A 72,089-nucleotide genomic window follows, 5' to 3' on the forward strand; every position below is an offset into this window, starting at 1 on the left:
AAAGCAAGCAAATTCTCCACCTCCGTCACAAGTCGCCGCACCTCACGAGATGATACAAATTAATTCCATTCGAGCTTTACCAATCTTACTAAGTATACAGAAGATGCCTTTCTTCGAAATAACGAAATCTCGTTTATTGCAGGCTTCTTTTATTTGCACTTAACTGTACTTGGCATTGGAAAGGATTGTTATGTACCCCTTCCAAAAAGGCTCGATTTTCTTGGGAATTTCTGCTGTGAGTCGCCGTGCACTCTGACTATGAGGTCACTCACTATTGGTCTGTCACCACGCGCCATAGTTCAGCTGTCGTGTGACTCCTGATGCACATGATGTCATTCAAATTCGTTATCAGAGATCGGAAACAACCCTGTAGTACCAAATATTATCTAGACTCCTTCTGACTGAAATCATAACAATTAATCAAAATAATAATAGTAACTATTGTTCGAAGGTCATTCGAATACTATTCCTTTGACAAAGCTTGTTTTTGGTGTTAGAATTGTTTAAACACAATTTTAGTCTATGAACGCAATTCAAGACAATGTTCACATAATTATGTACTGTACACAGTAATGAAGATAGCATTGACTGAAGTTGGTTGGCTCGAAAGATACCACGTGACCAGATAAGCATAAATTTGCTAAAACGAGCAGCATTCCAATATGACGCACACAGCAGGACATCAGGAAATAGTGATATACCTACTTACATTTATCACAGCACGCATTTAAATTGTATTTTTTCCCAGGGTCTGGATTGTACCAGAGTATCTTCTTCCCCCCCCCCCCCCAACTTCATTTTGGTTTATGCTCATTTAAATTTTCGAGACGTTTCGGTCAATTTCGCCTGTATTTTATTGCAACGCGAGCACTTCCTTGACTCGGGCTCATGGCTGCAACGCAACCTGTCCTCGCCACAGGATGTGCGACACGGTCCAGCGAGTTTCGTTCCAGTTTACATACATGGTTGGCGATCTCGAGAAAGCTCTCGCGGAGCCACGCGTTTGCATTAGCAAGCTTTGTCATTTTATGGGGAAATATTCCAGTAGAATCCCACTCAGGTGATCCAAGTTTTTCATAACATCAGAATGCAAACAATCATCATCATCATCCTCATCATCATCATCATTATCACATCATCATAATCATATCCAGGGCCAGGTATTTATGGAGATTAATTTTATCATTTGTGTGTTTTTTTTTTTTAATATTGGTGTCGGCGAAGATTGTTGGAGACTGATTTGTAGCCTACTCTTGGTGGAGATTAATGGAAATTTTTGAAAATAAATTATTTTGGAATTGGAGTATTAACTCAGTATGAACATTACTTTCCAAATAATTAGCGTTAAATGTTCGTTGAATTCTTGTCAATACACAATATCACAATACTTGTTGGATTGAGACTGTGTTTAAAACACTTTCATTAAAAAAAAAAACCCTGGAGCCCTCAAATTAACACTTTCAAATTATTAGTGAAATGTTGAATTCTCCGTCTTTTGAGTTCACTAATGTACTCGGAACACTGGAATACCATGTAATGTAGCCTACTTGGATATATAACAATTCAAGTGAAAAAAATCTGAAAAAAAAAAAACTCAGAATATGAAATTCACCATAAAACGACGCAATGTGTTCATATTTCGCTATTAGAACTCTATTATAGGGTGATTGACTGTTATTAATAGCTTATTTCATTCCTGTAATTAGAAATACCTATTTAAATGTTACAATTGTACTATTTCTTTATCCTAATTTTATTATCCTAATTCCTGTATAGACATAATAGCGATTTCCTCACATTCCTGTCACTTGTTTTATTTTATTTCTTGTTTTTTTATTTAGTCTTTCAAAAAAAATATATTTAGTAAGCCTAAATACTCATAATGCAACTTTGTAAATACAGGAATTATAGAACAAAACTCCAAAATCCCAGATAAATAAGTCAAAATATGCGTAAAATAGACTCTGGAGGTTTTGATTGTCACTGACACCACCTCCACTCGATTTTTAAGGGTCTGCGTAGTTCAGTGCATAAAAATCAGAGTCCACACCTGTGGAGTAATGGTCAGCGCGTCTGGCCGCGAAACCAGGTGGCCCGGGTTCGAATCCCGATCGGGACAAGTTACCTGGTTGAGGTTTTTTTCGGGGTTTTCCCTCAACCCAATACGAGCAAATGTTGGACAACTTTCGGTGCTGGACCCTGGACTCATTTCACCGGCATTATCACCTTCATATCATTCAGACTCTAAATAACCTAGATGTTGATACAGCGTCGAAAAATAACCCAATAAAATAAAAAAATAAATAGAAATCAGATGTTGTTGTTGTAGTTGTTGTTGTTGTTGTAACTGCTGCTGTTGCTGAAGTGCTTCTCTATTTCTTTGTAGTGTTGCCAACTTTAGCGACAAGTCGCTAGATCTAGTGGTTTTGAGGAGGTGTCTAACAACAAAAATTACAAAATAGCGATCATCGGTTTTTCTGATGTTCTTAATAATCATTTGGCGACAAATTTAACGATTTTTACATTATCACTTTAACTGTTTTAGTAAGATATATTTGGAAACATTAATGTAGTATTTTGACATTTTTAGTATTATTACAGAGAAAATATTTTCCTTCGTACAATTTCAAAATTTTATAAGAACAACCCTGCACAACATATCTTGACATCTTTGGTAATCCCATGCGTTATCTTTCCTTTGGCGAATTGTTTGCGTTGTTAAATGGAGCAGTATTTCATCCACAATAAATTTTTGGTGTGATGTGTACCAGTACAAATATTCTACTGGGAGTAACTAATAGTTTTCTATGTTTGCTATGGCCGTACTTCCTCTTTTCTATTCGAATGCTGAGGTAGAACGCCTGTTCAGCCAATCTGACTTAGTGAAACAACGCAACAGAATTCATATCAAATCAACTAGTCGTCGTCGTTCCTGCAATAACTCCTATGTGACATATTTATCGATTTTCGGATTTTTGCTATATTAAATAGCTTAAATAGTGATACAGCAAATAATAAAATCTCCTATATGTAATTATATTTCTTTCTTTCGAAAATGTAAGAATTCACAGTCTCCTATGTACGGCTGCCATACTTACTTACTTACTTACTGGCTTTTAAGGAACCCGGAGGTTTATTGCCGCCCTCACATAAGCCCGCCATTGGTCCCTATCCTGAGCAAGATTAATCCATTCTCTATCATCATATCCCACCTCCCTCAAATCCATTTTAATATTATCTTCCCATCTACGTCTCGGCCTCCCAACTAACACTCTATATGCATTTCTGGATTAGCTCATACGTGCTACATGCCCTGCCCATCTCAAACTTCTGGATTTAATGTTCCTAATTATGTCAGGTGAAGAATACAATGCGTGCAGTTCTGTGTCGTGTAACTGTCTCCATTCTCCTGTAACTTCATTTTTCTTAGCCCCAGATTTTTCCTAAGCACCTTATTCTCAAACACCCTTAACCTATGTTCCTCTCTCAAAGTGAGAGTCCAAGTTTCACAACCATAAAGGACAACCGGTAATATAACTGTTTTATAAATTCTAACTTTCAGATTTTTCGACAGCAGACTGGATGATAAAAGCTTCTCAACCGAATAATAAGAGGCATTTCCCATGTTTATTCTGTGTTTAATTTCCTCCCGAGTATCATTTATATCTGTTACTGTTGCTCCAAGATATTTGAACTTCTCCACCTCTTCAAAAGATAAATTTCCAATTTTTATATTTCCATTTCGTACAATATTCCCGTCACGTGACATAATTATATACTTTGTCTTTTCGGGATTTACTTCCAAACCTATCTCTTTACTTGCTTCCAGTAAAATTCCCGTGTTTTCCCTAATCGTTTGTGGATTTTTACGTCATCCGCATAGACAAGCAGCTGATGTAACCCGTTCAATTCCAAGCCCTCTCTGTTATCCTGGACTTTCCTAATGGCATACTCTAGAGAAAAATTAAAAAGTAAAGGTGATAGTGCATCTCCTTGCTTTAGCCCACAGTGAACTGGAAACGCATCTGACAGAAACTGACCTATAATGTACGGCTGCCATAGGATGAATAAATGTGTTTTTCCTCCTACTGAAAACTTTTACACTTTGCACATAGGAGTTATTGCAGGAACAACGGCGTAGTGATACAGTATACCGCACGCAAGGAACGCTTTGAGGATTTCGGGAAAAACGAGTTACAAATATCAAATTTCCTGAAAGTTCTGCGAAAGACTGGAAATACTGATGCGTGTATACTACCACTTCTGCCCCATATAAAACCTTGTCTTCCACGTCAGCAGCTACAGTAGAAGAAGAGGATATGGATGATTTATATCTCTAAAAGTTACGATACATTTTTGCTTTGTTAAACTTAACCGTTTCTTTAGATACGCTTTTTTTTTTTTTTTTTGCTTATAAATTGAATTTAGCGACTTTTTAGCGACAATTGACATCATATTTGGCGATTGTGAGGTTACAATTGTTGGCAACACTGTCTGTTCGTGTTTCATTCGGTCTCTATTGCTTCTCTGTTGCAATACAAACGTATCGTATAGGGACTTAACACCTTGATGCTCAATTTTTTTGTTGGCTGTTCCCATCTACACTGACCTTGCGTGATTCCCGAGCAGCCGAGATCCGAGTCGAGTGGTTGGAAAGTTCGCACGCCACGCGCATGCGCTCTGTACGGGGTCAGCGTTGATAGTCCATTTTCATATCGCAGCGGTGAAATTTGTTCCGGCTGGCTGTACGTTTTCTGAAATACCTGCAAAGCGTTGCCTGAGACACGTGCCACAACTAGTGACGCCTGTGGACGACTCTGGACATTACAGTAAGCGACGAGGATGGGCAAATTGATTATCATACTCTCTGCTAATGTATTTAGTGTTTAGCATCGAACAAACGTCAATTCATTAAACCATATATGCCGTACAATGACGAACAAATTAGAAGTGGTGTTAGTAGTAGTAACATGATAATAAAAATATGGATGTGCATTCAGTGACAATTCTGAGGCAACACATAAATTATTTACAAGTAGTGAGACTCTTTCTTGTGGTCATTTTGACGCAAGGTCACCACTAGACCGCGGAACTTCATACAATTACATGTTTCTATTGATTTGGCACATTGAAAAAGTAAAAGTGGATCTTTGCCGGTAATGGTTTTTTACACCTGACTCGTTCAAGTTACAACTTTTAGTTCAGTTTATTTTTTTTACTATAGAGCAGTGTTCCGCAACCTTTTTCTACTCACGGCACACCCTAGACAGGCCTAGACTCAACACTGCACACCAAAATGTTAATCCCCTCAAAAATATATGATGTTACTCTCCTAATATAATTACGTAATGTAATCAAATTTACTATTATTATTATTATTATTATTATTATTATTATTATTATTATTATTATTATTATTATTATTATTATTAAACGAAAATAGACTCTTGCATTTATTAACAATTTATGAACTTTAATTCACTGTATAAAATACACGTTTCTTCTTCTTTTTCTTCTTCGTCTTCTTCTTCTTCTTCGTCTTATTCTTCTTCTTCTTCTTCACTTCATGGTATGGACAATTGCCCGTTCCGGCTTCAAAGGTCGCTCCATCTTTTCATCGGTCGTCCCTGATCTCTTCGTTCTTTTGATTTATAATTTATTGCTTTCTTGGGAAGTCTGTAGTCGTCCATTCTCTCTACATGTAATTTCCAGTCTTGTCTGTAATTGTCTATTTTATCAATAAGTGGGTATACTCCTAGTTCCTGCCTAATATCTTCATTTCTAATTCTATCCAATCTCGTGCATCCTTTTACTTTCCGCAAGAATCTCATCTCTGCCGCTTGTATTTTACTAACTTCAGATTTTGTTGTAACCCAACTTTCACTTCCATATAAAAGAGTAGGGACGGCCATTACATTGTAGAATTTCATTTTTGTTTCCTTTCTGCTTTTATTCTTCAAAGTTATATTAATTGTGTCACATACTCCCTGGAATGATTGTAATTTTATTTTTATATCATTATCCTTTTTGTAACTTACATCACATCCCAGGTACTTAAAATTTGTTACTTGTTCTACTCCTTTATTATCTATTTCAATCTTAGATCTTACAGTATTTTTGCCTTGAAATGCCATTACTTTTGTTTTTATATTTGATATGTTAAAGTTATGCTTCTGGCATATTTTATTTAGTTCATATACTGCTTTTTGTAGTTTTGTTTCAGTATCTTGTATTACAATCATATCATGGGCAAATACCAGAATATTAATTTTTATTCCTCTATCAATTAAAATTCCACGTTTCTATTACTAATATTAATGTAAATAACTCTACTCATACTTTCAATGTTATATGGGCCTGCTTAGCTGCACACAGGTGGCTGATCCGTGGCGGAATCGTTGACAGTGCAAGCCTAATTTCTTCATCGATGGATTTGAGTCTCTCTCTCTTTGATGTTTTAATTTCAGTTAACGTCGAGAAGCCCAGTTCACACATACATTATGCAGTTGAAAATGACAATAACATATTAACTGTCATGTCAGAGATAGCCGGGTATTCAGTCCTTATGGACAACCAAAATTTTTTCAAAGACACTTCGAGAAGTTCTAATTTCAATGTTATTATGTAGAGGGAGTGTAGTGTGCTCTGATCCCATTTCCTGACACAAAACAGAAAAGAAACAGCATATTTAGGGGGCCGCGATTTGATGAAGTTCACGACTTTTACTACTTTGTCCATCACAATGTTCAGAGGAGATGGCGAAACAATGGCTTCGCGGTGGATGAGACTATGGTTACGATATAGGCCCACTTCCCGTACTTTAGCCATGTATTCTTTCACTCGGCCTGCCATAGAAGCGGCTCCATCTCTAAAACACTAATGCAATCCTCCCATGTTAATTCATTACGGACCACATAGGCCTATTGATTAGTTGTACGAAACATTTCTTCACCGGTTGCTAGCTCGGGAAGTTTGCAAAAAAAATTGCAATTACTGTGCTCCAACCACGAGAAAGTCTCTGCGGGATGAAAGGCAGTGGGGTAATGCTGTGAATGAATGTTGTCATAAGATGTCATAAGGTCACACATGTGGGTACTCGTATAGCTATTGGCTAGCTCTCACAGCACAAACAATAACATTGATACACACATGTTTAAACAGGGACATCATTTTATTTTTACTAATATTTTTAATATTAACCTGGCTATACCTTTAGAGAACCGGAAACACAGTTTGCTACCCCCTTCCACGACTGTAGTTCGATGATACTGGCGTAAAACACAAACAAATTACTTTACTAGATATAGGAAGGAAGAAAAGTAGTTCATCCATTTACGTAAACTAGGAAATTTCGCGATTTTGAGTTTGATAATTTTCATTAGGTTTTTGTTTAATCAATATACAGTACTGTGTTAAGAATAAGTGTTTTTACTCACGAACTGAGTTATCCATGCGAACGTATTCATTATGCAGTGTATATTATACTGTCTACAGCGCATTAGCGTACAATATAGAGAAAGAAGTTAAATTGAAAAGTAATCATAATATGAATATTTAAACACATTTTTGAAAATGGTGGCCGTTCATTTCGATACAGGCTTCAGTTCTTTTGTCCATATTATCGCACTATAGACTATTGCATCTAATTCCAATTGCCAGTTTCGTCCTTCGTACTAGTAACTCATGTTGAAATAATTCTGTACCCTACTCCATAAAAGAGCACCTTACGTACTGTAAATTCAGTCTTCACTTCTGCCCGATCCGCACAGATAAAATTACTCAGACATGCTATCTACTGTCCGTCGAAGTGGTCATGCCGCAGGATCGTAGAAAGGGGGGAAATCATGTGACAGTTAATTACTTAAGGGGGCCCTTTTATTTAAGTTATTTTAAACAGTTGTATAATATTATGTAAACGTCCAATTCCTAACAGAAATTAGTGTTTTCAGAAAAGAGCTAAGGCAGCCCAGCTTTTACAGAGAGGCGCAGCAGAAGCAGGTGGAAATCGGGATGCGACGTAGGCAAATGAACAGTACCTGTGCAAAAATATGATTCAATATTGAAAGCTCTTTCGTCACTGGAAAACGCGAACATATTTCTGGAACGTACTATACTCACTAACTCAGTGCTGTTTACTATATGCGGCCTTGATTCTGTGTGGAGGACAATTGGAACTTCATTAGTAGAAGGGGTGGGAGAGTGAAGTACATTCAAAAACTCAGGTACAATAAAAATTGAAGTAAAAATAAAATGATGTCCCTGTACTACCCTAGTTACAAAATTAGATCACTGTTAATCTCCTGGTCTTTTAATCTCTCCATACAGGAAATAACAAATGCAGGAGAGCGCTTGGTTTTTAAACTGACGTTATAACGATAATATTATCTATCTACTTCGCTCCAATAGATGACGCAATAGTAAGCACATTCCTTTCACGGTTGATCTCCTGGTTGGAGAATAGTACATTCCCATCAACGTACCGAAAGTGGGAAAGAAGTTGACCGCTAATATCGGTGGACTCGTCGATGTGAAGTGAGAACTTCTGACTGCACTTTATTTTATCCTTCATAATGTCCTGGATGTCATTGGCCATGTCACTAACTGGGCTGTTAATCGTGTCAGCAGAGAGAGGAATTTAATTTTAATTAATTTCATTAATTTCTTACAATAATAGGTAAAAGTTCGCGTCACACCTTTCACCTTGTGGAGGCACACCGGTTGCGGAATACTGCGTATAGAATACCACAGTTACACACGCCGTCAAGAGTTTTATAGTTCTCTCTCTTCTTGTAAAGCCAATCTGTTAAAGCAGCCGAGATGCTAATCTCAAAATGTTCCTGGATACTGAAATGTATTTGTAAAGATATCTTACCTTACATTGCACATAAACATAAAGGAAAACAATATTGGGATATCTGTTCTGGTTAACATCCACGAAACAAAATAAGTTGAAAATATTCTTCAACTTTAAGCAATTAAAAAGGAAATACAATTTTGATAATACCAGTGTAGCTATTTTTTGTTTAAATTTTTTATATTCTGACTTCAAAAGGGACAAGTCCTCTCAAAGAAATTTTAAAACATTTCGTAAAAAAAATTAGGTACAAACAAATTCATTGCAGTACGCTAATGTAATGAAATGTAGAACCTGAAATTGTACTGAAATTGGATTACTGCCAGCACCACGATCACGGCTATTATCAGTAGACTTAGGATTTTAGGTAAAAACCTATTTTAATCCTTAAAAGATAAAGTTAAAGTTATGTTTTATTTAACGACGCTCGCAACTGCAGAGGTTATATCAGCGTCGCCGGATGTGCCGGAATTTTGTCCCGCAGGAGTTCTTTTACATGCCAGTAAATCTACTGACATGAGCCTGTCGCATTTAAGCACACTTAAATGCCATCGACCTGGCCCGGGATCGAACCCGCAACCTTGGGCATAGAAGGCCAGCGCTATACCAACTTGCCAACCAGGTCGACCTTAAAAGATAAGTTCATAAAAATTTGCAAGTACACTTTTCATACAAAACTATGCCTAAAATTGGTATTTTAATAGCACCTAAAATGCCTATTTTGACGACAAAGCCTATTTCGACCTATTAAGTATGTTTTATCTCTAACAGGTCAAAACACCCATTCTTATTTCGAAAATTTATATTTTAAATTCCAAATGTGTTCCTGGTTCTGTTGGAAATAAAGTACTGGATAAACTGGAGCAAGTTCTGCAGAGAAATGTAGGACTGAAGGACCTGCGTACTGCTTCAGATATCCTAGCAGGGAAGAACACGGATTTACAATGTAACATTCCTGTCCAACTAGTGCCAAAATTGAAATACGCTCCTGTTACTTCAGTGGATGTGGAGCGCTCATTTTCAGCATAAAAATTTGTGTTGAGTAACAGACGGCATTGCTTTTAGTTGAAAATTTAGAAAAAGTATTAATAATTTATTGTGAAGCTAATTATGGACATTAACGGACAAGGCTTGGTAAAAATTGATTATATTTAACTTGTTTGTGTACTGAATTTATGTCTAAAACTTATTTTTCACATTTAATTGTTTAGTTTATGTATAACTAGTTAGATATTTGTTGTTTTTGTACTTTTAGTAGTAGCGATGGTAACTGTTTATAAGCATTTAAAATTATTAAATTCTAGAAGTGAATTCCTGATGATTTGGAACATGTTTTTAAAGAAAACATTATTTTTGTTAGGACCTATTTTCAATTCTTTTAAGCCTATTTTAGGCACCTAAAATTACATTTTAACGACCTAAAAATCCGTACCCTAATTATCAGTATCACAACATAAAAGTTGTCCTGGAGATTTATTTTTAAAATATTTGGAGTTAGAAAACCGTGTAATATTTTACATTTTTAGTATTTTCCTTGTTAAATGTTATGAAAAATATCAGTATTTCAGTTACAAATGGGAATTACATTCACCGTAACAGAAAACATCCATACGTATGTATTTGTGCCTTTGTATCGCGATTTCAAATAATAACAACGATGTTTACGTTAATAAGAAATGAAAACCGCGGTTACGTGTTAAGTTATGTACTGTATTTGTGGGTGTTTTCCTTCAACGCCATAGTATTACAGCTTACAAGGAAAACAGTTCAGATATACTCATACAGATATAAGTGTTGTGTGAAGAAGTAATATTTTCTCCTCTTACCCGGTAACCCATGTAAGTCATTTTTGGAGTACGAAGACAGTAGAAATCCAATTCCGTTATAATTTCTTCATTCCCGTGTTACCATCTGATCGTCTTTTAAAAAGTCTGGTGCTGCCTGTAATAAAGTTATAGTAGTGTACTGTCATTTCAGATAATCCGTCTTTTGTTCTTCAAGAATTATCTGTACCGGAATTTTTATGTGCAAGTTATTTTTTAATTAACTTAAAATTTTAGTGGGTTTAGCAGTGATAATTCCACACAAAATCCACATAGCCAATCATTCCACACAGCAGTAAAAATTCCCCACATTTTGTGTAATTCCATACAGTTAGGCAACACTGCTCACAATAATATTCACGAGCAGGATAAACGTTTCACACAATTATATGGATTTGATGAATATCCTGTCACTTTTTTCAGAGGTTTTTCCGAAGTAAGGTGATTTCCAGCTAATTTAATGATGAATCCTCGGATTATTACACCATATACAGAGTGTTAAAAAGTATCCAATATTTTAGGAGGTAATAGTATGCTCAAAACAAGAAAAAAAAAGTCTAATAAACATGGGTCCTACAACACTTACTTTCTGAGATCTGAACACTTGTTCATAGGAGGTGCTCAATGTGACGTCCATTCATGGCAATGCATTCCTCTGCCCTACAATACAGCAGGCTACCAGATAATCATACCGTAATTGACACCCCTGACATGGAATACTGATACACTGCAAGGAATACTGAAAACAAAAATTTGGTTGCGGATATGAGCGGGGTTCAGCAGAGATGGTGTTGTGAATTTTCGTAATCAGCATGTGTAGGCTGATGAAAATTCGCATGCAGTTTAAGAAACAAGGCATCAGCACCGATTCTCAATCAGCATATGGGCAGGCGTTCTTGATAATAGATAGGGCCATAGTGCTACCATAGAGATTAACTGGGACTCTTTATCAGGACTTTCTTATTAACGTACTGCCTACCTTGCTGGAGTATGTGCCATGTCAGCAAAGACTGCAGATGTGGTTCATGCATGATGGCACACCAGCACATTTTCTCCGCAATGAGCGTGAACACCTGACGTTGACATTTCAGGATCGCTGGATTGATTGGGGAGGCCCCACACTTTGGCCTGCTCGTTCCTCAAATCTAAATCCCCTAGACTTTTGGTTATCAAGAACAACTAGGTCAAGTTCAAAGAGTGCGTGATTCCTTACGCCGAAAAGGAGAGGAATGCATTGCTGTGAATGGACGTCACATTGAGCACCTCCTATGAACAAGTGTTCACATCTCAGAAAGTATGTGTTGTAATTGTATGTATTTATTCACACTGCAATGGGTATATACCCGGTGGCAGTGGTAACTAATTGCACTCAATAATGACAATAATAATAATAATAATAATAATAATAATAATAATAATAATAATAATAATAATAATAATGATAATAATAATAGTAATAATAATAATAATAATAATAATAATAATAATAATAATAATAATAATAATAATAATAATAGGGAATATCCTAAATTAAATGAAGCACAATCACTTAAAATAACATTTAAAATAAATCTAATTTGTATCTTAAATCTAAGTTCGAACTAAAACCCACGAGTATGATATGTTCATATCTGCATAAGTACCTTTCCACATTACACTCATTTCGCTGTCAATTCACTCACTGCACTGGAACTACGACACATTTCACTGACACTTCAAAAACATTTCACTGTTAAAATAATTTGCATTGCCACTATAAACTAAAAAGCTTCCCTGACAGGAACATGTTTCACTGACAACACACTTCACTGACACAACATAATTCTTCACTGATTCAACACTTCAATAACAGAATATCATTTACATCCTTTACATACTGTGTATAATTATCGTCTATTAGTAAAGTTCTTAAGCCTATTTTTGAATACGTTTTTGGTTGTTGGTAACGCCTTTAGTAAGTCTTCAGGTAAAGCATTCCAGTCCCTGATAGTACGATTGAGAAAAGAAAACTTTCCAGTGTCCGTCCTCTGCCTTCTTTCCCTCAATTTATATGAGTGGTCGTTCCTTGAAGAGTAATTTGGCGGTTGCAACCTATTTTTTATTTTTCTCCAGGCAGGCTCACCTCTGTATGTTTTGAACAGTGCGCATAGTCGAATTCGGGTGTTGTAGGACCCATGTTTATTAGACATTATTTTCTTGCTTTTATTCATGCTAGCACCTCCTAAAATATTGGATACTTTTTTTTAACACACTGTATATCTCGCGGTAACTTTCTCCACTGAGTCTAAATAACTTCCAATTGATATAGCGTCATTAAAGAAGAGGATATGAGTTGGGGCCAGACACAGCTCGAAATCTCAGAGTCACTTGTACTTTCTGCAATATTAGGGCTAAAGATGTCTCGTGTGAGGGGAGATGGGGGGCTGCTTCGTGTGGGAGAGCGAACAGCATCTCCTTAAAAGGTTCCGCTCCCAGCTGCTTGAGTCCGAACTTTGTCTTGAAAGGAAAGTCCAACCGTCGGGGTCGAACTGTGGGCTGTCCTTCGGTGAGTTTTCTTCTTTTGGTTGTATAACAGCTGATATCTTATCTGCACCGCTTCCTTATGTTCACTGTGTTGGATTTGCGTCATGGGCAGAACCAGGAAAGCAAGGCCGGATCTCCTTTCGCACTCGGTTTGTTCATGCGGACCTATCTTTGTTTTGCTTCATTTTACAGCTGAACAGCCGGTGCATTGACTTTGACATTCTACTCGAGCATAAATTGTAATTTGTAATAGGCTCTACAACCCAGATATAAATGCAAAATTCATAGGTTATGTTTTATTCTGTAATACAATTGCAACCCCCTTAGGATTATAAATATTCATGACAATTTTACATACATTTAATTGTGCATTCATTTTCATTCATAGTTTTCTGTCCAAGGGCAAGTCTTTCACTACAAACCCAATATTCTCCAATATTTCCTATTTTCTATCTTCCCCCTAGTCTCCGCAGATGATCCATAGAGTCAGTGGCGTACGCAGAATTTTGTCATTATTAAAATTGTTTATAATTCATATTATCGGTATTTTAAATTTTGTGGATTATTATTATTATTATTATTATGTTACGGTATATTTATTATTATTGTATTATGGTTTAGCAGAACATATCGTCGTTGTTCCTGCAATAACTCCTCTGTGCAAAATATACAATTTTTCAGTAGGAGGAAAAAACACAATTATTATCCTATGGCAGCCGTACATAGGGGACTGTGAATTCTTACATTTTCGAAAGAAAGAAATATAATTACATATAGGAGATTTTATTATTTGCTGTATCACGGCGCAGAGACTACAACGTGTTCATAATATGTGCGTCCGTTTCGTCTGCAATATTCGCCGGGCTGATCACTTAACACCATCCCTCGAAATGTTGTCCTGGCTCCGTCTAGAAGATCGTAGGAAAATCCACTGTCTTTCCCTCCTCTTTCACATATTGCATTTCTCCTCTCCTGTTTATCTTGCGTGTCGGTTTCAAAATCTATCCACCCATCATAACCTAGACACACGATCACAACACTCCTCAATATTACCCATTCCCTCCCACCAAACATCCTCATATTCATCTTCTTTCACTGTGGCTGTTCCTCGGCTTTGGAATTCCCTACCGAGTAATGTCAGGGACTGTCAGACATCAAACCAATTTAAGAATAGACTAACGAAATATTTTTCTAACAATTCTTGTTAATAATAGCTCTTTCAGGTTTCTCAATGTTTATCACAGAATAAATATTTAAATTATCTCATTATTATTATTATTATTATTATTATTATCATTATCATTATCATCATCATTATCATCATCACTATTTCTTACCAATGTTTATTATTGTCACACTAACATGACTTATCCAACTTTCGTTATTTACTTTCATGTTGTTTTATGGTCTAGATATTAATGTAATAATTATGTAACCAAATGTATTCAATTAGAATTAGAGTCTGGCTGGGCGGAAGATAAGGCCTACTGGCCTTAGCTCTGCCAGATTAAATACATAAATAACTAATAATAATAATAATAATAATAATAATAATAATAATAATATTATTATTATTATTATTATTATTATTATTATTATTTAAGATATTTAATAGAGCAAAAATCTGAAAATCGATGAATATGTCACATAGGAGTTATTGCAGGAACAACGACGATATTCATAAATATCCTTATAAAATCTCTGAAACGCGACTTTTTCACAGCCATCCATTTTTTAACAAACAATAAATTAAATTTCATATTTTGTCGGCTTCATTTTATTACAAGGTCGGTACTAGGCGGTAGGTCTCTCTATAATAAAGATAGCATTGTTATAATTCGAACGTACCGCAGCACTGAGCACGGGAGTTATGTTGAAGCAGGGTTAGGAAGACTATGCCTTATGTCGATGTAGATTTTGTTACTCTGACAGTGAAATATTAAAGAAGAGAAAACGATATACATAATATTCTGCCAAATTTCAGATCTTTCACTACAAATCCAACATTCTCCAATCTTTCCATGGATAAAAAAACACTCAACTCTAAATAATATGTATTCTTTTTTTAATTGAAAGAGGGGGTTCAAACCCGGTAACCCCCCTTGCGTACGCCCCTGCATACAGTATATATTAATGTTAGCCTATCTGTCATCTGATATCTTCTTCTGTCCGAACTTTGTTCCCGTTCACTATTCCTTCCAGTGCATCCTTCAGTAGACAGTTTCTTCTTAGCCAGTGACCCAGCCAATTCCTTTTTTCTCTTCCTCACCAGTTTTAGCATCATTCTTTCTTCACCCACTCTTTCTAGCACAGCGTCATTTCTTATTCTGTGTGTCCATTTCACACGCTACATTCTTCTCCATGTCAACATTTCAAATGCTTCTAGTTGTTTCTCTTCATTTCGTCGTAATTCCCATGAGAGTTTTTCTCCGTTCTACCGATTCTTCACGTCAATGTTTCTATTTACCGATAGTTGTATTTCAATGATGGGCCATTTTCAAGTACTGAGATAAAAATTAAAAAATGATCTATTGGACAAAAATGTTAAAAATGCAACATGCAGATTATATATTTTGTTTTGTTATAATACAAAATGAATTACTGTATTGAAGGACATCGATTTAAAGTTAAAAGAAAAATAATGATATTTCATCAATGTCCGCCCTATATTACTTAAAATGAATGAGATTGAAGTGTTTGAAGTGGTTTTTGAATAAGCTTTATAATAATAATAATAATAATAATAATAATAATAATAATAATAATAATAGTATCATCCAGTCTGCTGTCGAAAAATCTGAAAGTTAGAATTTATAAAACAGTTATATTACCGGTTGTTCTGTATGGTTGTGAAACTTGGACTCTCACTTTGAGAGAGGAACAGAGATTAAGGGTGTTTGAGAATAAGGTGCTTAGGAAAATATTTGGGGCTAAGAGGGATGAAGTTACAGGAGAATGGAGAAAGTTACACAACACAGAACTGCACGCATTGTATTCTTCACCTGACATAATTAGGGACATTAAATCCAGACGTTTGAGATGGGCAGGGCATGTAGCACGTATGGGCGAATCCAGAAATGCATATAGAGTGTTAGTTGGGAGGCCGGAGGGAAAAAGACCTTTAGGGAGGCCGAGACGTAGATGGGAAGATAATATTAAAATGGATTTGAGGGAGGTGGGATATGATGATAGAGAATGGATTAATCTTGCTCAGGATAGGGACCAATGGCGGGCTTATATGAGGGCGGCAATGAACCTCCGGGTTCCTTAAAAGCCAGTAAGTAAGTAAGTAAGTAAGTAAGTAAGTAAGTAAGTAAGTAAGTAAGTAAGTAATAATAATATTTCCTCTTGTTTTATCCCATTTACTCGGTACAAATTAACAACAAGAACCTCTGATTAGTAACAGGGAAGTCCTGCCTCGTGTGGCTTTTCCTGAAGCCCGAGCGTTGACTTCATCGCGTTATTTCCAAGTCGCTCACATTTCGTAACATAAAAAGATTGATGCCATGAAAGTTATACGAGTAGGCTACATGATGTTCCGTTAAAATCATCCACATTATAATTAATCAATGCTAACAGGCTATGACAAATTATGAATTGTAATTCTCATTGGAAGGGAGAGAAACTGAAAGAATTTTGATTTCATGAATCTGATGTTGATCTTTCGCTCACTACGCGGAGCCACGGTCGCATAAAGCAAAATGTCGTATCTACAGCAGCGTGCACAATCAGTGTGTGGTATGCGGATACAAAATCAATAATTTCAGTGTAAATAAATTATCGTTAACTGAATGGAGGAAATGTACCTGATGGGAAAAAATTAAAGCATGGTTTAAGAAGTTTCTAGCGATTGCAAGTGTTCCAAAACAATCTGAGGAGGAGGGGGGGAGTTTGTTGACGTGTTTCTGAACGGTAAGGTCCGGTATGGCATAGTTGCGCCCCGCGGTCAATTGGGAGACCTAGGCATGGCATAATTGCGCCCCGAAGAAATCAGGTAGCAGATGAGACATGGCATAGTTGCGCCCCGAAGAAATCAGGTAGCAGGATGGACATGGCATAGTTGCGCCCCGATGAGCATAGTACACACGAAAGTGATTGTCCTAAAATAAATAAATTACTTAAAAATATTACAGTGATAGCTGCATTGAAATCAGGTAAGCCTAGCGTATGATCAATTTTGCTATTTAAAATAACACTTTTTTATTGATCACACACAATAAATGAACTTCATTTTTTGTTTCTACATCGATATCTTAACCCTACGGTACAGGGTTTCGAAAATTGAAACTTAGAACCATTATCAATTATTAACTCTTCACCCTTTTCACTAAACTTAACATTCATTTTAAATTAACCTCACTATACGCCACAGACGGTGTGAAAATTACTAATAAAATGTCAAGACTGCTAAGGCCCCATATTCCAACGGCTCACTCATTTGAATATGTCAGTTAATAAAGTACTGCCAACTTCATGGTGTTCATTTTAACGGTAGGCTATTGATAATCACTGCATAAACAGTAGAAAAACAGTTAATAAAGTACTGCCAACTTCATGGTGTTCATTTTAACGGTAGGCTATCGATAATCACTGCATAAACAGTAGAAAAACAGTTAATAAAATACTGCCAACTTCATGGTGTTCATTTTAACGGTATCGATAATGAATATAAATCGAATAAGAAATCAATAAGGTTGGTTGATTACTTGGCTCGAGTTTCCGTAGTGTCTTTTTCTCTACCTTTTTCATCGGGGCGCAACTATGCCATGACCTTTCCTCTACCTGAAGGGAACGGGGCGCAACTATGCCATGCCTTTTTCTCTACCTGATGGGAACGGGGCGCAACTATGCCCACAAAACAGGGACCCTTTTTTATATGCTGCATTTTATCTGACCGTGTGGCGCAACTATGCCCTGCCCTTTCTGAAAAGAAAATGGAAGAAATTCGCCTAGCATCAAGACAATTGAACGTGCCGCCAACAACAAAGAATCCAGTGCTTCATAAGCGGCCAATTTTGTGGCCATCACTTTCACCAGACCTCACTCTGTTGGATTTCTTCCTCTGGGGTTATTTGAAGGACCATGTATTCGTGACTCCAATAAATGACCTCCAAAATTTTCAAACCCGCATCCGTGATATGATTGCTACTGTATCAATGGACGTGTTAGAGATAACTTGACAAGAAATCGATTACGAACTGGATGTTGTTCCTGCTGTCATATAGATGTTTGTTAGTGTTTATTAATGTGCAAATAAGATTTTTTTAGCTGCTCTTGCATTTCCTGTGATTTAATATTATTCTTACCATTCATACTTAGAGCCCCTTCAGACGGGGCCACTTTCAGAAGCGCTGCTGCTTGTGAATAATGATATAAATGAGGGCCTTCAGACGCAGCCACAGCCACAGAATAGTGGCGCTGCAGACGGTCTGAATGGTTGGCTACTAAAAGTGGAATTAAATTGCAGGTTTCGGACAGGGCTACAGCCACGCCACTACTTCAGTGGCGCTGCTAACGAACGATTGTTGGGCCATCAATTCCTTACACCATCACGACAGTGTAGACTACAGTCTATTGTGACACGGTATTTTTTTTTTTTGTTTTTTTTTTTTGTTTGTTTGTTTTTTTTTTTTCGAATTTCATTGGTAATTCCTGCTAGAAGCTCTTGAAACGATTTCTTAGGTACTCGGAAGGCTCTATAACTACAATGTTAAATTTATTTTATTTTATTTATTTATTTTTATTGCTAGTAAGTTTGAAATGAATACAAGTACAATGTAAGATAAACTAGCCCACTCCTGAATGAGTAAGACTCGTGCTCAGGAGGGGATTCCAATACAGACAAAAATAAAATTAAAATTGAGAGTGAATACAGATTAAAAAGTGTTTAATATGTTTAAAACCAAACTATAAATCCAATACAATTTTTATTATTTTTTTTATTAATTTGGAGAGGATTCGTGGTTAAAATTATACTGGAATAAAATTTGTTTAATAATCTGGGTTCTTGACTCATGCTATGATAAAAAGCTGCATTGGTTTTACATTTTGGTTCACACAAGCGCAGAGAATTCATCTATATTTATGTATATACCTTTCAAAGTTATTCAAATTTTTGTGAAAATATCAAATATAAAATTGAAGTATCTATTTCTCTGGAACTATTTAAAGTATGACAATGAAATTTTTACAGCATCAAACTTACACTTTCACACCCACTTTGACATTGGGGTTTTGTAATAAGCGCCTTAGTTCGCGAGTTTTATTTTTTTCATAAGTGTCTATTTTTTACTAAAATGATATTAATATTCTAGTAACTCCCTACCTGTTTAATATATTTTAAAATGGTTGTGTTAAATTATGTAAAGCACATTAGTAAATAAGTGCTGCAAATTTGAGCCTTCTATGTCCAATAGTTACAGAGAAAAAGATACCTTCTGTTAAATATTGTTAATTTTGGGAAACAAGCTTTAAAGAATAATTTTGAGGGAAAAATTGTTCCGGAGCCGGGTATCGAACCCGGGACCTTTGGTTTAACGTACCAACGCTCTACCACTGAGCTACTCGGGAACTCTAACCGACACCGACACAATTTTTCCCTCTATATCCACAGACCTCAAAGTGGGCTGACAACCGTCAAGCAACCAACTTCGAGTGCACACTAACTCCGTGTGACTGAAATTGTGGTTTTCTGTTCACGAACAGTGACGTGTATTATACAAATCAAGATTTCAGGTATAACTCCCTGTAAAGTTGATTTGAATAATTTTGAGGGAAAAATTGTTCCGGAGCCGGGTATCGAACCCGGGACCTTTGATTATTCAAATCAACTTTACAGGGAGTTATACCTGAAATCTTGATTTGCATAATACACGTCACTGTTCGTGAACAGAAAACCACAATTTAAGTCACACGGAGTTAGTGTGCACTCGAAGTTGGTTGCTTGACGGTTGTCAGCCCACTTTGAGGTCTGTGGATATAGAGGGAAAAATTGTGTCGGTGTCGGTTAGAGTTCCCGAGTAGCTCAGTGGTAGAGCGTTGGTACGTTAAACCAAAGGTCCCGGGTTCGATACCCGGCTCCGGAACAATTTTTCCCTCAAAATTATTCAAATCAACTTTACAGGGAGTTATACCTGAAATCTTGATTTGCAAAAGCTTTAAAGAATACACTAACCTTATTAATACTTTCCAGAACCTTCTTCACTCTTGTTTTAGAAATGGTTAGAAAGAAGATAGAATTATATATATATATAAATTTAAACGAAAAAGAATACAGTATTTTATAATATAAAAAAAACCTAAAAAAATATTTGAAAAAATGTTTGCCTTTCGGGTCCCCTTACACGCGAAGAAATCTCCTTATAATCATAAAATAAAGTGCGAAATAGTCCTCAATTCTGTCTTTCAAAACCCAAAGAATGGATACAGATTCTTCTTCTATTTTCACGTCTATTCTTTCTCCGTATGAGCAAAGTTGTCTAAAGTATATCTCCCTGTATGTCCATGTTCACTGGAAGTCGGAAGACTGGAAAAATTCTCCACAAAGATATTAGTGTATTGAGCAGTGCTTCAAACGCGCGTTCGCAGCGCCACTAACGAGCCACTAGTGGTGTTGCTGAAGTGTCCTCATTTGAAGGCGTCCTTAATGTTCTGGGACATGGTATAATATGAGTGGTTTGAACGAAACACATCTACAGGTACATCTTATACCTCAGTGCTCCAATAAAGTATATGTATCATGTTTAGTTAATATTTCATTGTAGCCCATGTAAGCTTGTTAATGTGCATGAAAATGATTTTTATATTTAAGTATGACTTTATTATTTTTGCCATTGTTTCATTATGTATTTCAATTCTGGTAGTGCGGAAGAGAAGGCTTCATGGCCTAAACTCTACCAGAATAAATAAATAAATAAATAAATAAATAAATAAATAAATAAATAAATAAATAAATAAAATTAGAATAGAATAGAATAGAATTGAATGAATGAATGATTGAATGAATGAATAAATGAATGGATGAATAAATGAAATATAATTGAATAAAATTAAAATAAATAAATAAATAGAATAAAATAAAATTAAAGTAAATAAATAAATAATCGACTGTACAAGTTGCAATGTACAGTCGATCAGTCCTAGTGAAATGGAGAAGTACAGAGAGCGGAATAAGCAGACCTGATTTTCGAATACGGATGAGCCAATGGGAACAGTAGACAAGCTCACAGATTGTATCGCTCACAGATTGTATCGGCCACAAGTACCCACGTAGGAGACATCCGGCCCGTACTATTTTTTCACGGCTGTTCCAAAAGTTAAGGGAAGAAGGGCACATGGTGCAAATTACAATTCCATTTCCACACAACTATTTTTGCTTATAACTTTCGACTCAGTCATTTCCGGACCATGGTTCCTTATCTCAAATTGATACATGTGACCTTCGCCATCATCCCTAAAAGTTTGTAACACCACCTCGGAAACACCGGTATAAATAAAATAAATAAATAAAGTTCAAATAGATTTGTAAGTCGACACATTATTATTATTATTATTATTATTATTATTATTATTATTAGTAGTAGTAGTAGTAGCAGTAGTAGTAGTAGTAGTAGTAGTAGTAGTAGTTTCAGCTGGAGTTCATATGAATATGTAATTAACTATTAGTCAATAATAAAATGATTGTTATTGCATGTACAAAGACAATCGCATAGAGGTAGGGTCTACGTGATATGAAGAATTAGCCTTCCGTTGGAACTGTTTGTTGTTCGTTGCTTCGTGGAAACCTTAGACCACAATGAGTCACCGATAAAAGTAGGAAGGTGACACATTTAACATCGAGAAAACGATAAAGTTATCAGCTGCTGAGTCACACATTTCGGGTAAGTGTCTTGTGTAGATTCTCAAGAATCACTTCAGCAATATGATCCAGGTTTACTTTGGTTTACTGATCTAGCAGAATGTTTACACTGACGCAATGAAACCTCTGATTTACGGATATCGAAGGGACGTAATAATCTGTTCTCATCTGGGAGGTGTCGTTTGTGGGGAGGGCAGTTGCACAAACTAACTGTAACTTGAAACATGCAAATGTGTGCCCTCATTCCTTAAATAAAATGTGTTCCATTCTAAATGTGCGTAGTCTACAGTAAATGTTTTGCAACTTTGAACTAGATAGGAACAAAAAAAGAAAACACCAAACATTTTTATACTGCGGTGTACAATACAGTTTACAGTAATTAACTCTTCTTATGCTGAAATTCTCTTAACCCTCCTACTGCCATGGGGATCGTATAAGACCCCAAGAGCAAATTCGAAGTCGCATATATTTTTTGTTTCCTTTGTTAAAATTTTGAAATGAATTGACTTTCTTTCTTTGAGTGTGATCTTTCTAGGGATATTTTGCTATTAATTTTATTTTGAACACATTAAAAAATATTCATTGTTATTACAATGAGTACCATTGGGGTATCAAACGATCCCATACAAATTTGGCGCCCTTATTGATTATTTGATTGTACTAAACAACGAGTCTTACTTATTCAGGAGTGGGCTAATTTATCTTTCATTGTATTTATTAACTTTTATTCATTTCAAGCTTACTAGCAATAAATAAATAAATAGATAGATAGATAGATAGATAGATAGATAGATAGATAGATAGATAGATAGATAGATAGATAGATAGATAGACAGACAGACAGACAGACAGACAGACAGACAGACAGACAGACAGACAGACAGGCAGACAGAGAGATAGATAGATAGATAGATAGATAGATAGATAGATAGATAGATAGATAGATAGATAGATAGATAGATAGATAGATAGATAGGTAGGTAGGTAGGTAGGTAGGTAGGTAGGTAGGTAGGTAGGTAGGTAGGTAGATAGATAGATAGATAGATAGATAGATAGATAGATAGATAGATAGATAGATAGATAGATAGATAGGTAGGTAGGTAGGTAGGTAGGTAGATAGGTAGATAGGTAGAGAGATAGATAGATAGATAGATAGATAGATAGATAGATAGATAGATAGATAGATAGATAGATAGATAGATAGATAGATGGATGGGTGGGTGGGTGGGTGGGTGGGTGGGTGGGTGGGTGGGTGGGTGGGTGGGTGGGTGGGTGGGTGGGTGGGTGGATGGATGGATGGATGGATGGATGGATGGATGGATGGATTGATGGATGGATGGATGGATAGATAGATAGATAGATAGATAGATAGATAGATAGATAGATAGATAGATAGATAGATAGATAGATAGATAGATAGATAGATAGATAGATAGATAGATAGATAGATAGATAGATAGATAGATAGATAGATAGATAGATAGATAGATAGATAGATAGATAGATAGATAGATAGATAGATAGATAGATAGATAGATAGATAGATAGATAGATAGATAGATAGATAGATAGATAGATAGATAGATAGATAGATAGATAGATAGATAGATAGATAGATAGATAGATAGATAGATAGATAGATAGATAGATAGATAGATAGATAGATAGATAGATAGATAGATAGATAGATAGATAGATAGATAGATAGATAGATAGATAGATAGATAGATAGATAGATAGATAGATAGATAGATAGATAGATAGATAGATAGATAGATAGATAGATAGATAGATAGATAGATAGATAGATAGATAGATAGATAGATAGATAGATAGATAGATAGATAGATAGATAGATAGATAGATAGATAGATAGATAGATAGATAGATAGATAGATAGATAGATAGATAGATAGATAGATAGATAGATAGATAGATAGATAGATAGATAGATAGATAGATAGATAGATAGATAGATAGATAGATAGATAGATAGATAGATAGATAGATAGATAGATAGATAGATAGATAGATAGATAGATAGATAGATAGATAGATAGATAGATAGATAGATAGATAGATAGATAGATAGATAGATAGATAGATAGATAGATAGATAGATAGATAGATAGATAGATAGATAGATAGATAGATAGATAGATAGATAGATAGATAGATAGATAGATAGATAGATAGATAGATAGATAGATAGATAGATAGATAGATAGATAGATAGATAGATAGATAGATAGATAGATAGATAGATAGATAGATAGATAGATAGATAGATAGATAGATAGATAGATAGATAGATAGATAGATAGATAGATAGATAGATAGATAGATAGATAGATAGATAGATAGATAGATAGATAGATAGATAGATAGATAGATAGATAGATAGATAGACTTTTGTTAAAATTTTTAAATAAATTGATTTTTTTCCTTTGAGTGTGATCTTTCTAGGGAAATTTTGCTTTTAATTTTATTTTGAACACATGAAAAAATATTCATTGTTATTACACTAAGTACCATTGGGGTATCAAATGACTCCACACAAATTTGGCGCTCTTATTGATTATTTGATTGTACTAAACAATCAAATCATAATTATTAAAAATTTTAAAAGAAATGACTTTCTTCCTTTGAGTGTGATCTTACTAGAAATATTTTGCTTTTAATTTTATTTTGAACGAATTAAAAAAATATTCATTGTTATTATACTGAGTATCATTGGGGTATCAAATTACCCCACACAAATTTGGCGCTCTTATTGATTATTTGATTGTACTAAACAATCAAATCATAATTATTAAAAATTTTAAATGAAATGACTTTCTTCCTTTGAGTGTGATCTTACTAGAAATATTTTGCTTTTAATTTTATTTTGAACGAATTAAAAAAATATTCATTGTTATTACATTATCATTGGGGTATCAAATGACCCCACACAAATTTGGCGCTCTTATTGATTATTTGGTTGTAGTAAACAATTAAATAATTTGAAAGTAAAAATTTCTAATTTCTATTTTACAAAGTATTTGCAACAATGACATTTCCCGCCTTTCTATTGCTTCTGCTATGACTGTTGTAAGAATTTTGTCTTTGTCATTCAGCTTGTGTTCGAGCCAGTGTTCCATTATGACTAAGACAGGTTTGTGTAAGAAAGATATAAAAATAATTTTTAATGAGGAAGACAATGAGCACCACGTTGAGAACGCCTGAGTTAAACCAATGCATTTCATTTGCCAGACTAAATACACTTTAATATTAGATCAGTCCAATCAATCATTCAATCAATCAATAAATAAACCAATCAATTAGTCAATTAAAATAAATATACGTAAATAAATAAATAAATAAATAAATAAATAAATAAATAAATAAATAAATAAATAAATAAGTGTTTCCATACATAGCATTTTGATTCTACGCGCTTTGGTGAAATCCTATAATAGTTGGCAACATTGAAAAGACGACAATTTATCTTTTTAGGATATTAATCTTGCGTGAAACTCAGAGCCTTACTATATGAAATCCTTTTTATATGGTTTCAGAAACTTCATAGATTGAATAGATTAAAAACATATTATGAAATTTATCTCTGTTGGCAGATCGAAAATGTCACATTTACATTGTTGAAGTCAGTCTTCGAAACCCGTTTGAGAACATCATAACTAGAAAATCAATATTATCCACTAAATTCTGCGAAATTCACACACCGCTATCAAGAATCAAGTGGTGTGTTTAGAGACAGGAAATGCCCGTCATCTTCTGACATCACCAGGAAAAGCGTATGGAATACTGACGTCTCTCTTCGTGGTCCAGCGGCTGCCTTGCTCTTCCCTAGATTCGACATTCGCAGGAGAAAGCGGTGGAGTTTTCTGTTTATCTGCATATCAGTTGTTACTTTCTTATTGTACGGAGTATGTAAGGAGAAAGTACTCTGATACCGTAAAAAAATCGATTTAACGGAAATGCTCCAAGAGGATGGTTTACGACATGCTGTTTTGTATTTGCCTGTCTACTTAAAACTATTGCATGAATTTCATTATAAACTCAGTGTGCACGAATTACTTCATCTACGAGTGATGCTTGTAAAATAAGCCTATATGCTTGAACAAGTTAAAAAAAATCTAAAATATTTGTAGGCTACTTTAATTATTTTCCAAAATATGAAACATATTATAGTTTTATGGTTCAATTTTTTAACGTTTCAATCTTATCACATAGAAGAGATTGCAATGCTTTACTGTTTTTGTATAAATTAATAGACTAATAAAATAAGTAGTATTATATATTAATTTTTAACAAAATAATCTGTCCTCAATGTGGGTGACCATAAAGATCCAGAATAAAAGCACTACATAATAATACATGGTAATATATCTTATTATGCCCCATACAATGCTTCTTACAAATATAATATTTTTTCCTTATCCCAAAAGTAACTACAAATTCATATTATTTTTGTCATATTTATAGACTTCCTCGTACTTATAACAGTGCATAGCTTAGGAGAAATAGGTACATTGTGTATGAGTCTTAAACAGTTTAAATACACCTATAATTAATTTTTAAAAGTGGTATAGTTTATATTACATTATGTTGCTTTGTATTTATACTATTGTTGTACAGTGGAAGCTCTTAAGTGCGGCATCCTATAGTTCGACTGCTTACGTAGGAGAATTAGACACGCCCCTATACGGGTACTAAGAAATGGGTTTGCCATTTGAATGGGAATTGGTCTGTGTCTTGTAGTGATACTTTTGTTAAAAGAAAACAATATTTTATTGATTAGGACATCCATATTGATCGCTGATTTTAAATTAATGAACTATTCTTTTTCTATTTTAGAATTGTGCTGTTTGTGAGACGGAACTGTCGAAACCCACTGTGGTACTGGAAGCGCATACACAAGTCTCGGGGCGGGCAGAAAATGCAAGTACAGTACTATATTCGTTGATGGATAACCAATAAGAATTTGTATTCATTTCACCTGCCACATCCACTACCCTTATTGGACTGAACTATCAATTCTTCTTTGTCGAACTTAGGAGAATCCACTGTATTAAGATTATTATTGTATTAAGATTATTTTTTCATTCACATTCACTTTTGTTTTAAAATTTACATTTACTTCATATTGACTTTGTTGTTTCAACTTCTGTTTCTGTAGGTCTTTTTTATTTTTATGTTTCTCGTATTTATATCATTAGATTGTCTGTGTCGCCATAACTTTATAAATATATGTATAAAAGTAAGTACTGTATGTAGGTATAGGCTATGTATATATAATTTTTGTATTAATGATTAACGTTGTAGTTATAAGTGAACATTGTAATTGGGTTATCCTATATGTTCACGTGTTGAAATAAATAAATAAATAAATAAATAAATAAATAAATAAATAAATGAAAGAATAAATGAATGAATAAAAGAATAAATAAATAAATACATAAACAAATAAATAAATAACGAAATAAATAAATTAATTAATTAAATATCTTTAGACCTACTCAACATATTTGTTGTCACGAAGAAGATTCACATTATACATTCTACGAATTTCGTACCAATTCAGTTCTTTGTCATTTTACCAATAACATTTGTGTACAAATAAGCAGTTAATTTTTACGTATGTCTATATTCGACCTCCTTTAATTAAAAAAATGAAAGAATTTAATACGAAGGAAATTACACGTCGGTCGCCATGGAAATGCTTGACGTCAAATCCGACGAACACAATAAGGTAAACGAGTCCATTCCTATAGCCTACATAAGAGGATTCCGGATATACGTAGATATAACCTACTTGGATGAGTTTATAAAAATCAACATGGGGGTTGCAATAACTTACATTATATCAAATAATGCTATTCAGTTGCGCTTTGACTTGGACGCAAACAGATGCGTGTACAATACATTCATAACTATAGAAAGTTAATACGCATTACAAACAGATGGATAAACTGTTATTGTTATTTTAATAACAATAAAAATATTTATAGGATATTCTAATTTGCTTATATGCCGTACACCAGTTAGTTCTTAATTGAATAGGCTGTCTTTGAAACCTCGTAAGTCAAGAATTGTAAACTTGTACGAGGGAGAGGGAGGATAAAATAATCAATAAACTAGATATATTTGTAAAAAGTTTTGGTTAATTCATTCATAGTTTTCTGTTCAAGACCAGGTCTTTCACTGCAAACCCAACATTCCACAATCTTTCCTATTTCCTGTCTTCCTCTTTGTCATCACATATGGTCCATATAGGTATCTTAATGTCGTCTATCATCTGATATCTCCTTCTGCCCCGAACTATTCTCCCGTTCACTATTCCTTCCAAAGAATCGTTTCTTCTCAGCCAGTGACCCAACCAATTCCTTTTTGTCTTCCTGATCAGTTTCAGCATCATTCTTTCTTCAACCACTCTTTCCAACACAGCTTCATTTCTTATTCTGTCTTTCCATTTCACATTTTCCATCCTTCTCCATTTCCACATTTCAAATGCTTCTAGTCGTTTCTCTTCATTTCGTTGTAATGTCCATGTTTCTGCTCCATATAATGCCACACTCCACACATAGTACTTCACTAGTATCTTCCTTAGTTGTTTTTCCAGAAATCCGCAGAAGATGCTCCTTTTTCTATTAAAAGCTTCCTTTGCCATTATTATCTTCCTTTTGACTTCCTGGCAGCAGCTCATGTTATTTTTATAGTAGGCCTACACCCCCAACTAGGATATATTTGTAAAAACGTTTGCTTCTGAAAATTAAATCTTGAATGAAGAAATCACGGAAGCAAGTCATAAACGTGTCTGAAATATTAAATTTGCTGCTATAGGAGCTTAAAAGTTCATGATTTAAGGAATTTTATGTAATATTTTGCTCTTATATTAAAGAAAAGCAATAAAATCAGACTCCGTGTTGCAATAATTCGTTTAATTCGGAAACAAGTCTATACTGTAGCGCTGATTTGCTTCACTTATTTGGGCTACCACTCCTCTTTATCGGAACAGTGAATATAATCCGTCACTGCCGATATGGCAGTGGAATTTGTCGCAGATTGCTGGCGTGAAATAAGCGCACAAAGTTCAGAACTGCTTTTCTCACTCTTGTTCCGGAGGCCACATGCTGAAATTCAAGAAATTTTGGATCTGCTACACGTCGAAAACTGCGAAGAGTCAGTGTCGCAATGAAAATTATTTTGATGAAGTAATTGTTGAAAAAGTACGGTATAGCAGAAAAACAGGACAAGGAAAATGATGACAAAGACATTCCTACCATAAGCGAGTTCATTATACCAGGAATTGTATTGCTGTCAGCAATTTGCTGACTGCGGCGTTGCTTCATGCAGGAAGGTAACGAAGGCAGCCTGTATCTGCTCTGATTTTGTTCAGCTGCGGTGTATTCAAATAACTCACCAGTGTAGCCTACACTCGATGCATTTTTCTAAAATATCCATTAAGAACTGCATGCTCATTTGGTGGGTATTTTACGTGTACATCACCGTACATTGAGATTGAATTTTATCATAATATTTGAATATTTGTATTAAAATTAATTTAAATAAATATGAATGTGTTTTACTGTTCAGTCTTTTTTTATACTCTAGGTATAGATTAATTTTTTGGTCCTATAGAATTATTTGTTATGGTTACTATTTGTTTTTGATGGAGAAAAATTCGTTCCGGCGCCGAGGATCGAACTATGCACTGGGTGCTCTAACCACTGAGCTACGCCGAGGCTCAATCCACAATGCTTTATACTGCTTACAGTGTATTCTGCTGACTGGCTAGAAAGAAAGATTTGTAGTCTAAGCTGCACTTTTTCAGTATATTGAACGAAACTTCGTATAATTGGGCCAGAATATGCTCGATTGGCTTGGTTTGACTTTATAAGAGCTGGACCCGTCGTACACTTAAGCACGCTTTGGACCATTGTGCGCCATATGTATGCCATGATTTCCCAAGTCCGATAGGTGGCCTGGGTGGCATTCGTGAATCCGACGCTGACAGTTGGACTATCCTGCCTGAGTCCCTGATAGAACCAGGTCCCAACCGCACACGAGTACCTGATAAGCCCCAGGGGCCCAGAGCCCCAAGCCCTTCCTGATCAGCCGACGTCGACAGGTGGGCCATCCTTCCTTAGTCTTCGTTAAAACCAGGTCCCATCCGCACACGGACAGTCTCATAAGCAGGGCGCGGATTTTGATGACATGTTATCTTTTTTTCCTTTACATCTTTTGCAACGCCCGTAAATATATAAATCCTGAATACGAGATGCTGGTTAGATCATTTTTAATCATTTTTCGCTATTTTAATCTTTTAAGTAATTTTTCTTAATTTTGAGGATTTTTTTTATCATATTTTAAATTTTGAGGTGATATTTTTAGTCATTTAAACTCAAGACTTCAATGACAAACTAAAATTTTCCAATACAGGAAAACTCGCAAAAGTAGTAGGCCTACTAATACTATCATGGGAATCTGAAAGCATTTTCTCGACAGTGATGTCAAAAGGAAAAAGTTAAATAGGAGGAGATGAAGCTCTCGGCTGAGTTGTACGCTCTGCCTTCCAAACAAAAGAATTGAATTGCAGCTCCTTAGAAGTCACCAACGTCCATTTTAGTCTCCGCTATTGGGATACACTATGTTAGATATGGAGGAGATTTGATGAGTGATACATTTATTCTTTCTCTTTTAATGTAGTTAAACATTTAATTATAACCTAATTAATTATTAATTGTAGCTCATACTGTAGGTTGTGGGAAAATTTGTAATCGTGTGGGAAATTTTATACTTTTATATGGGAATACCATAGTAGAGATTCTGGAGAGCTGTTAATTTAAGCCTAGATCATATATACCTAGACTGCTCTGCGTTATAGTCTTTGACGGTAACAACTTTTGTCAGGTTTACTATGCTGCCATCTAGTTGTTACATAAGGAGTCACGTCATAACTCCCATTTGAATTGCATTAGCGACTGTACTGCCATCTCATGTTCGTTTACGGCGGACGGGTGGCGATCCTGGCGGTTGTTCTCTTCAAAGTGCAACCGATTTTAACATAGGAATGAGCAATCTATATGTGATCTGAGATTTAAGGTAGGATTTTGACTATTTGTGTATAGGATTGTTTATTTTTATGGAATTTTTTCAGCGTTTTAGGACATTTTCTAAATTTTTTGGGTCATTTTATAGAACATTTTTTTCATCAAAATCAATGCTCTGCTCCTACGCCACAGAGACTCGGCTTTTGCAAGTGGGTCATGGCATTGTCTTCCTCCCTCCTTAAAATATTTAATATACATTTTGAATGATTTTTAGTTGATTGTGCATGTATGGGTTTACTGCGTCCAGTTGGTGACACACAACGTTCATTTTCACCATCGGTTCATAACTATCATTATTTCTAGACAAGATTACCAAGGACGTCACATGATAACAATTGATTTATATTTTAACTAATACTAACACGAAACTTAGTTTCAACTTTAAGTTAAGAATACTAACTAGCCTCTTCTTCAAGTAAGTGTTGCAAATGAGCTTGGTTTGCTTCAAACCGTCTTGTACCGATACGTTTCGCTGTCTCCAATCTGGACAGATTCTACCCCTTCCTATTGGCTAAAACGTCAGTAAACGAAGAATAATCACAGTCTAGTATACAGGGTGTTTAAAAAATACGGGACATAATTTGAGGTATGTATTTCCCACATGTAGACAATCAAAATAGTTCATTACAACATGTGTCCGGAAATGCTTTATTTCCGAGTTATTGCCTTCACAACATTGAAATTCACCGGAACGTTTTTCTTTCCGCAGGTCGTTGCCGTCAAAGGAGACATTAAGAGGGCACTCTGACAGTTCATTCCGAGGCGAAGGTTACATTCAGTGTTGTGTAGGCGTTAGACTGTGCGACATGTATTCAAATCAAGAGCTGGCAGAGATACACTTCATGTACGGTAAGGCGGACGGCAATGCTGCGCTGGCTCGTCGTTTGTACCAGGAGAGGTACCCACAGCGACAATGTCCAGATTACTTGTGGGGCCATTTAAAATCACTGGTTTATTCGTCTCTGGTGCCTGATTTGGAATCCCTTCGGAATCGAATTGTGGCATGTTCTGAGGACATACGCAATACTCCTGGAGTTTGGGATCGTGTTCGCAGGTCAATGAGACATCGATGTGAGGTCTGTATTCAAGCAGGAGGTGGACATTTTGAACATCTTCTGTAATGACAACGACCTGCGGAAAGAAAAACGTTCCGGTGAATTTCAATGTTGTGAAGGCCATAACTCGGAAATGAAGCATTTCCGGACACATGTTGTAATGAACTATTTTGATTGTCTACATGTGGGAAATACATACCTGAAATTATGCCCCGTATTTTTGAAACACCCTGTATACAGTCGCGAAGGTCAATACGTAGTAAATATGCAAACATTTGATAGTTGCTCACCACTAGGATCGCTAATATCGCCTCATTAGAGGCAATGCAAAATAGTACCGTCACAGTCTATTGTTCCTAGCACCCTCAAAACTCAAGCTTCGTGACTGTATATAGTAGACTGTGGAATAATGCACTGATCAGTCCTGTTCTATCCATAATGTATTTCACAGTGCAGTTGACATCACCTTCATTTGTTGTTGACATCATGGTTTGTTCCTATAGATGGCCAACGGCAATAGAGAAACGAAGGAACAATACTTTAATGGTGAGCAAACCAATTCGAATTGCTACACATGCGAGCCTCGGATAAATAACAAACAACTTTCCTGTAAGCGTCGTAAACATGTATGGTTGTGTACTCTCAACGCGAGGTCTTGTTTTTCTTGTATTACACTAATTGCAGAGAACCTATGAAACGAGTAGGTCTGCTCTTCCGTCAAAACCTACCCACGTGGACGCAGAATTCTGCCGAGAGATCTTCCTCGCGTCATAGAGGACTGTAAGCTGTACTCTCTACTCTTGATGTTTCTTTCTGGCGTTATGGAATTTATTGTTCTCAACGTGTTCCTTTTCAGGGTAGAGTAAATAATAATAATAATAATAATAATAATAATAATAATAATAATAATAATAATAATAAAGGCTGGATGTTTATGACCGAAAAATAATGAAAAAAAAACAAGCATTTATGCCATTAAAAATGTGAAAATACAATATGACCATAGTGGCCTATATTTCTGACTCTTTAAACATGTTATTCCTTGTTAAAAAAAAAAAAAAAAAGAATATCACTCAATGTTTCAAAAACACAAATTTATTTTTAAGTACCATGTACAGCATTAAAATTTGTCATTTATTTAATATTCAATCTATAAAGAAGTGTGATAACATGTCAATGAACATAAGGTGACCAGATTCACATCGATAAAAAAGAGGACACAAAGCTTCAAAAAGGGGGACATTGTTCGAAAAAAGAGGACAGAAAATATGTACTTAGATTTAGGATTATTATACTTTAAATTACGTCAATATCTATTTTACTACAAAATATTTACAATAGAGATTTAGGCATATATCATACTTAAATATATATATTAATATATATTTTATTACGAAATAATTATGAAAAAATGTAATGATAATATGATTTTACAGTTAGCTACACTTGAAAGTCAAGGGAACTATAATTTATTAAATAGGACGGGTAATATCTATTTATATTTAGGCTTAGGCCTATATTATACTTAAAATTATGTCATTATATATTTTATTACAGCATACTCATGATAAAACTTAATAATGTAAAATGATTTTACAGTTAATGAATACAACGACCATAACAAATAGGAGCAAACAGAGTTATGATCACCATTATAATCTACAAAAAATTACAATTAAATCCAATTCCATAATAAAATTTTAATTAATAATCCAAGAATTTGGTGGTATTTTAGTCTTTTTAGAGAAATTTGTCCCTTAATCGATAATCCACGTTGAACCTAAAATCAAAAGGAGTACGATTAGTCTCAGCTATACAAGAAGTAAATCAAATTATTGATAAAGGAAATGTAAAAAAATACTCACATATAAACCTGAAAGTCGTAAAAATTTATTAAATTATGACTACCTATTAAAAAAAAAACAAAAAAACTAAATATATATTATTTTAATGTACTGAAGCACATATGATATTTCCATGCAGATATTCTGCGTCATCATACGATGAAAGAGTAATGGAACGGAGAAAAATTCTCTCCGGCGCCGGGATTTGAACCCGGGTTTTCAGCTCTACGTGCTGATGCTTTATCCACTAAGGCACACCGGATACCACCCCGGCGTCGGACAGAATCGTCTCAGATTAAGCTTCAACTCTTGGGTTCCCTCTAGTGGCCGCCCTCTACACTACGTCATAGATGTCTATGAACATAGGACCGAAGTCCACACATGTGCTGAGGTGCACTCGTTATGAGTGACTAGTTGGCCGGGATCCGACGGAATAAGCGCCGTCTTAAATCACGAAGTGATTTACGCATATGATATATATTATTTTAATGTACCGAAGTACATACAGTATGATATTTCCATGCAGATATTCTGCGTCATCATACGCTTATTCCGTCGGATCCCGGCCAACTAGTCACTCATAACGAGTGCACCTCAGCACATGTGTGGACTTCGGTCCTACGTTCATAGACATCTATGACGTAGTGCAGAGGGCGGCCACTAGAGGGAACCCAAGATTTGGAGCTTAATCTGAGACGATTCTGTCCGACGCCGGGGTGGTATCCGGTGTGGCTTAGTGGATAAAGCATCAGCACGTAGAGCTGAAAACCCGGGTTCAAATCCCGGCGCCGGAGAGAGTTTTTCTCCGTTCCATTACTCTTACATCGTAAAAAAACTAAAGCCATGCTGCTGCACCTACAAGCAAATTACTTGAAAAAGGCATCAAATAAGATAATTTAAAAATATCGGGCATACAAGTTACGAAAAGGAGGACATTTCTTGATTTTTTTAAATCCGCCCGGATCCCGGACAAAGGCCTAAAAAGGAGGACATGTCCGGACAAAAGAGGACGTCTGGTCACCCTAAATGAACATGAATATTGAAAGAAATATTACTCAATGAAGGAATGTCATACAGAATTGCAGTAGCAAATCACACATATTTAAAGTTTTCAAATGAAAATTATCTTATATTTTCTGTGAGTACAGTTAGATTAAGGGAAAAGCTACGCTCAACATCTCAGGATGTTCTTGGAGCCTTTTTTCCTCGGTTGCACCCCTGATCACATATATAACAGATTGGCCATCCCCTTGTTAAAAAACGGTAACATGTGGAAGAGAACAACCACCAGGATCGCCACTGTCGATTGGTAACGACCGCTAGATGGAAGTACAGTTGCTTCATGCAATTCAAATGAGGGTCTAACGTGACTTCTTCTGCAGTCGCTAGATGGCAGCACAGTGAAATTGATCAAAGTTGTTGCATTCAAAAGCCATAAGGATGATCAATCTGTTATGTCGTGTGATCTGGAGTTCCACTTAAAACGAAAGAATATTTCGGATTTTTTTCTTTTCATTGTTTTAGCCTATAATTAAGACAAACTTGATTGAAAATTGAAAAAAAAAAAAAAACTCAATATATATTCAGTAACACAATACTGTGAAATTAAAATGACATATTCCAAGCAAATTCCTTACAAGGCTTTATTTATTTTATGTTATTTATGTATTTATTTTTCTAATAATTGTAACATAAAATGTAATATAAACAGATAAAACTTTAGCTCACCCCTGAAAGAGTAGAACTCGTGCAGATTCCTGAAATTGCTAACGAAAACAGAAACGCAGAGAATTTAAGCATCAACCTGATACATAGTCACGTGGTTATAGTTTTGTAACATGCTTACAGTTGGAAATGTCTTATTTCTTTAACTTCTTGACTCTTGTAGGTGTCGAGTTTTACATTATGGCTTTCTCTAAATCAATATTAGACAACTACACAATGTGCCTAACCACGACGCATAGCCACCGTCGAGACAACACAGGACAACTACAAAAAAGGAATACATAGGCCTACCAAATCCAGTGGTATGAAGATGAATTTCTTTCTTAAGAATGCTGCGAATCGAACCTCGGCCGCCTGTTCGGGAAGTACGTACTCTGACACTGATCGCCATGATAGACGGCTTGGAAATTTCTAGAAATGTATTTATACTGATTTGAAAACATTTTTTTACTTTCATGCCAACATGACCTATGATTAACTTGCATAGCTAATATATAATGGAAACAACATCTCTATTCAAAATTATTACGTTTAAGGGGAAGCAATGCAAAAATTGTAATAAATATACACACAAACTTTCGTATTACGAACGTTCATGGACATTAAAAATCTAAGTCGACCTTACGACTCATGTAACATTGGCTCCGAAGCCAGTATGCCCTTTCCATAACCTACTTACACAACGTCCGTATTGAAACGTACAGAATGTAAACAGAAACTCTTGTAGAGGTGAGTTACTTTATGTAATACATACAAAGATAACTTGAATTTTCTTGACGCTGTTATGAACTTAACCTACTTCCAACCATTTCATTTTTAATTCAATGCTTTTAATTATTATTTATTATTTAAGTTACACAAGTCTTTCCTTCATAAATAGGCTAATATTTCATTTAGTCATTTCTACTGAAATAATATTTCACTTCTCTGTTATAGCATTAACGTCTTTATCATCGGTCCGTCACGCAGGCGGGTCGAGTTCGAATACCGGTTAAGCCTGGGATTCTTCAGTAAAAAAATCTGTACTTACACTTGTGGATGACAAGGTCACAGTTGGGTCTTTCTTTGAGTTCTCCCGTTTCTCCATGGTAGGTCGATTTCCATTCCATTCTTAGTCATAACTACAGCATTTCTCCGATCACTGGTGTGGACGAGGCTAGCTATGCTTATGTGGGGTTACCTGCATGAAACCTGGATATGTTATGAAGCAAATCTTATCACTAGAGACCGGATTTTAAAGGGAATCCCTTTTTTTATTTCAACACGAAACATGAAATAATTACGATTTTCAAAACTATCTTCCACCGACCAAATTATGTGGTTTTGACTTCCCTTCCCCCCCTTTTTTAGTCCATATTCCCTTCCCCCCTTTTTAAATATCTCTTATTTTGGTCCTTTCTTGACAGAATATCGCAAACATTTAGATAATTTTCCTATATTTTTTTCCGAAAGGCCTATAACTTCCTGAGCAAGCGAAAATAAATATCGTTATTCTTCTGATTCCAGACATTGAAGAACTAATAAAGTGTGCTGATTTAGAGTTCAGGATAAAAAGAAAATTTTCACCTCTGGTTCATTTGATGGTGAGCGGTCATTTTCTGTTTATAAAGATATTCTGCCATTCAAAGCGGCAGAATCATATTGAAACATATTGAAATGTTGAATGTAATCAAATATAACACTTTCCTTATGTTCTGAAGCGATAAATAAATGATTATGTGTGCTATGTGTGTCCATGAATGTGCTGAAGTGTGTTTTGGTGAGTAATATAGTCCTTTTTGAAGTCCTTTTTTCCGGTTATAACTTTCCCTTTTTTTGTCCTTTTTTGATGAAAAATTTTCCCTTTAAAATCCGGTCTCTGCTTATCACAGTCAACTGATGTGTGTAAGAGATGCACATAGCGCTATTAGTGGTTCATCTTCCACTTCAGGATGATGATAATAATAATAATAATAATAATAATAATAATAATAATAATAATAATAGCAGCAATAGCCACCGGCGTGGCTCAGTCGGTTAAGGCGCTTGCCTGCCGGTCTGAAGTTGCGTCCGGGCGCGGGTTCGATCCCCGCTTGGACTGATTACCTGGTTGGGTTTTTTTTTCAAGATTTTCCCCAACCGTAATGTGTATGCAAGGTAATCTATGGCTAATCCTCGGCCTCATGTCGCCAAATATCATCTCGCTCTCACCAATCTCGTCGACGCTAAATAACCTAGTAGTTAAATAACCAACTAAAATAATAATAATAATAATAATAATAATAATAATAATAATAATAATAATAACAAAAATAACATGCCATTGTTCTTGCTGAGATGGGAAGATTAACTTGGACGTGGGTTCCACTTGGGCTGATTATCTACAGTAGTTGGAGTTTGACGTAGAACTAGTTCTTCCTCCTCAATATGTAGGCTTATAGGGGAGTAACTTGTTGGAAATTGTATCACATAAAAATGAAACCTCTTCCCTTGTTGCATTTATATTTCCTTTGCTCTCCTTGTATTCCCCTTCTTCTCCTTGTATTCCCCTTGTTCCCCTTGCATTTCCCGTGTCATCGTTGCATTACCCTTGTTATACATATTACCCTCGTTCTCTTTGAATTCTTCTTGTTCGCTTTGTGTTCCCCTTGTTCTCCTTGTATACCCTTGCTCTCTTTATGTTCCTCTTGTTCTCCATTTATTCCTGATATTCTCTTTGTGGTCGTTGTTCTCCTTGTGTTCCGCTTGTTCTCCATGTGTTCTTTTCTTCCCCTTGTTCTCCTTCTTTTTGCTTTGTTCTCCTTATCTTCGCTTTGGTTTCCTTAAATTTCCTCCGTGACCACTGTCGTAGATCAGCCGGCTAAAGAACTTGCCTGCCGATCAGGAGTTGCCTTGGGGCACGTGTTCGATTCCCCTTGGGCTGATTACCTGGTTGGGTTTTTTCCGAGGTTTTTCCCAGTCGTAAGGCAAATGTAAGGTAATCTATGGTGGGTCCTCGGTCTTATCTCGTTAAATATCATCTCGCTATAATCAATCCCATCGACTCTAAATAACCTCATAGTTGATATACCATCGTTAAACAACCAAGTAAAAAAATCCCTCCGATCCCTTTCTTTCCTTTGCCTTCATTGTCTTCCTCTTGTTCTTCTTGTATTCCCTTTGTTTTATTTGTCTTCCCATTATTCCTATATTCTCCTTGTGCTTCTTTTATTCTTCTTGTTCCATTTCTTGCAGCACCCATACATAGTTCCACATAAATAAGTACAACATAATAAAGCTAAGCACCTGTCGATTTTTTAGTGGGTTATTTACTACGCTGTATCACCGTCTCAGGTTATTTAGCGTCTGAATTAAATGAAGCTGATAATGCCGGTGAAATGAGTTCGGGGTCCAGCACCGATAGTTACCCAGCGTTTACTCACATTGGGTTGAGGGAAAACCCCGGAAAAACCTCAACCACATAATTTGCCCAGACCGGCATTCGAACCCGGGCCACCTGATTTCGCGGTCAAATGCGCTAACCGTTACTCCACAGGTTTGGACCTGTCGTTTTTTCCCGAGGTTTTTTATATAAGGCAAATGTCAGGTAATCACATTGCGGACCTTTGGTCTCATCTCGCTAAACACCATCTGGCTATCACCAATTCTGTCGACGCTAAATAACCTAGTAGTTGACACAGCGTCCATAAATAACCGAAAAAAAAAATAATAACAATGACTATGATCAAACCCCGTCTTCTGTGTGATAATAGGATAATTTATATAGGCTAAATGAAATAAAAAAGGAAAGGAAAATTAATGGCAAACGCTGCAAAATCTCATTATATCACGAAGCCCGGTTACATGTTTTTAAACATCCATAACAGTACATGCAAGTAAAGATGATTGCTAACGGAAAACTTTCTAGGCACTGTTCTAGACTTCAGAGAAGTTAGGATGAGCCATGGACATTCCAGACAAAAAATCACCACCGAGACAGAAGTCCCCTCCACCAGTTGCGAAGGTCTGAATGGCTACTGGGCAGACACAAACAAGAGAGAAACTGCTTGACTCGGTAAACATGCTCTTGTTTGTACACTGCTTTCAGAAGCAAGTGGTTACATAATACTGCCGTAGGGGGCGGCTGCATGTCGTTGCATTCGCACAAACACAACGTCACGATGTATCGGGACTAAACAGCGTTTCTTGGAGGATATATATATTTTTCTACCTTGTGCTGCCTTAAGTATGATCTCACGCCATGGTTACAGAGTGAATTCCTCATTCTCAACTAGAGAATAAAAGGGTAAGAGTAATCATGAAGGATATTTCTTACTCTGGCCTGCTGCAATTTGGATCCAGTAGCAAACAAATTTTGTAATAGGTAACAAGATCGATAATATTCTTCTTATAAGTTTGTAACAAAAATAATGAATTATTATTATTATTATTATTATTATTATTATTATTATTATTATTATTATTATTATTATTATTATTATTATTATTCTATTCATGTAGTAGTTTTACTGTATACCCGTATCGGCTTCTTTCCTAGTCGTTTTAAAGACCTTCCTGGTTGTCTCCTTTCCCTTGGTCTGCAATTCAACATTAGTTTTGAGACTCTATTGTCATTCATTGTTAAAACATGTTTAATTGAATTGATTTTATAAATCTGTATTTTCGTTTCTGTTGATTCTTCTACTATTTCTTCATTCTTTTTATGATAAAAAGTGTATAGCCTGCTGTTCTTCAAAAGTTTCATTTCTGTTGACTGTATTCTCTTTTTATCTCTTTGTCTAAGTATCTAAATTTCAGTCCCATATAGGAGAAAAGTCAGGACCAGTGTGTTATACAGAGTGATTCAAGAGGATTTACCGCCACTTACGGAGCTTATTTCCGAAGACATTCTGAGCAAACAATGTCACATAAACATTTGTCGTAATCTCAATATTTTCAGAGCTACACGAATTTGAAATTGTTTGTAAAATACCAATATTGCAGATAAAGAATGAGCTATTCAGGGGTATCATTTCTTTAATTAGTCAGTATTCTGTAGCTAAAAATGTGTTGTGAATTCCATAGTTCCTTCGTACAGAATTTTTTTTTTCCGATTTTTAACTACAAATTTACATTTTCTTACGCATTTATGAAAAACAATTGTTACAATTACGTCGTTCTTGTAAATTCTTAAAGACTGTACACTAGGATGTATAATTAAACTGTGAAGAATCAAGTTCCTAAAGTCGTGTGATTTGTAACAATTTTTGTGATAAATGCGTAAGAATGATGTAATTTTTAGCTAGAAATTTAAAAATAAAATCTGTACAATTAACAACATATTTTTAGCTTCAGAATACTAGCCAATTAAATAAATGATACTTCTGAATAGTTCATTCTCTATTTGTAATATTTTTTTACCCTTAAAATTGAAGTAAATGGTATTTTACTAACAAATTCAAATTAGTGTAACTCTGAAAATATTGAGATTAGGACACATGCTTATATGTTATTTTTTGCTCAGCATGTCTTCAGAAATAAGTTCCGTAAGTGATAGTAAATCCTCATGAATCATCCTGTAGAATGTGATCCTACAGTTTTTTTTTGCACCAAATTAGGTACGTTTTAAAGTTTTCTTTAAAATCCCTTATTCAATATTTCTGTGAATGTTGTTAATGTTGTATGGGCTTCCTTCTAGTTTTCTTAACATGTAATATCACAGCCTAAATATCTGAAAGTGCTCGCTTGTTCCAAACTTTTATTATTTAGTACTATCTCTGATCACATGTAATATATGTGATCTGATGTATTATATGAGATTGGCCTTTCCCATGTTATGAAATGACAAAATATAAAAGAGAACAGCCACCAGGATCGCCACTGTAGAAAATGATTTTTTTGGTAACGACCTCTAGATGGAAGTACAGTTGCAAACTGTTACTCCATGAAATTCCATCAGAGTTATAACGTGACTTCTTTTGCAGTTGCTTGATGGCAGCATAATGATATTGATAAAAGTTGTCGCCTTGAAGGTGCATTGCGCTGATCAATCTGTTATATGTGTGATCACTGATCAGGAATTTCTTATTGGGGTTTCACAAATTAATGTCTTCATTTTTAGATATTCCTGTATTATTATTATTATTATTATTATTATTATTATTATTATTATTATTACGTATATTTTACATTGAACGGAATGAGGCATTTTTCTGTACAAAATTAACAGTTACTAGATACTCGTACGTGTTAAAATTCCCTGATCATATAGCAATGAAGCGAAAGGCTACCCCTTAAGAAATCGCAGGACGAACATAAGAAAAGGGTAGCCCTACATACAGTACATTCCTTGCGGAAGCGTACCTCAGCTTTCTTAACCGAAATCGCACCCGACCCTTTGAAATTTTTAGCAGAAACGCTAGCTAAAGTTATAGGTAAGTTAAGATAAATCTTGTAATTTGAGCACTTTGATTGCAATAATGTGTTATATGTGTTCATACCTTGCTTAGTAGGATTATTTCTTGCAGGGAACTATGCTTGCGTGTGCACGAATTCGATGCTAGTTAATGTTTATTTCCGGAAACTGAGTCTGTGTAATTTAATAGCCAATCAAAACAAGAAAGAACGTCCTTCGCCTGTTAAAGAAGTGTGTATTGTCTCATATCACAGAATTCGGTGAAGGGCAAACGAAATAGACAGAAACTCGATAGAACTTCTTCCTGGTACACATTTCTTCCTTGATCTTACTTAGGCCTTCAGTCTTTGAAGAGCTAAAACCTAATTTGTGTCTGAAATTTTCTCAAGTAACAAGCAAACGTTCTGATGGAAGCAGATAAAAAAAAATTTTTTTTCTTCCACCATGTTAATAATGTCAAAAGAAGTGCTTAGGCCTATACAAATTTTGGCCATTCGACCGCAATTACGAGGGCTGTAAAAAAATAAGTTCGCCCGGAGCTGTTGTTCATTGGACAAATTTATTGGAACGGACACAGCAATTGTTGAGTTATTTTTCAACATATTTTCCATCGGAATTGAGACATTTCTCATATCATGGACTCGACAGAGAGAGGTGCAGAAGCAGTCAAACCACAGTCTAGTATATACAGTCACGAAGCTCAATACGTAGTAAATATGTAACCATAGATAGGATCGCTAATATCGCCTCATTACAGGCAATGCGAAATAGTACCGGCACAGTCTATTGTTTCTAACACCCTCACAACTCAAGCTTCGTGACTGTATATACTAGACTGTGTCAAACGCTGGTTCTTTTCTGAGGCGACACAAAAATTGATCCCATGATATGACAAATGTCTCAATTCCAGTGGGAGATATGTTGACAAATAGCGCAACAATTGCTGTATCTGTTTCAATAAATATTTCCATGCAATTGTGCTTTTTTCTATAAACGCCCCCAGGGAAAATCACTTTCTGGACGGCCTCGTAATTGCGGTCGAGTGGTCAAAATTTGCATAAGCACTTCTTTTGACATTATTAACATGGTAGAAGAAAAAAAATTCAACTTTTTTATCTGCCCCCATCAGAACGTTTGCTTGTAAGACATTAGGCGGATGTACACGGTCGGGCTTACGTGATGTAGACTCAGTATGACTCTGGGGTTTACCTAAGACAACGTAGTAAATCACTAGAAAACAGACAAATATCCATGACTGAGCGGTTTCCATTAGTCTGAGACAGTGATACCCACTAGAAATTAGAGGAGACCCAAAAGTAAGAAATAATTTTGCGAGAGCCGCAATATTTAATAGTATTGAAGGTTAACAAAATGCGTAGGTTCTTAATTATTAAATTAGTTGGTCAATTATTATAATAATAATAATAATAATAATAATAATAATAATAATAATAATAATAATAATTATTATTATTATTATTATTATTATTATTTCAGTAGCCTATACAGTAACAGAACTAACACTTTATTACTGGTATTTTGAAGTTGAATGGCGGATTCTGCTACATTTCTGCTAAATCATATTAGTACGAGCAAGTTGATTTCTTGTTTTATTTCACCTGCATTCTGTTTTGAATTTGTAAACTTAGAAATTAAAGAATCACATAAACTAGAAGGCACTCCTTCACAGTCTCCGCATCTGCAAATGGCTTAATCTGCTACGTGGTACGATGCTTTAGTTGTCCATTCTTTTTTATGTACAGTGGAATACATTTCTTTCTGTTCAGATATTACAGACATTTTTAACATTTTCAGTTTTCTATTCTTGAATGAGATATTGGGATATTTGTTATCAACATTTGAATGACGCTATTGCAATGTCTATTAAAATAAATACGTTTATAACCCTATCAAGACACAATAACTAATGAACACATGAAACATGACACTAAATTTCACTGTGAGCAATGATGCAGGGTAACCAAATTTTTCTACAGTTGTACATTATTGCAGAAACTAAGAAATAATTCTCAGAAAAATAGTAGGCCCTAATAGTAATATTAGTTCAAGAGCTGTAGTAAATATCTTTCAGAGCCGCATGCGGTCCGCGGACCGCGTAATGGCTACCACTGATCTAAGTCATAGTGGAATTCTTCCACTATGATCTAAGTAAGAGCTCGTCTTAACCATTTCGTACAGTAAATATGGTATACGATGTGCCCCATTAAGTCAGTTAAACCCTTCACTGACTAGCATAGTAGCTACTTGACTGGAGCAGTAACTATTTCAGGTTATGTTGTTGTTAGTGAGTGGTAGCTATTAAAACAAGGTAGAGTTGGTTTAGTGAAAGAAGAGAGTGTTTTTGTGCTTCAGAATTTGTGGAAACATGACTAGAATTGCAGTGATGTTGTTGAGTTATTTCTGGAACGTTTTCCAAACGCTGTACCTCCTTCTCGACAAGGTACTGGATCTACAAGTTGAATGAGTGGGTCGCAAGCGAATCTTTCTCGTTCAGAGTTCAGGTAGGTCTATATCTGTTACATATAAGAATATCTTGACGTTGTAGCACAGTGTGGAACATTTAAAGGAATTTATTCCGAAAACCTTACTCTCCTATAACATTTGTGACATGATTTGTGTTGCTATTTCGATTAACTATCATCTTTGCATTGAAAAGGATTAAGGACACTTTGAGCATTTACTGTAGGTTAGTGAGTAACATATTATTAGAGTCTTTTTGTAATTAATGTTATCGGCATGCTTTTGCGTTTTTTAAATGGAACCTGTTTATAATTTAATAATGATTTTTTGTCATTTCTCCAATATTGAACCAAGATATTTTAAATATTCAACGTTTTTAATTTCTTCTGTATCACATATTCTCCCATATCCAATGTCAAATACTTAGTTTTGTCGAAATTGATCTAAAATCTGTACCTTCCACAATCTTCTATCAACATCCTTATTACCTACTTCATTATTACGTAAATAAAATCTCCGTTGTATTCGAAGTCCCAAAACTGAAATTTTCTAGACGAAATCTCTAAAACACTTGTCAATAGGCATATAAGATTTTAAATAAAGTTGGGCATAAGTAACAATTTTGTAAAAGTCCTTTAGAGATGTAAAATTCTCTGATAAACAGAATTCCACCTTAATAATTTGACGTCTATTTTGTGAGTATATTAATTTAAAAGTAGTTGTAATATTATCAATTTATTCACTTGTTATAATAATAATAATAATAATAATAATAATAATAATAATAATAATAATAATAATAATAATACTGCCACCGGCAGCTCAACCAGTTATGATGCTTTGTCATTTCTTCATTTTTCATTTGTATTTCTATCCGTATTTATCTTTTCTTCATTTTAAATTTATATCTCTACTTATCTTTACTTCATTTTTCATTTGTATTTCTATCATTTTTTTTTCCATTTTTCATTTGTATTTGTATCCGTATTTATCTTTTTTCATTTTTCATTTGTATCTCTATTTATCTTATCTTCAGTTTTCATTTGTATTTATATCTGTATTTATCTGTACTTCATTTTTCATTTGTATTTGTATCTGTATTTATCTTTTCTTCATTTTTAATTTGTATTTGTATCTATATCTCATATTGATATCTGTATTTATCTCTTTTGTCTTTTAAATTTTTTTTTCATATTTATGGCATAAGTAACCGTAGGCTAATTTTTACTGCCTGTTGTAATTGGGACTTTTTCCTGTTATAAATAAATAAATAAATAAATAAATAAATAAATAAATAAATAAATAAATAAGTCAAAATCAAGGTTAATAATAATAGTAATAATAATAATAATAATAACTGCATCTGTTGACATGTACAGACACTGCCGAAGAAAAGAAACCTGGTAATTCATAGATCGTTGAAGTGGCCACATTACAACAGGTTTTCCCAGCCGTTTGCACAATCGTTGTGCCTGACGTAACATCCATGACGGAAATGAGTTGCTACGACGTTAGCAGTCCTTCCGCCAAACGTTTGTAATATTCCTACGAAATCCCACGTTTGACGAGTTTGCAGCAGTGACGCAGTCTGTCACCTCGCAACTCTCGCTCGCACCGATATCAATTGTCTTACAACTCGGAGCTGGTTCGTTACGAGATGACATAAGGCAAGCTCGAAGCCATAATACATGTGTCAAACGGGACTACGTAAGACGAATAAGAGGCCTATAAAAGCCTTGTAGGTCTTCTCTAGAAAGGGAAGTAAAGCCGCGGATGTTCAGCATAAAAAATATATTTTCCATCTGCATATTATCTTTCAGTTATTCATATTTCTCCGACGCCCGACATCTCTCCCCTGTTTGGATATGTATCGTAATTCATTATTATTGCTGTTATTCTTCCCCTATTCATTCGTTTTAATGTTTTTCGCTCTTCTCTCGATTCTCTATCTTGCCATTCATGCTGTAGGCCAGTATGATGATGATGATGATGATAATAATAATAATAATAATAATAATAATAATAATAATAATAATAATAATCAGAGACGGAACTTTGGCAGAATACCTTTTTAAATGTGTTAATTCTATCTTCATTTTGAAACCTTTGTGATTGAAACGTCACAGTTTTATGTTGCCCTTTTCTGCCTTTTTTTAATATAAATGCCTAATTTACAAAATAAATGCTTTCTTTGCCTTTATTTGATTATTTATCTATTATTTATTAACTTATTATTAAAAATTCCCTACAGGTATATTTTAATTTATTTCTGTAACCGCTACAATGAAAATGACTTCACCGAATGTATATTATTGTCTTTCAGCCAGTTCATATTCTCTTTGCAACGATGAGTGCTGCCGTGCAAAAATGTATAACAGTAAGCGTTTTAATTATCGCTTGTGTTTATTTGACAAGGCGACAATGAGTGCAGGTCTAACGTTATTTTTCTTTCAGTTTTCATTGCGACGTTGTTGTAGCTAGCTAAATATTTCATATCGCAACTTATCAGTACAACCAAACACAAAAATGCACTTTCCAAGGCTACTGGGAAGAAGATTTCTTTGCTTCCAACAGTGATTGCAACATCGAGTCGAAAATCTCAATTTGCATTCGACTTACGTAAAGCTTTTCTTGCTGCCGAAATCCCTTTGTGGAAAGTGCAAGGTTGTGGGTCTAGTCGTCTAGTGCAAGGTTTTTGTAATTGCCTTTTATTGCGTATTTTAGCTATTTATAATGCCTTTTTGCGTGCCTATTTTAGCTATTTATGATGCCTTTTTGCCTGCCTATTTTAATGATTCATAATGCCTAAACTTCCGGTCTGTGATAATAATAATAATAATAATAATAATAATAATAATAATAATAATAATAATAATAATAACAATAATAATGTTCATGATCTCGTATTTTTTTCTCTTCTTTACGTACTCCGTCCTTGTGTTGCCTAACTTTTCTGAAGTAACTTATGCCACTTCCTTTACCAATATTTTTCTCCTTTCATCATCATCACCATCATCATCATCATCATATTCATCATCCTGATTGCTTAAGAAGTTCTCCCATTGGCTGGCTTGCTTCACGAGGTCTGGATCCAGAACTGGTCTGTACACTTAGGCAAGTTCATATCATTCGAAGAGTTATCATAGTTCTGTCAACACAGTCTAAAGCTTTTCAGATGATAGTAACTAGTGTCGGAGCCTCTAATTTCACTAGCCATTTTATTAACTGCGATTGGTGCCCACGAATTTTGATACGTGGAAGCAGAATGAGTGTTGAATCCCTGAAGTTGAACAGCTATTCTGTCAACTGCGTTCTTTGCTCACTGTTATGACAAATTCTGATTCGTGGAATTATAATAGTTGTTTAGTTTCAGACTTTGAGTCGCCATTTTGTTAACTGCGTTGTTAGCGTACTGTTAATGGTAAATTTTTATTCTTAGAATCAAAATGAATGTTTAAATCTCTGAATGTTGATTCGAGAAATCAGAGTAGGCCTATGCTTTTGTCTGAAGTTGAGTCGTCATTTTGTTAATTACTCACTTGTTTTTAATTGGGTATTTAACGACGCTGTATCAGCTACTAGATTATTTAGTTTCGGTGGAATTGGTGACAGCTAGATAGTGTTCGGAAATTCGTGGAATAAAAGTGCGTATTTAGCTTTCTGAAGGTGAGTCACCATTTTTACTACTTCGTGATTACGTAATATGATGAGTGATGATGACATATTTGTGAAACCTAAGTACGTGTTTGGCTTTCTGAAATTGAGTCGCCATTTTGCCAGTTGTAATGTTAGTGCCGTTTAAAAACTGAAAAGATTGAAATCTTGAACGTACAGTATAAAGCATGAAAAAGAGTTTATTTAATTCATTTTGCTTCAGATCGATATGACATTAATATTCCATGCGCTTCCTGTGAACACTTCGTAGTTCGCTGCCTTTGCTGGGTCCGAAACACATGTGAGACATCGTGACGACATTGAGGTGACACATAATCAGACATGTGATCTGCGTAGTGAATCGTACATGATGTGTAATTCCTTATGAAATCATTACTATTGAGTGACTCAGCGCTGACTGAAATTATACAAATTAATAGAGAGTTTCTGCAACAACGTGTTTCTTGATACGGTATAGGCCTACTCTTATGTCACGTGACAATACAGTAACTACAGGGTGCGTCAGAAAGAACGGATGGATTTCATATGGCAAGAAAATAGTAAAGATTCATCAAATCAAAAATTTATTGTTATCAACATATTCAACAATACATGCAGTTTATTTATGGAAAGAACGTTATCCATATGATGTCCTTGGCTTTCAATAAAGGCATCGAGGCGTTTTCTGATGTTCGCCATCACTTTCACAGTCATAGCTGGTGCAATTGCCACGATTTCTTCACGAATCGCTGTCTTCAGTTCGTCCAGTGTATGTGATCGATGTTTACAAACTTACGCCTTCAAATGGTCCCAAAGAAAGAAGTCGCATGGCGCGAGATCTTACCATAGCCTCGGACAATCTCAGTGCAATAGAATTTCGTCCAGGTGATTTCTTCTTTAATGTTGAACCTGTGATACGAAATGAAGCCACCCACCGCAAAATTGCATTCCGAGTTGGAATCCTAGCGTGACATCCGATGTCGAAATGAGTCCTGAGTGGCGATCACAGACTCTTCATTTTTCAAAAATGTCTCTACGATGAAAGCACGTTGTACACCAGACCAACACCATGTTCTCAACTGAAACTGCATTCTATGGCTGAACTAACAGTCGTGGTCCCCCTCACTATATCTCTCTCCTCGTTGCGTATCGATAGTTTGAAATCCATCCGCTCTTTCTGACGCACCCTTTACAATAACGTCTTTAATATGAGAGAGTGATTTGATACGGTAAAGACAAAAAAAAAAAAAAAAAAAAGGCATATGACTCGGTTAAGAGAGAAGTTTTATATGATATTCTTATTGAATTTGGTATTCCCAAGAAACTAGTTCGATTAATTAAAATGTGTCTAAGTGAAACGTACAGCAGAGTTCGTATAGGTCAGTTTCTGTCAGATGCGTTTCCAATTCACTGTGGGCTAAAGCAAGGAGATGCACTATCACCTTTACTTTTCAACTTTGCTCTGACTAGAGTATGCCATTAGGAAAGTCCAGGATAACAGAGCGGGTTACATCAGCTGCTTGTCTATGCGGATGACGTGAATATGTTAGGAGAAGATCCACAAACGATTAGGGAAAACACGGGAATTTTACTGGAAGCAAGTAAAGAGATAGGTTTGGGAGTAAATCCCGAAAAGACAAAGTATATGATTATGTCTCGTGAAGAGAATATTGTACGAAATGAAAATATAAAAATTGGAAATTTATCTTTTGAAGAGGTGGAGAAGTTCAAATATCTTGTAGCAACAGCAACAAATATAAATGATACTTGGGAGGAAATTAAACACAGAATAAATACGGGAAATGCCTGTTATTATTCGGTTGAGAAGCTTGAATCATCCAGTCTGCTGTCAAAAAATCTGAAAGTTAGAATATATAAAACAGTTATATTACCGGTTGTTCTGTATGGTTGTGAAACTTGGACTCTCACTTTGAAAGAGGAACATAGGTTAAGGGTGTCTGAGAATAAGGTGCTTAGGAAAATATTTGAGGCTAAGAGGGATGAAGTTACAGGAGAATGGAGAAAGTTACACAGCACAGAATTGCACGCATTGTATTCTTCACCTGACATAATTAGGAACATTAAATCCAGACGTTTGAGATGGGCAGGGCATGTAGCACGTATGGGCGAATCCAGAAATGCATCTAGAGTGTTAGTTGGGAGGCCGGAGGGAAAAAAGACCTTTAGGGAGACCGAGACGTAGATGGGAAGATAATATTAAAATGGATTTGAGGGAGGTGGGATATGATAATAGAGAATGGATTAATCTTGCTCAGGATTGGGACCAATGGCGGGCTTATGTGAGGGCGGCAATGAACCTCCGGGGTCCTTAAAAGCCAGTAAGTAAGTAAGTAAAGACAACAAAAAAATGGAATAATTACTTTAGATCAGTGCCGGATTTAAGCCTAGGCAATCTACGCAGTTGCCTAGGGCGGCAATTTCCAGAGGGGCGGCATACATGTCGAACTTGGAGTCAGGCCACAAAGGGAAAAACATTGAAGGAGAGGGATTCGATCCGGTGCCGTGGATTGAACTTCGGCGTAGCTCAATGGTTAGAGCGCTTGGTACGTAGAACCAAAGACCCGGGTTCGATCTCCGGCGCCGGAGCCAATTTTTCTCCTCTAATATTAATCATTACAACATAGCCTACACGGAGCACTTCAAACTTAACTTAAACTTTTAAGATTACAACTTTCACCACCAACTTACTTCTCACAACACTACATAACTAAAGCGAATCTGCTTGCGCGCGCCGAGAATGAGGGCGCAGTATTCCAGGTGATCAGTGTTGCCAATTCAGCAGTTTTCCCGCTAAATCTAGCTTTTTTGGAATAACCGTCTCGCGGGTAAAATTATATTATCCCGCTTAGCGGGAATACTAGCGTTTTTAATCTTCAAAGTTTCTGAAATGAAATTTATATTAGCATTATTGGCGGCTTTCATAATTACATTTAATTCGGTCAGTGTATGTTTTGTGAAATAATGGATGTGTTAATGTATTGATAATTCCATATATACCGTTAAAACTCGAAATCCGTCAACTAGTAAAGACTAGTTGAAGCAAAGTGAGTCTTCGTATGATCTAGAATCAATGACAGGTTAGGTTTGGTTTGTTTAGGTTCTTGTTTGGTAAAAGCCTAAAAAAAAAAAACCTAAACAAACCTGGATTGATTCTAGATCTTATGAAAATTCGCTTTCTATCTATCTATATTTTAAAACTAGTATTTACTAGTTGCATCTGGTTTCGTCAGATTTTGGGTTTCAACGGTAACATATATAGTGCAATAACAATTTAAATATGTTGTGTTTGTGATAAAAGTGTTCAAAATTGCTTTATAGCGCCACATTGTGAATGATAAAAGTGTGCAATATTCGTTACATTGGTGGGTGGATGCTCTATCTTGCCTATTATTATTATTATTATTATTATTATTATTATTATTATTATTATTATTATTATTATTATTATTATTATTGAATAATAGGTATACATTAAAATCTAGAAATATTTGTTAGGAAATCGCGAGTTTTGGAAAGCCATCTGGCGGGATTATACGAACAACTGTTGGCGACACTGTCGGTGATCATGCTGTATCTTGTAGGGGAAACGGCTCCTGCAAAACCCGAGCGTCCCCAACTAACCTCACTGTATTATAAAGTTGATTTGAAATACGTACTTCGAAACATTATTTACATGTCAATTTTTGTAAAGTCGATTGTGTAGACAATTAGAAAAAAATATATTACTTGAATCATTCTTGAATCTCTTTTTTTTTTCTTTTTTTTTTCACACTTCTGATAATAGCTTTAATTTATTGTGGCCGTAATCGTGAAATCGGTAATAGATTACAGAATGCCCAAATTTGATAAAAAGGAAGTGAAAAGTAAATACTCTATAGTATAACTGTAAACTTACTTACGTTCTTAGCGTTATCTTCCATCCGTATTTTTCTTCTGAAAAAATGTGATCTCTTGGAATATTAATGAGGAACCTCTTCATAGCAATTACGTAATATTGATACTATTTCGATCGATAAATAAAAAACCAAAACCTTGCACCATGAAACAAGTTAATTAAATTAACATTAAAGAAATAAATTGATGAACACACAAAACACGACACAACACGTAGGGCGCCCGACTTCGACAATGTTGAAACTGTTTCTGAATTCGTTGTTGTATTTTCAGCCACAGACAACAATTTTGTAATATTTTTTTGTTATAGTGAAGTCACTTTGGAGTTCTTTCATCTCATTAAAATAGATGAATAATTATAAACTAGAAATTCTGGTCACAACGAAGGGTAAAAACTATGGGTGGTATTAATAAAAACGAAGACCTTACTTTGCTCATCTTTCTCATGAGCACAACGAGCTTGCTTTTCATATGAGGAAGCTCTGAAATGTCGTATTAATAAAAACTATCGGAGCTTGCTCTTACGTGCCAAACCTTGCTCACAGAGTTTGCTTCACTTAGCGTGGGAATTCGTATCAGTAGAGTCGTCAAACGGGTTCAGACCAGTCACAACAAGCGATACCGCCACGTGTATTTCGATCGAAAGGATCAGTGATTGAGCTATGAGTGATACAGAGGAAGACGTTGGGAAAAAGGGAGAAGATTTATCTTTATTTATGGATATCATTAAAAACTTTCCAGTTATATTTAAGAAGTCAATGTTACCAGAATCGAGGCATTTGCAAATATCAGAAAGAAGTATGAAAAAGGGTTTGGGGTACCAATAACCGAGGCACAATTAATTAAAAAAGTGTCCAATATGAAAACCAGATTTAAAAAAAAGATGGGAAACAAGAACATAAAGATGAATGACTGTCCGGGTTCGTATGGGATCTTTAATTGAAAAATCCGTAGTGACACTTGTGGCGGACAAGGTTGCAGTTGGGTTTTTCTCGGGGTTCTCCCGTTTCCCCTAATGAGGAATTTACATCATTTTGTCAACATTTCTCCATTCAGTCATTATTCCATAGCATTCCTCGAATGCCGGCTTGCGACGTAAGGACGGGGCTGGCCTAGGGATTAGTGGAGTTGCTTGCTCGAAAACTGGATACATAGCAAACCTTAGTGTAGTCAGCCGGTGTGAGTTTGGGAATGTGCCTAGCTTGAGGGTTAGTGCAATGTATCTTGATAGGTCGCAGTGCTGGGTCATAGTGCCCCTCTCCCAAATTCTATTTAATTCCAGTGCATAATATTTGAATTGATAATTTCATGTAAGTTATATTTGTGTGTAAGTTGTAAATAAAGAGGTATTCGACATTCCGTGTATTATCAGCTGTGATTTGATAGTAATTTTCAAAGAGTCTTGCACGCTTTTCCTTATAATACTCTCTGTGTTCCTTCAATGCCTCCAATTGTTCCAACAGCATTAGCCTCTGCAAATCTGTTAAGGAAATATTTAAATGCACTGCCTCTGGTTTGGTTTGTGTCACCTAAGAAATAGTCGGTTAAACAATCCACATTTTCTTGATTAAATCGGTACGAAGTTTTGTAATCTCTCGAAAGTGAATCTCTGTGCTTCTTATACAACTTTTGAGGCCATTGAATATCCATGAACTCAGCCATTTCGATACAACAGCTTCACTCTACAAGCTTGAGTTACCTATTTAGGTACCTCAGGTTTTTTGAAGCAAATGCTTCAGAGCAAGAAGCAAAACTCCGTTTTATTAATAAGTAATGCGAGGAAACTATTACGTGCTGACTCCTTGCTCAAAGGTGGAGGAAATTCTTGATGAGCAAGCTCATCTTCCTCAACTTTATTAATAGGAAAAGGAGGAAGCTCACAAAATTTGAAGCAAACTCATCTTCCTCATCTTTATTAATACCACCCTATATCTCTTCTGTAATAGGCTATTTTAGGAGGGTAAAGACTACACTAGACTATATACATTTCTGAATTTTTACTGGGGTAAATCCTACTCCCTCACCCCCGTTGTTGAGCCCCTGTCCAACATAATAGACTACAAGAGACGCAAATCGAATCAATTCGAAGGGAACCTGGGTCCGCTGGATTGATGGCTGGAACCGCCACTGCTCGAGTTACAGAAGCGGCTTCTAGCCGCACGAAATTTAGCAATACCAGGTCTGTGATGCCCTTAGATCAGCGGTCGTCAGCACAGAGCACCCTCGGGCAAGCGCCTCTTACCCGCGGATAAGAGACTGCACTATAGTGCATCCGTAGCTGCTGGCGGGTATGCTCTCTCCCTCTCTGCCTGCTGCACGACGGGGCATATCGTTGATATTCATGCAAAATGTCATATTATGTCAAAAAATTCAAACAATTTTTTCCTCTCTAGACGTGCATTATTTCGGTGTTCACAATTACAGAATATCACAAGATGTGTTTTTATGATAACATTTTAAGTTTCAAAGTAATTGATCTGAAACCAACAAAAATATTCAGTTTTTTTCCCCTTTTCTGAAAAATTGGTAATTTTAACATACGACGTTTTGCACGAATGATCCATTTCAGCGAGTGCTGACGACCATTGCTATAGTAAGGATTACGTAAGAGTAGTTCGTAAAAGGCTAATTTGGCTGTCTCTTCAGTGTTGCCAACTAATATCAGATATCATCAAAAGAGGGTAAACTCACAATGCCATGTGTAATAATAATAATAATAATAATAATAATAATAATAATAATAATAATAATATAGTATTAACAATAACGATGTCTTGCTTATTTACCACGTCTCATTTTTATGTTGGGGAGGTGTTTTCTAAATGGTTCAATAATTTGTGAAAGAGTATATTTTCCTTCTGCACCTCTCGCACATTATGTTAGTAGTTAGTAGATTACTGTATGAACTAATATTAAAATGTATTTTGTCTTACAACATGAAATTCATTGCTTTGACTAAACAGTTTACGATTCACGAGATCTAACCTAAAAATGTATTTTGTTTGATCACGTGAAATGATTAGTACGAATTCCGAAAACGAATGCCACGTTGAATAGTATGCTTAAGAGTATTTACTCCATTATTGTAATAAAAGTCTAAACACGAAAGAAATTAATAAAGATATGAAATGGTATTTCTGTCGATTACCCAAGGGCCTATATCAACGAAATATGTTATATTTATTTACATTTAGACTACCTGACTATAATCTTGAAATTGTAACCATAACACAAAGCAACACATACAATAGCTATTATGTATTACTATTAATACTGATATTAATTAATTATTAGTATGTTTAAATTTCACTAGCTTCCAGTAATCGGCTCAGAAATCTAGAACAATTTGAATTTTTCAGAATTTAAACTATCGACAACTTGTGTCAGTGCTGCCAACATAACAGTTTTAAAATCACTATCAATTGTATTTTTCAGTACCGAAATTCGAAACGAAGTTGGCAAAAGAAAATTCAACCTGCAAATAGAAAATCGCCATAGTCCACTAGCTTATGTAGTAATGGGGGAAAAAATGGTTAGGTTTCACCCTTATGGTATTAAGTAAGCTGACCCGGACTATAGATGTTCGGGCCGCACGCGCGCTACACTGAAGGAATCAGTGTCCACCCTGGCCGAAAGATCCGGGGAAGGCGACAAAGAGAAGTAACAGACTGATGTGATTTTGAGAGCTGCTTCGTACTCTTAGGGATTATGTTATCTCGACATTGTTACGTCACTTGTTTACTACTGGTGTAGAATATGTTCCCCATATTTGGTGAGACATAACACTCCTTATAAAGGAGTCCTCCTCCGTCAAGTTATTCAATATAGTCCAGCTGAATACTGATGTGTCGGGTAACTGAGAAGAAGTTGGACTGTGATTGGACATAATTTAACTCATGTTAGTATGTAAGGGATAAACAGAAAGAAAGAGAAGTGGGACTAGAAAAATGAAGAGAACGAGAAAGAGAAAAATATGATTATGATAATGATGATGATGATGGTGATGGTGATGTGGAATATAATGCACCACAAGTAACAGACAACCTGTTTCAGAGACATTCGTGGCTCTCGCTGAAGCCATGTTGTTCCCACGGAAGAAACACTTCGTTCTTAGGGAAGCGGACTACAGAGGGGTAAATTGACGTGGTTTAGTATTATGAAGAGTGGCCTGTTTTTATAGTGTAAATTTTCCGGTTCCAGGTGCGTCTTGGTAGGTGGAGAATTTGGCCGAGAATCCTTCTTTTGCGGACTTCGAATTTTGATTGGATCGCGGGAGGGGTTAAGACGTAGGGCTGTATGCATAGAGGTCGAATCAGTGCTTTGTTTAGTTGGAGGAGTGTTTTGGTGGTGCCACTTTGATAGCTTACTGCTAGAGGAGTATTCCTTGATGAGTGTTTTTTTTTCGTGTTGACTTTGATTGGCTACTTATTGGTCAATTTTTTATATAGCCTGAGTATCGCGTTTAGCAGTTTCCTAGAGGAGGGGTATCAGGTATAGGTGGTCCAATAGGCGATGTCCCAGGGTATTGTGTCACTTTCTGGCGGATTATTGGGGAGGGGAATATCTGTCACATATGTCATATGAGGTGGGGGATATGGCACTGTCCTGTGGGATTTCAACTTTTGTCCCGAAGACCCGTGAGTGTTTTCCTTTCCGCGTCTTTTCCAATATTTGATTTCGTGTGGCAAGTTGCATTTTCTTGTTCAGATGCAACTTGGTAGGTGAGTAATTTGGCCGATGATTCTTCTTTCGCTAACTTCAAATTTTGATTTGATTGTGGGAGGAGTTTGTGTGAATAAGACGAAGGGGTGTATGCATAGAGATCGAATCAGCGCTTTGTTTAGTTGGAGGAATGTTTTGGTGGTGCCACTTTGATAGCTTACTGCTAGAGAAGTATTCCTTGGTATGTGTTTTTTTCCGTGTTGACTGTGATTGGCTACTTATTGGTCAATTTTTTATATAGCCTGAGTATTGTGTTTAGCAGATTCCTAGAGGAGGGGTATCAGGTATAGGTGGTCCAATAGGCGATGTCCCAGGGTATTGTGTCACTTTCTGGCGGATTATTGGGGAGGGGAATATCTGTCACATATGTCATATGGGGTGGGGGATATGGCACTGTCCTGTGGGATTTCAGCTTTTGTTCCGAAGACCCGTGAGTGTTTTTCTTTCCGCGTCCTTTCCAACATTTGATTTCGTGTGGCATGTTACATTTTCTTGTTCAGATGCAACTTGGTAGGTGAGTAATTTGGCCGATGATTCTTCTTTCGCTAACTTCAAATTTTGATTTGATTGTGGGAGGAGTTTGTGTGAATAAGACGAAGCGGTGTATGCATAGAGATCGAATCAGCGCTTTGTTTAGTTGGAGGAGTGTTTTGGTGGTGCCACTTTGATAGCTTACTGCTAGAGGAGTATTCCTTGATGTGTGTTTTTTTTCGTGTTGACTTTGATTGGCTACTTATTGGTCAATTTTTTATATAGCCTGAGTATCGCGTTTAGCAGTTTCCTAGAGGAGGGGTATCAGGTAAAGGTGGTCCAATAGGCGACGTCCAAGGGTATTGTGTCACTTTCTGGCGGATTTTAGGGGAGGGGAATATCTGTCACATGTATGTCTATGTGGTGGGGGATATGACACTGTCCTGTGGGATCCCAGCTTTTGTTCCGAATACCTGAGAGTGTTTTTCTTTCCGCGTCTTTTCCAACATTTGATTTCGTGTGTCAGGTTACATTTTCTTGATAAGGTGCGACTTGGTAGGTGAGTTATTTGGCGGATGATTCTTCTTTCGCTGACTTCGAATTTTGATTTGATTGTGGGAGGAGTTTGTGTGAATAAGACGAAACGGTGTATGCATAGAGATCGAATAAGCGCTTTTGGAGGAGTGTTTTGGTGGTGCTATTTCTATAACTTACTGCTAGAGAAGTATTCCTTGATATGTGTTTTTTTTTGCGTTTTCTGTGATTGGCTACGTATTGGTCAGTTTTTTATATAGCAACAGTATTGCGTTTCACACTTTCCTAGAGGAAGGGTGCCAGGTATAGATGGTCCAATAGACGACGTCACCAGCGTATTGAGTCATTGTTACTGGCGGATTATTGGGGGGGGGATATCTGCCACACATATGTGGTATGGGGTACGGGGTTATCACACTGTCCTGTAGGATCCCAGCTTTTGTTCGGAAGGCCCAAGAGTGTTTTTTTCTTCCGAGTCTTACCTGCCCTTTACAGCTTATGATTTCGTATGGCAAGTTACATTTTCTTGTCCAGCTGCGTCTTAGTAGGTGGGAATTTGGCCGATGATTCTTCTTTCGGTGATTTCGAATTTTGATTGGGTCGTGGGAGGGGTTTGTGTATGCATAGAGAACGAATCAGTGCGTTGTTTAAGAGGAAAAGTGTTTTGCTGAAGCCACGTAAGAGCTTACTGCTGGAGGGGTATTCCTTGATATCTATGTTTTTTCCCGTGTTGACTGTGATTCGCCACTTATTGGTCAATTTTTTATATTGCCCAAGTATTGCGTTTAAAGTTTCCTAGAGGAGGAGTGTCAGAGGTGGGTAGTCCAATAGGCGATGTCGCCAGCATATTGTGTCAGTGTTACTGGCGGATTATTGGGGAGGGGAATATCTGTCATACAGATGTTGCATGGGGTGGGGGATATGACACCTGTTCTCTCCGCTGGGGATCCAGCTTGTGATTTCCTGTGGCAGGTTGAGGGATATGCGTTTATGTTTCAGGGCGTGTATCCAAACGGTGTCAAAGGCTCTCTTGGCGTCCAAGACGTTCAGTCTGGCGTAATATCAGCGTGTAAGCTTCTTCAATGGGAGTGAGCACCCGTATCAGCTGGTCGTGTAGTTGCGCTCCCGGTCGGAATCAGATTCGGTTGCGCAGTTAGACGCCCAGTTGTGACACGAGAACTTTCTCCATTAATTTGCCCAAGTTCTGATTAAACTGACCGGTCGTTAGTTTTGCGGGTAGGATGCGTCTTTAGTTCAGGGAGGAGGAGAATGTGGAAGCAGGGTTGCCACCAGGCAAAAGATTTTCGTACTAAATTTTTCCCTAGGAAGGTACTAGATCATACAAAAACGTACTAGATTAATTTTCCCTGAGCGTATGATGTTTTATGCCTATAATACAGCATTTTTAGACAAATTTACATACAAATCTCGGTTAAATTATGCATATGTGAATTAAGGGTGACCAGATTCACATCGATAAAAAACAGGACACAAAACCTAGAAAACGAGGACATTGTTCGGAAGAAGAAGAAGACAGAAAATATGTACTTATATTTAGGCTTAGGCCTATATTATACTTCAAATTACGCCAATATCTATTTTATTACAAAATATTTACAGTATAGATTTAGGCTTATATCATATTAAAAGTATATTAATATCTATTTTATTACTTACTTACTGGCTTTTAAGGAACCCGAAGGTTCATTGCCGCTCTCACATAAGCCCGCCATTGGTCCCTATCCTGAGCAAGATTAATCCAGTTTCTACCATCATATCCCACCTCTCTCAAATACATTTTAGTATTATCTTCCCATCTACGTCTCGGCCTCCCCAAAGGTCTCTTTCCCTCATGTCTCCCAACTAACATTCTATATTATGCATTTCTCGATTCGCCCATACGTGCTACATGCCCTGCCCATCTCAAACGTCCGAATTTAATGTTCCTAATTACGTCAGATGAATACATTGCATGCAGTTCTGTGTTGTGTAACTTTCTCCATTCTCCTGTAACGTCATCCCTCTTAGCCCCAAATAGGCCTATTTTCCTAAGCACCTTATTCTCAAATACCCTTAATCTCTGTTCCTCTCTCAAAGTCAGAGTCCAAGTTTCACAACCATAAAGAACAACCGGTAACATAAGTGTTTTATAAATTCTAACTTTCAGATTTTTTGACAGCAGACTAGATGACAAAAGATCCTCAACCGAATAATAACAGTCATTTCCCATATGTATTCTGTATTTAATTTCCTCTCGAGTGTCATTTATTTAAAAAATACTTTGGAATGTTAATATAGGGAAGACAATCTTTAAAAGTCAACTGATTATCATACTAACTGCTTATTTCAATGCTGAGCAATTATCTATTTAAGTTAATATTTAGAAAATGTGGGATCTCAACATGGCAAGAAATTGAAGTCAGATTTAAATATCCTACAAACAGAAATAGGTCCCTTGCTCCAATTCACCAGCTACTGTTAACACTAGATTCTACGCTACTGGCTCTTTTAAACAATAGCCGATGTCAATAGTGCTTCAAAATACACAGAGAGCAAATATATCAAAAAGGTTTCAGCAGCATACATACAATTTTCACATGGACCTGAAGCAGAGAGTGATTAGATAATTTTATATGATACGGAATTCTCCTTGGGTTTTGGGTACAGTTGATTACACACATTTCTATACTGTCACCTAGTGGTAACAATGCTGAGATTTTTTGAAACAGAAAGTCTTACTTTATAATAATTATTATTCATTAGTAGTCACTATAGTCGCGACGCTGTTATTCCCGGCGTGACTCCTACTCTTTGCTTACGTCTTAGGAAGTGAAGGCTCTATAAAGTCTAGGTAGGTAGTATTGTTCGCCATTTTTGTTCTTTCGTTGCCGAGCTACCAGACGAGGGATCTATTTGCCAAACCGTTAAACATTATCATGTCGTAGCTCCTATGATAATAAATCAAACTCACTGTAATTCAGCAAATAATTGAGCGGCAAATAACGTCGTCATGTGCTTTCTGCGAACGCCAACGAAAGAGCCAAAATGGCGGGCGATTATATTAAGTATTTATCGAGCCTTAGGAAATGTATGACGTCTTCATCAGCAAATTACAAGACGCACACGTTTAAATGTTGCCGATCTATAACGTGATTGGCTGCCTGAAATTAGAGTGACGGGACTATACAACTTTTATTTATCAACTTTCTGTAGCCTACTATATGGATCATGACCTACTGTATTATCGCCGCGCTCTCATGGTTAACATTGGGCAGGTCTTTGAGCGGCCTCGTGCATAGCATTCGGCAGGTCTTTGAAATTTCATTGTATTTTTTTTCAATTTCTTGTGTCGCCGCTCCAATCACTCGCCTCAATTTCAATATTGCAACCAATAAGCTGCTTCCATTGTTATTAAGAGTTAAGAATGTCAACGTACTCGTATATGAAATAATAATTACTTACTTACTTACAAATGGCTTTTAAGGAACCCGAAGGTTCATTGCCGCCCTCACATAAGCCCGCCAGCGGTCCCTATCCTGTGCAAGATTAATCCAGTCTCTATCATCATACCCCACCTCCCTCAAATCCATTTTAATATTATCCTCCCATCTACGTCTCGGCCTCCCTAAAGGTCTTTTTCCCTCCGGTCTCCCAACTAACACTCTATATGCATTTCTGGATTCGCCCATACGTGCTACATGCCCTGCCCATCTCAAACGTCTGGATTTAATGTTCCTAATTATGTCAGGTGAAGAATACAATGCGTGCAGTTCTGTGTTGTGGAACTTTCTCCATTCTCCTGTAACTTCATCTCGCTTAGCCCCAAATATTTTCCTTAGCACCTTATTCTCAAACACCCTGAACTTATGTTCCTCTCTCAGAGTGAGAGTCCAAGTTTCACAACCATACAGAAGAACCGGTAATATAACTGTTTTATAAATTCTAACTTTCAGATTTTTGGACAGCAGACTGGATGATAAGAGCTTCTCAACCGAATAATAACACGCATTTCCCATATTTATTCTGCGTTTAATTTCCTCCCGAGTATCATTTATATTTGTTACTGTTGCTCCAAGATATTTGAATTTTTCCACCTCTTCGAAGGATAAATCTCCAATTTTTATAGTTCCATTTCGTACAATATTCTGGTCACGAGACATAATCATATACTTTGTCTTTTCGGGATTTACTTCCAAACCGATCGCTCTACTTGCTTCAAGTAAAATTTCCGTGTTTTCCCTAATCGTTTGTGTATTTTCTCCTAACATATTCACGTCATCCGCATAGACAAGAAGCTGATGTAACCCGTTCAATTCCAAACCCTGCCTGTTATCCTGAACTTTCCTAATGGCATATTCTAGAGCGAAGTTAAAAAGTAAAAAAAAAAAAAAAATAATAATAATAATAATAATAATAATAATAATAATAATAATAATAATAGCCATTTAACAATATAACAAACTAGTGCTTATTCTTATCGAGGAAGTAGACGTGAAAACGTGACGCCTAGAGTAAAACCTACAGTGGAACAATCGGTCGGCAAAATTATGTTTTAAAAGCACGCCGCACGTTATTGTATGTTATTATGTTGAGCATGAGGCCGCGGCGATAATAACAGTCTATGATTTTATGCATGTTTCATAACTTACTCTACAGTACAGAATTTAAAGAATAACTTTAGTCAATAAAAAATTGCCTTACATGTGAAAAATCATTACAAACTGCTATTGAGTAGTTAAAATAGTGTTAACGACTGTTTTAAGCAAGATTATGTTGAAGAAATGGAAAACATATTAACAAAACGTTAAAAATAAACAAGCTGTTAATTCAACATTAGTAAAGCCAAATTAAAAAAAAAATATTTGTAGAAAGTGGCCATTAATCTCGCAGACTCTCCGTAAAACAATTACGCAACGTGCTTTTCCGGCCAAAAATAACAGTGCCTGTTGTACCACATTTCAGCGTGAGCAAAACGATAATGACGTACCGTATGATATGAATTTATGATCGGATTGGAATATGAATAGCGATTCAAACAAGTTGGCGGTTTTGTTGAGCACGATCCCGTCGTGAATGCAGTTCGACCATTGCTACCCCATAAATCTGCTTAGTCACTCTTCACTCGGGATTAAATTGCGGAACTAGTCAAGCTCGCCTCGCGACCTTGGTGACTAAGTACACATCACTTGTATGCAGCGTGCAGCCAACTGAAAGTGATCACAAGCCGTGTTTGGCTCTGCAATGAAATAGCCTGCCATACCTGTATAACGAAGAGCTGTTGTATTTCTCCTCTGCATCATAGAGATTATCGATACTTTTACTTACATGTAAGTACTTTCAAATGGCATTCTTTTAGAGAACTCGGAGGTTCATTGCCGCCCTCACATAAGCCCGCCATCGGTCCCTATCCTGTGCAAGATTAATCCAGTCTCTATCATCATATCCCACCTCCCTCAAATCCATTTTAATATTATCCTCCCATCTACGTCTCGGCGTCCTCAAAGGTCTTTTTCCCTCCGGTCTCCCAACTAATACTCTACATGCATTTCTGGATTCGCCCATACGTGCTACATGCCCTGCCCATCTCAAACGTCTGGATTATTATTATTACCATCATCATCATCATCATCATCATCATCATCATCATCATATAATGCATAGCCTATATATATTATATATATATATATACATATATACATATACACACAGGGTGTTACAAACTTTCAGGGATGATGGCGAAGGGCACATGTATCAATTTGAGATAAGGGACCCTGGTCCGCAAATGACTGAGTCGAAAGTTACAAGCAAAAATAGTTGTGTGGAAATGAAATAATTTTATTCCTCTGTATACCTTATTTATGTGTATTTATCTGTAGGTACATCTTACACATACTGTATTCATCTGACGTTGTTTATGTTGTCTACTTACAGTATTCCATAATGGAATTTCCATTCAGTGCGCTGTCTGAGGGGTGGGGACAGGAAACTACACTAAAACAATGCAGATGGCATAATGTGTAACGGACATGGTCGGTCCTGATATGCACGTCTGTAGACAGCAGTGTATGTGTACAAGTTGCAGTGTCCAGTCGATCAGTCCTAGTGAAATGGAGGAGTACACGAGAGCGGAATATGCAGACATGATTTTCGAATACGGATGAGCCAATGGGAACAGTAGACAAGATCACAGATTGTATCGTGCAAGTACCCACGTAGGAGACATCCGGCCCATACTATCTTTCCACGACTGTTCCAAAGGTTAAGGGAAGGAGGGCACTTGGTGCCAAATTACAATTCCATTTCCACACAACTATTTTTGCTTATAACTTTCGACTCAGTCATTTCCGGACCAGGGTTCCTTATCTCAAATTGACACATGTGCCCTTCCCCATCATCCCTGAAAGTTTGCAACACTAGCCCGGAAACACCCTGTATATATGTAGGCCATATTTATGTCGTTTGTTTTAATGCCATTCCCATTTTGATTCTTTATAACGAAGTCCTTCTATCCATTCGTTGAAGTTTTTTTTGTAGACCTCTAGATTGTTTCGCTTCGTGAAATTATTTTCACGTATGACGTCCATATTCGACCTGCGTTAATAAAATAGAATGAAAGGATTTTGTGGAACGGAAATTACACTGACGTCATTAGACTTCTTTCGCCATGGAAATGCTTATGTCATATCCAATAAACTCAACAATATGAACGAGTCCATTCCTATACACAAGAGTAGTCCGCATATACAGTATGTGTAACCTACTTGGAAGAGTTTATTATTATAATTTTATTATTCCATTCAAATAACTGAATAGCCGAGGAAGAGACTAGTGAAGTGCTTTGTATGGAATGTGGCATTGTATGGGGCAGAAACATGGACATTACGACGAAGTGAAGGGAAGCGAAAGAAGTATTTGAAATGTGAATATGGAGAAGAATAGAACGTGTGAAGTGGACAGAAAGAGTAAGAAATGAAGCTGTGCTGAAAAGAGTGGGTGAAGAAAGAATGATGCTGAAACTGATCAGGAAGAGGAAAAGGAATTGGTTTTGTCACTGGCTGAGAAGAAACTGCCTACTGAAGGATGCACTGGAAGGAATGGTGAACAGGAGAAGCGTTCGAGGTAGAAGAAGATATCAGCTGATAGACGACATTAAGATATATGGATCATATAAGGAAACAAAGAGGAAGGTAGAAAATAGGAAAGAGTAGAGAAAACTGGGTTTGCAGTGAAAGACCTACTCTTGGACAGAACACTGAATGAATGAAACTCCACTTTTTAAATTTAAATTTCGACCTGAATATTAATTGTAATCACATTTTGAGACTGAAAAAATATTTCTATGATCCATGAGAATGTTTAAAAAAATGTATAACGGTGACATTGGTTTCCAAGGATCTAGTTTTTCGCCTCCCCTGTAAAAAAAGCAAAACTGGAGTTGTCCAACTTTGATACCAAGCTCAGTCCTATAGAAAAAGAGGATAAGTCCCATTGCAATTTTATTTAGAGCCTAGCTTCTCCCATACATGTACCAAAATGTATGATATTATATCACTAGTTGCACAAAAAGCCCTGTTTTCTAGGAGTTTTCTCTTTGGCACTTACAGCCTTTATGTTCAGTCTTCATCTATACTAATAATAAATCTGTAGCCGAAATTTTTCTGATAATTTTCGATTTTCCAAAAATAATTGGTCCTAACATATATAATTAACCACCCTGAAACCGAAAATCGCTTTTTTGAAATTTTTGTTTGTATGTCTGTCTGTCTGTCTGTATGTTTGTTACCTTTTCACGCGATAATGGCTGAACGGATTTCGATGAAAATTGGAATATAAATTAAGTTCGTTGTAACTTAGATTTTAGGCTATATGGCATTCAAAAAATCCATTATTTAAAAGGGGGGTTATAAGGGGGCCTGAATTAAATAAATCGAAATATCTCGCTTATTATTGATTTTTGTGAAAAATGTTACATAACAAAAGTTTCTTTAAAAAGAATTTCCGATAAGTTTTATTCCTTGAAAAAGTTTGATAGGACTGATATTTAATGAGATAAATTAGTTTTAAAATTTAAAATAACTGCCATCTAAGGCCGTATAATGAATTAAAAAACAAATGACTTCATCTATAAGGGGCCTTGGACAGCAACAATCGAAAGTTATGAAAGATAGCCTACAGAGAATGTTTCTGTGTTTATATGTATGAAGTAATATCGGAAGCTAAATTAACCGATTTGTATAATTAATTATTATTTCACCATTGGAAAGTGTAGTTTCTCTAGATGGACATAATGCTATAATGTTATTACAGTAACTTCTGATATAATATAATATAATATAATATAATATAATATAATATAATATAATATAATATAATATAATATAATTTATTTGAAGGGTTCAGAACCATAGTGGGCCAAGCGCCATTTACTGAATACGTAGAAAACAATGGTTAAAATTAAGTTATTATACCATAATTCAATGGAAATCTATAACAAGTAAAATAAAATATACACATTAAATCTAAATGATGTCAATCTTCATTAAACTATGGTTGCATGTAATAAAAATTAAGAATCATGTTAAAGGAATTGTCATTGCACCAAATGAGTGTCTCTGGACCAAAATGATCGCATTTTAATTAGTTGGATGCAATTTAAATTAAGGAACATATTAAACGATTTATCCTTCTATCAAACACGAATGTTCCCTGGATCAAATGTCTACTTTAATTATGTAATTACTTTATATTTATTTCTAACGGGTGCAGCGGAGCGCATGGGTACGGCTAGTTTATAAATAATATAACGTAACTTGTAAAATTCAACTAAAATATAGCGTGTTATTAAAATCTTAACGGTAGTACAGAAGGATAGGTTTTATTAATATTAAGACAAAGCGTGAGGATTACGAAAATTTCGAAAGTTAAGTAGCAGACTAGCAGTCTGAGGAGGAAATAAGATAAACATGTCAGTGTGAAGCACACACTCCCAGACGCCTAATAACTGAAGGTTCCGGATGACTCACTTGTGCTGCACGTGTGCTAAGACTCATCGCAACAGAATAGCTATAGTCCGTTCAGAATATCTTTAGAGTGAGTCAAACGAGATACTATTCTGACGCAGATAATATAACTGTTCTTGTATTATAGCTAAAGACGTTAAGAGCGGTAGAGCTCAGTTCATAAGATCACATGGGATTTAAGGAAACTCCAATGATTGCATAGATATTTAGAGATATTTGTTTAATATATTTCAATAAATGTATCTTTATCTTAGCTCGAATGGTTTTCTAATTGCATGGGTGAGAAAAATATGGTGGCTCCCGAAAATAAAGAGGCTGGGAAATGAGAGAAGAAATAATTAAATTTAGTGGAAACTCGGCTAATTCCGCAGTATGGGTAATTCCGCACAAGTACATACCAGAGACCTGCATCAGAGCGAGCGCGGGATATCGTTATCAGTCCAGGAAGGCACTGACGGAATGAATAGCGATCATCTACGAATATTTCCGATAAATCACGAAGTAAAGAAACACACCGAGCGATCGGGTCTGAGGACGAGCGCTCGGTGTTCATGAGTGCTCTTCCTGTAGCAGTAGGTGAATTGTAGGCTTGTCTGATAGTACGTTTCATCAAAACGAATGTTGAAGATGATTCAATAGTATCGACGTCGATCTCAAGCAGAGGCTCGGACACCGTCTCTGTTGATGGTAAAAGGTTACAAGACACGATGTCAAAAGTATATGCCGAAAATAAAGTTAAATCAGCAGAGTCAGAGTAGTGGAAAAAAAGGGAAAGCAGTTACTAGCTCTGCTTGGACTAAATTCGGAGAAGTAAGGGATAAGATTACCTTAAAGTACATAGGATTGTCCACATCTGTGGAGTAACGGTCAGCCCGAAACCAGGTGGCCCGGGTTCGAATCCTGGTCTGGACAAGTTACCTGGTTGACGTTTTTTCCGGGGTTTTCCCTCAACCCAATACGAGCAAATGCTGGGTAACTTTCGGTGCTGGACCCCGGACTCATTTCACTGGCATTATCACCTTCATTTGATTCAGACGCTAAATAACCTAAGCGTCGTAAAATAACCTACTAAAATAAAAAATAAAAATATTCCCAAGTTAGTATGAGTAAAGTTCATACTACGTCCGAGATGAAACAAAATATATCGCTACTAATTTATTATTTGCATTTCATACATCGATAGACATTTTTAGTTACCACGTATTAAATGTAATTTGTCTGTTTTATATACGTTTTATAGTAATATAACCAAACATTTCATTTGCATTTACAGTAATTATCACGATTAATTGTTAAACTCAGTAGGAACGAAATATATTTATACAGAAAATCATTTCAGGCTATTTCAATCTAAACAAAGAAAAATGTGTAATTAATTAAATTTCCACTAAATATATAATTGTTGAGAACAATCGAATGATTTCTATAATGATTATTCCATTGTAGGATTAAATCATTCGAATGCATGGATGAATTGTTCAATAAAATTTCAGTATGATGATTACTCTTTCTATACGTAGGTCCAGCCTGAGAGCAGCGCTCTTTTTTCTTATCGCCATGTAGGTCAGGTGTTTAATTTAATGAAGATCAGGGTCAGATACTGGGGCTGTTAGAAGAGTCAGTACGCAACACCCACACAGAACATTCGAAGCTTATCATTCTATTGTTGCGTCATATGATTCTGAACTCGAAGCTCTTATCATTATCATGAAATGGAACATATTCTGTTATGCGAGTACATATTTTGTATAACTTCATACGGCTTGTTGTGGTGGTAAGCAAAGCCAATGAATAATCGAGTGATATTGTGAATATTTATATTATTTCGAATGGTTTTGATAATCAAATAATTCGAATGAATTCATTCTATTTTTACCAGTACTGTACTACGTAGTACTGTAGCATACTGCTTCGCTTACAGTGGTTGAAGCGAGCGCTCGTTCTGACAGGGGAGCGATCCCCCGGGCGAGCTCGAGCGAGCGCAGGCCAAACCCGAGCTCGAGCGATTACACACGAAGAGCATTCGGTAAAACCGATCTCAGATATCGTTAAGCATCGCTCTCTTGCAGGTCTCTGGTACATACTGTGCTCCAACCACGAGAAAGTCTCCGCCGGATGAGACGAAAGGGGGTAATGCTGTGAATGAATGTTGATGCCATAAGATGTCATAAGGTCACACACGTGGGTACTCTTATCTCTATTGATACTATCCTAGTTACAAAATTAGATCACAGTTAATCGCATGGTCTTTTAATCTCTTCATACAGGAAATAACATATGCAGGAGAGCGCATGGTTTTTAAACTGGCGTTATAATGGTAATATTATTATTCTACTTCGTTCCAATAGATGAGGCAATAGTAAGCACATTCCTTTCACGGTTGATCTCCTGGTTGGAGAACAGTATATGATTTTACTGCCGATTTACAATAGCGTGAACGTACGTTTTGAGAGGCTGTCAACAGGAGGCATATCCTCTGCAGTGCTATAGAAAAAAAATCAAGGCTATTGGTCGACACCTCTGTCGGCAATACAGCGAAACATCCAAAGTTGGCTGTTTTTCGTGTTTTGCTACACAGATGTGAAGAAAGTGAACGTTGTTACATATAAATTGTTCCTTTTATGTTACTTTCATAATGTATTTCATAATTATTTACGACTGCGGAATTAGCCAAGTCCTATTGCGGATTTATCCGCACTGTTGCGGAATTACTCGAGTTGTTCTTTTTCAACTGAAATGTATGTTAAACTAAATATATTTGCATTTTAATAGGTCTCTTTATCTCATTTGGTAATGAAAAGTTTCGTCCATGTCTATATACCTTGATAATATTTTTCAATAAACATTTTGATAAAAATATGATAATTTACTTTTTAATATTGCGGAATTAGCCGAGTCTCCCCTACTAGATTATGCGTCCTTGTAAAGGAATTTAGGGATAGGTTTAGATATTATGTCCCGCGCCGTGGCGTCGTGGTCTAAGGCATCCTGTCTAGAACTCGCGTTACTGAATGCGCGCTGGTTCGAGTCCTCATGGGGGAAGAAATTTTCTCATGAAATTTCGGTCAGTGTATGGGACCGGTGCCCACCCAGTATTGTGATCCACTTGGGGAGCTACGATAGGTAGCGAAATCCGGTTACGGTAACCAGCTGGGGGGATCATCGTGCTAACCACACGTTACCTCCATTCTGGTTGGATGATCGTCCACCTCTGCTTCGGCATGTGGCCGTGAGGCCAGCAGCTGGCTGGTCGGTCTTGGCCCTTCGTGGGCTGTAGCGCCACAGATTATTATTATTTGTTAGATATTATCTCAAGCCATTCTTCCATATCCCAATAATCTACCACTTCACGTAAAAACTCCTGACTTTCGACCCATTTTCACTTTTTTTCAAGGAAGAAATCTAACCTTTCCACACTTGTAGCAAACTCTACAATTGTTTTACTAAAATGGAGGGAATAAGCTGATTTTCCAGCATTAACAACTCCCAGTATTATGATGTAAGTGGCAGTGACGGTCCCGGGTCAACTTGCTACGAATTTCAAACTCAAGAGAATTTTAGAAAATGGTAATTTTTCCTAAAGAAAACAAAAAAAAAAAAAAAAAAAAATCTGAATTTTAATGCATGAACGAGGTGTCACAATTTGTTTAAACAAAAAGTGATATTTACACAAGAATCCTTTAAGATATTTGTAACTCTATCCCAAGATTCATTAATCTAAATACAGACGTGGGCAAATTATTAGACTAAATTAAATATATGTGCAACGAAGCTGTATTTATCGGCAGAAATAATGAACAAAAATGTATTTTGCACAGATATAATGAAATGAACAGAAAATTGAGTCTTGAGGTTACTAATATTTTGTGAACCTTTCCTTACTCTTTATTAACACGTTGATTTTGTCAGGGATGCTGGAAACCAAAGTTTGACACTTTCTTTGAGTATCAGCATCATTTAGCCAGATATCAGACAGTGCTTAAATGAGTCCATGTTTTGTTGTAAGCCTTATTTTGTTCACTTTCTTCTTCAGTATAGATCACAGATTTTCAATTTCGTTCATGTCCGGTCTTCTTGCAGGCCATGGGAGAATATCTTCTGCAGTATATAATTAAAACACCAGTAGTACTAACATAGCCAGAAAAAATATACTTAACCATTGGAAAAATATACCAGAAGATGTAAACAATCATATTTACAACAATAGAGACTCTGTGAATTATACTGATAGTTGATATGACGAATTATATTATGTTTCCAAGAAAACGTTTTAGTCTAATAATTTGTCCACGTCTGTACGTCTATTCTGGAGTAATTAATTTTTTCCTAGAAAAAAAATGTAATTTTTAACTAAGTTTTCACAACAATAAAATTGTTATATAATCCACAGTTTGAAAGATAGAGAGATTGCGTTTGAGGCAAAAAAAAAAACTTCATTTTTCACAGACATTAGGACCGTTTATAAACATCAGGAGATTTTACATAAGTATAAGGACAGGAGTGCAACATCCCTTTTGAAGGGGTATCAAACTTCTGGTAGAACTTGTAGTGGTTTTAGCATATTTAAAAGTCTATTTTAAATAGGAAATAATTGTCCTGTATATTGTATTGTATTATATTTATTAACATTCCATGGTATTCATACATTGCTTCACAGCTAGAGTATGGAACAAGTCAAAAAACTTACTACTATTGTAAAGTCTTAATTTATAGTAACAGTCTAGATGAAATATATACAGACGAGGTTTACAATATAATCTACTAGTGCAACACAAAGTTTTAGTATCAATTTCATGAAGCGTTATTGAATGTCATGAATTCACCTACAGAATAGGCTACAAAATAAAATGTCGATCTCAAAATCTAGAAAATGTTAGTGGGTTTTTAATCCAAGGTATACTTTGGTCTAAAAAGAAATAAAATGGCTAATTACATGAAGGGGGTATATTTCATTCTTCAGAAAATTAAAATCGACATACTTCTCACATAGCCACAACGACGACTAGTACAAAGTTACTAAATGAAAATATAATTCGTTGTCAGATTTATTTCGGATATCTGTTCAGGTCAGCTCTATGACAAATCCATGCCACAACCTCGCCACATCGTGAACTAGGCTTGCAGC

Source organism: Periplaneta americana, chromosome 7 (assembly GCF_040183065.1).
Source record: "Periplaneta americana isolate PAMFEO1 chromosome 7, P.americana_PAMFEO1_priV1, whole genome shotgun sequence".
Taxonomy (NCBI): domain Eukaryota; kingdom Metazoa; phylum Arthropoda; class Insecta; order Blattodea; family Blattidae; genus Periplaneta; species Periplaneta americana.